Genomic DNA, 72,089 nt, shown 5'->3' on the forward strand with positions numbered 1-72,089 from the left:
TTTACATGATAATATGTCAATTTTATATGTTTATGGATTTTTAAGACGTTAATATGTTTAATGTTTTATGATATAATATGCTAAAATGTTTATGTTTATTTTAAACATTTATGATGTAAAAATGTTTATTTTAAAATGTTCATTGATGTTTATGATTTTTAATATGTTAAGTTATGATTTTTAAATGTCTATGATTTTTATGATTTAAATATGGACATTTAAAAGACATGTTGCATGCTTGGTTTCAAAATAAAAATGATATTATATGCATGTTTTTATTAAGTGATGATAACATGTTGAAAGACGTGAATGGATTGTGACTACTACAATATGTTGGAAATATCGTGAGGGTTATTGTCCCAGTGGGAGCCCGACGATCGTGTTTCCGTTGATACGAATACGAATATGATGAATATGATTGGAGATGTCGTGAGGGGAGAAGGCCCCAGAGGGAGCCCATTTATGGAAAAAGGCCCCAGAGGGAGCCCCGACGATCGTATTTCCAATGCCATGATATGTTAATACGTAGGCCAGGGCCCAGTTGACCGGTGAGAGTGTTGCTGGTGTCCCCCGCCGCCCAGTACTGTGGTTACATGTAGATGGATCCATCGCCCAATACGTTTAAGAATACGAGTCACAATCACGATCTGAATTCAACAAACACGAACATGAACATGAATATGAATATGAATATGGACACGAATATGGATATGAATATGAATATGTTTATGTGATATGTTTATGTTTATATGAAAACGTTTTTATGAAAATGTTTTTATGCATCATGAAAATGTTTACGAAAATGTTTATGTTTATGTATCTTCATGAAAATGATATTTTAAGTACAAGTATTTTTCACTGTTATATGTTAACTGTATTACGTATTATTCGTTATCAAGAATATGACGTGTTGAGTCTTTAGACTCACTAGGTGTGATTGATGCAGGTGGTATTGATTATGAATATGATAATGGAGGTTTTGATGGTTGATCTGACTGGACTGAAGGTGCACATAACTCGAGGACCAAACCTAGTTTTCCGCACTAGTTATGATTTATGATTTTGAGTTATGTTAAAGATATTTTTTCGACGTTTTATTTGTGAGTGGTTTTTGAGAGGTTATAGTATGAGCTATACTTTTCAAATGTTAGATGGTTGATTTATTTTAAAATGATGTCAAAAATATTTTATGTAATTTTTGGTGGTTCAGCCGATGCCAAGGGAGGTTTAAAAAAAAAAATTTCTAGTGCTTTTTAAGAAAACGAATAGCAGACGTTTCATTAACACCTTAATCGTCTTCAGTCCTCCGTTCCGGCCAACCACCGATATTCGTCTGAAAATATTTAAATCATGAAATCAAACAAAATTACACAATTAATCATTTATTCACTCAAAATATATCATTCATACATCCAAAATCATTTAATTAAAATATTTTAGCAATTTAATAATTTTCATGCATGCGCCACATCGCCTTTTACCCACTACCAATTTATCCCACCAAGTTGTAGCATAGTCAGTAAACGCGCTACAAGCTCGTTTTACCTTCTCAGGCTTCGAATAAATTTGGGCTTTAAAACAAACTCCACCTTCTCCTCTCACTCAAGATATGCCTTTAGATTGGCTTCCTCATGGAAAGATGGAACTCTAATCTTAATATCATTCACTCTATACCATTCTCGGCTTCTATATCCACTATTTTCATCACGTCGCCTCTCATCACCATGAGTCAAGTACGACGCTCTATTCACTTCAACTCTACTACCTCGTCTATTCTCCTCAACTTGCCTATCATACGTCTCAACTTCTTTGCACCATCTATACTTCTCACGTAAAGGCCTAAACTCCTCTCATATCATACCTGTTAGACTTAAATTTGTTGTGGAGATGCTAGTAAAAGTGGAGATGCTAGTAAAAACCAGTAGATGCTGGCTTAGTACAAAACCAGTAGATGTAAAATAGCAGAAAACCAGAAGCACTTGTATCGAGCTAAAGACCAGTAGCAGCACTTGTCAAGTACTGCTTCTTAGCTAAAATCATAACTAGAAGGGATACAAAACTCGAAATATACACTAACAGAATTTTGCGTATCTCAAAGTCTTTAAATATTACCGTTGATCTATTAACGTGAGACTAGCATTTATTGCTTCATTAAATGCCATTAAATGTTGTACGAAAACATTTAAGATGGTTTACCATTTTTAGTATGAACTGAGACTGATTGCTTTAATGTATTCTGCAGGGTCCATTTTCGGCAATAAAGCTGAACCACTGAAAAGTCAAAAGAGCCGTTCAGATTTTAACGTTGGATAAAGTCTATATATATGAAGACGAAGCACTTTTCAAGAGAGAAGTGGAACGAATCTAAATCAAAGAATATCATTTGAGCATCGCTAGAACTTTCAGTCATCCCAAAAAGCTCAACACTGAAAAAGCAGCACACGCTTCATTGCATACTCTTGATCATTGAGATCATATTGTGCTAGCTATTTTCGTTATATCTTCTCAAGCTATTCACTTCACTATTTCATTGATAGAAGAATTTGTAACTGGAAAAGAGTCTTTTCCAGAACTTAAGATCATTCAAGAAGTTGAGTTGTAAAACCAAGAGTTTCGATAGGCGAATGGTAAGTCCTGTTGAAGTGGGTGTGTACAACTGTTGTATTGTATTCACCAAAGTCTTTTAGTGATACCTTCTGAAAACAGAAGAAGGGGAGACGTAGAAGATTCATCTTCGAACTTCCAGAAACAAACCTTGTGCCATCTACTGTTTTTCTGTTTCACTATTTTTCACCTACTAACCAACAGATCGTTTCCGCACATTATCTTGTGATCTGCTGGTCTTTAAACTTGAACAAGAATCTGCTAGTATCTTTAACAGGACTCTAGCACATCATTCCGAAAAATCGGTTAAGTTTGCCGTTGAGTTTATTCAACCCCCCCTTCTAAACTCAACCCGATCCTCAACAAGTGGTATCAGAGCAGGTTATTCTTGTTCTGAAAAATATTTAACAGACATGGCTCACTTCAACAAAATTCCAATGTTCTCAAAATAAGACTTTGATGATTGGAAAATCAGAATGCAAGCCCATCTTGCAGCTCAAGATGATGACATATGGTATGTCATCACAGATGGTTCATTAAAGATCTTAAAGCCAAATCCAGCTATTGCTATCACCGAAGGCGCACCTCAGATGCTGGAAAAACCAAGATATGAATGGACAAGTGAGGACAAGAAGAAAGCCAATCTTGACAACGTTGCGAAGGACATTCTGTACAAGACACTCGACAAAAATACCTTCAGCAAAATCAAGATGTGTACTACTGCAAAGGAAATCTGGGAAAAATTGATTCAGATCTGTGAAGGAAACGAAGAAACTAAGGAAAATAAACTTTCTGTAGCGATGCAAAAGTTTGAGAATATGAAGATGAAGGCTGGAGAAACTATGAATGAGTTTGATGAACGCTTCAGCAGCCTTGTCAATGAACTCACAGCTCTTGGGAAAGATTTTGGCAACAGGGAAGTTGCATTAAAGGTAATGAGAGCCCTACCCAGAGAATGGGACGTCAAAACGATGGCAATGAGAGCTTCCAGGGATCTAAACAAGTTGGAACTGCATGACTTGTTCTCAGATCTGAAGGCATATGAGTTTGAACTTGAAGTTCGAAGTGGAGAAGAGCACTTAGCAATTCCACCAACCAAAGCTCTCGCAGCTACTACTGCTACAGTTGTCCCAAGTTCATCATCTGCTACTGCTATAGAGAATACTTCTGAGAGAAGTGCTGAACAGATAAGCAATGACGCAATGTCATTATTTGTTAAGAAGTTTTCCAGATTCATGAAAAAGAATCACAGAACATTTCAAAGTCCCAACCGCAATTTCAAAAAGGAATCACCCTCTGGTGATATGGCATGCTTTAACTGTGGAAAAGTTGGACATTTTATTGCTGATTGTCCAAAACCAAAGAAGGATGACCAGAAGAAGAATGGTGTCAAACGCAATGATAAAAAGACCAGAAGAGACAGAAAGGCAATGATTGCAGAAGAAAGTAAGTCCAAATGGGCAGACTCAAGTTCTGAATCTTCTGATTCTGAAAGCCATTCAAGTGAAAGTGATGAAGATGAGATCAAATGTCTGATGGCAAATACTGAGTCAACCTCGACATCCGGAGAGGTATTTGACTTTGAATCTGATGAATTTACATGCACTGATTTAGTCATTGCATTACACGACATGGTAGAAGAGTATTCTAGACTTTCTCAATCATTCGAGGAAGTTAAAATTGAAAATCAGAACTTAATAGATCAGAACAGTAAGTTAACTTGCTTGCAAGTAAACAGCTGTAATGATCTACAAGTTCAGATGAGTAAATTAAAAACTAAGAATGAAAGAGTAATAGCAGATTACCAGACGATGCTTTCGGAAAATCAGAAGCTATCGCTACTGGTGAATGCTTGGAACAAGTCCTCTATTTCACTCGAAAATATGCAAGAGTTACAAAAACAATCTGGAGACAGGAGTGGTCTCGGATTTTATAATAATGAAGGCACTTCTGAAACGAATACTAAGCCAAAACTGGATATGTGCAAAGGAAAGTACATTCACTTTGTGAAATCCAGTGTGGTACAGAAATCAGAAGTACCTACTGCTTCAATTGAGAGGAATGTAAATCAGATGAACAACATGATGCATTATGGTCTGGGTTATGTTAAACATAAGGAAAGAGTTGACCAGAGTTCTGGATCCAGTAGAGGATTCAAATCAGGAAGACAATTTTCTATGAAGGATTAACAGCTACCAGTACTACAATTCTAGACCTGTTCAAAAGAGATACAGGACAGACAATAGAAACAGAAGGGAAGAACAACTTTTTAAGATGCATAATGTGAGAAATAACAGACCCTTCGTTGCACACATCTCCATGGATACCCGAAGTACAAGAATTGTACAAATGTGGGTTCCAAAGGGACTAATAAGGCTTGGACCCAAATAGATTGGGTACCAGATAATAAAATTTGTGTTTACAGGTACAGGTAAAGAAAACCAAGATCAGTAGCTCAACATGATATTTGGAAAGTGGATGTTCCAGACATATGACTGGACAGAAAAGTCTACTATCAGAAATAGTGAGTTGTGCTGGTCCAGAAATAACCTTTAGGGACAACTCAAAAGGTAGAACCGTGGGTAAGAGTAAGATTATCCATGGTAACATCACTATTAAGGATGTGCTCTTAGTTGAAAATCTTTGTTATAACTTGATCAGTATTAGTCAATTATGTGATAGTGGTTTTTCAGTAGCATTCCAGAAGCACACTTGCACAGTCAAAAATGCTGATGACTTTACTGTTCTAACCGGAGTTAGAAAAGGCAACACCTATAAAATTTCATGGAACAGAGATCATATCATTGCTCCTACATGTTTAGTTGCATCTCTAAGTGATAAACACTGGCTGTGGCACAAGAGATTGAATCATCTGAATTTCGAGTCTATCAACAATCTCAAAAAGCAGAACTTAGTCGACGGATTGCCAGACATAAAATTTGTTAAGAATCATGTATGTTCTGCATGTCAACTTGGTAAGCAAGTAAGATCTAGTTTCAAAAATAAAGGCAGCAAATCATCCTCAAGATGTTTAGAATTATTGCATATGGACTTATTTGGTCCAATTTCTATCATGAGCTTAGGGGGAATGAGATACACCCTTGTTGTTGTTGATGATTTCTCTAGATTTACTTGGGTAATCTTTCTTGCTGGAAAAGATCAAACCAGTAGCCTCCTGATCAAACTTCTGAAAAAGATTCAAAATGAGAAATCAGTCTCTGTCATTAGAATCAGAAGTGATCGAGGTACTGAATTTACTAACAAGGCTCTTGAGATATATCTAGACGAACAGGGCATTCATCATGAATATTCAGATGCCAGGACGTCTCAACAAAATGGAGTAGCTGAGTGGAGAAACAGAACACTTAAAGAAGCTGCTAGAACAATGCTAGTAGATGCAGACATCTCTCAGCGCTTCTGGGCAGAAGCTATTAATACTGCTTGCTACACACAAAACAGAACAATGATCAACAAGAGAAACAATCAGACTCCTTACGAAATATGGAAAGGAAGTAAACCGAATGTATCTTACTTTCATGTTTTCGGTTGTAGATGTTTTGTGCACAATAATGGTAAAAATCATTTAGCTGAATTTGATTCAAAATTTGACACTGGTATATTTCTTGGATATTCAGCAGTTAGTAAGGCATTTAGAATTTTCAATAATAAAACACTCAATGTTGAAGAATCTATACATGTTGTCTTTGATGAAGACAACAATGCTCCCGAGATTACTAACATATCTAATCTAAGTAACAGGTTAGACATGGTTTATTTGGAACTAGACAGTGAAGATGATGCAGAAGCAAGTGTTAAGGATATTCAAAATCCAGAACCAGACATTCATATAGCAGAACCAGCAGCTGGCACTCCAGAACCAGCAGCTGACACTTCAGAACCAGCAACCGAACTTCGAGAACCAGCAGCTGATATTCCAAAACAATCTAATGCTTTGTATGAAGATAATCTAAATCCTTTTATTTGGAGAAAATCTCATCCTCCATCTTTGGTGATTGGAAATCCAGCAGCTCCACTAAGGACCAGAAGACAGATGATGAATGAATACATGCATACTGCTTTTATTTCTCAAGATGAACCAAAGAAGATTGAAGAAGCTCTTCTGGATCCCAGTTGGATAGAAGCTATGCAAGAAGAGCTGAATCAATTTGAGAGGAATAAAGTTTGGTTTCTAGTACCTAGACCATCTCACCAAGCTGTCATTGGAATCCGGTGGGTATTCAGAAACAAACTAAATGAGGAAGGAACAGTTGTAAGAAACAAAGCAAGACTGGTTGCACAAGGATTCAGACAAGAAGAAGGAATAGACTATGATGAAACATTTGCACCAGTAGCTAGGCTCGAAGCTATCAGAATATTTTTAGCCTTTGCTGCTTTCAAAAATTTCAAAGTATATCAGATGGATGTGAAGAGTGCGTTCCTCAACGGTTTACTACAAGAGAAAGTCTATGTTGAACAGCCTCCAGGTTTTTCTGATCATCTGTTACCGAATCATGTTTTTAAATTACACAAAGCATTGTATGGTATTAAACAAGCACCTAGGGCTTGGTACGACACACTTTCACAATTTTTTATTAATCATGATTTCACCGTTGGTACGGTAGATAAGAATTTGTTTACCCTAGTAAAAAACAAGCACATATTATTAGTTCAGATTTATGTTGATGATATCATATATGGGTCAACTAACCCCAAATTATGTGCAAAGTTTGCTAAGTTAATGCAGGAACAGTTCGAGATGAGCATGATGGGAGAATTAACATTTTTCTTAGGACTTCAAATCAAGCAACTTGATACTGGAATCTTCATAAATCAAGCTAAGTATACAAAGGAACTACTGAAAAAGTTTGGGATGGAAGCATGTTCTGCTGCTTCCACTCCCATGAGTTCGTCTACCAAACTTGATAAAGATGAAGGGGGAACTCCAGTAGAGGTAACTCAGTATCGAGGTCTTATTGGCTCATTGTTATATCTTACTGCCAGTAGACCCGATATTATGTTTGCTGTTTGTATTAGTGCGAGATTTCAATCTAACCCCAAACAATCTCATTATATTGCTGCTAAACGTATTTTGAAGTACTTGAAAGGAACTCAAAATGTAGGCCTTTGGTATCCCAAGGACTCGTCGTTTAATCTTATTGGATACTCATATGCTGATTATGCAGGATGTAAACTGGATAGGAAAAGCACAAGTGGTTTTTGTCAATTTCTTGGTGATAGGTTGATCTCCTGGTTTAGCAAAAAGCAGACTTCCATAGCCACGTCTACTGCAGAAGCAGAATATCTTGCTGCTGGAAGCTGTTGTTCTCAAATACTTTGGATACAACAACTTAAAGACTATGGAGTTCAAGCCTCTGAATCACCTATATTTTGTGACAATACCAGTGCAATTGCTATATCGCATAATCCAGTACTCCATTCCAGAACTAAGCACATTGATATCAGACACCATAATCCAGTACTCCATTCCAGATCTTGTGCAAAAGAAGAACATTCGTCTGGAATACGTTCCTACTGATCAGCAAGCAGCAGACATATTTACGAAACCTCTGCCTGAGAATAAGTTTTCTTATTTTCGAAATACACTTGGATTGATAGACTTAACTTATTTGTTATCTTCATCTCAGTTATATATATTGTGGCTTAATTTTGTTTGGTTGTTCAGTCTTAGTTTGCAGAAAATAAAAGCTGAGCGAAAGAGACAATCAGTAGATAAAATATAAAATTTCATAAATAATAAAAGCGGGGGCGTACATTCTTTACTTCTTTTTTAACGTACTCCCTCCAGAATGCCAACCAAGTGGTCAGCTCTCCGGTGGAGGTACGTAGAAACTCCTCTGAAAAAGCAATCTTTTTCAGAGTCCTCTGCTCCTTTAAGAGCATGAGGAGGTAGACGCCATCATCAGAGAAGACGTCTTCGCTGTCAGCACTATGGAGACGTCGATAATACTTCTCCATTGCTACCAGCTGTTTGGTAGTAGCCAACAACCCATCTTCAAAGGCGGACTGAAGCTCCTGAACCTTAGTCCAGGTGGCAAGTACTTTTTCCAGTACCTTGTCTTCAATCGCTTGCTTCCTTGCAGCGGTCACCTCTTTCATGAACTTCTCGGCCAAATCAGGACTATTCTCTCTTGCCATTTTGTTTAAAAGTGACTGTATGGCTAACCTCTATGCCTGTATTTATAGATGATAAACCAGGTTCCAGAGATCGAGGTAATCATAACTTTAGCGTGAAATGCGAAGCGTTCTGAATCAAGCCATCGACGGTTCACTTACCAAGATGTGACATTTAATAATTACATTAATTTAGGGGGAACTTTATTCCGATTATATGTGATTTTTGTCAGATGCAGAAGGTGATTTGTCTTTTTAACAAAACAAGGCATTCTTTATCTTCCAGTAGAACCTATCATAGGACGACCAACTTCCTTCTGAATTTATCTCATTATCTATCAGTTATTTATTTTATTCAGTTAACTATTGAGTTATTTGCAGAAAGGAATAAAAGAACACCAAGTACTTCAACTGAAATTTTATTAGAAACCATTCCAGTACATTGAACGATGCAGAAGTGAAAAATCTCAAGTCTACAGAACCGTCTTCTGATTTAAACAGACTAAAATTTTCTTATCCTTTATTATTTTCATTATTATTGTCTAACATTCATTAAAAGCAGTAGATAAACAAAATATGTCAAAAACAAGAACATTCTTTCATAAAACCAGAAGCATTACATTGAGTTTATCTACTATATTTGTGGATATCAGCAGCTTGAAGTACTTTTCTTGTTGCAAAGTACTTCAGCAGAAACCTATCTAAAGACTATAATGATTTCTAAACTGAGGATTTTTTTCCTAATCCTTATAACTTGGAAAAGGATGGTCTTTTTCGAAAAGAATCCAGCAAGCTTGGGTCTTGCCAGCACCAATGTATTGGAAAAAGATGTTTTCAAACATCTGCTTACAAAAGACTTCAAGTTGTCTTTGGAATTCCTCTGCTGATTCTGACTCTGGAGAAGACCCCGAGAGATCATCCACACCTATCATTTGAATTAATTTAGTAAATGAATGACTTAGTTTGTGAATGTGCATGCATTTATATAGAGTTTCGAGGAAACTAAAGAGACGGCGATTCAGATATCATATCCTTGCATTTATTAGTTGCATTTATCGAGGGGGAACAATATCTGAGTCAGACTAAGACTTTCTTATCCTTTTTAGAAAACAGATAGAATGTCTGTCTTTTTGATAAAAAACAAGTCTACTGGTTTTAGCAGTAGACGTTACCATAAAACGACAAACTCTCTTCTGTTTTTCTTTTAGCAACCGCCCCGGACAGCCCGTCATTTAAAAAAAAAAAAATTTTTTTTTTGAAATGAGTAGAGTAACTTACACACCTGTTTCTCTCTCTATATCAACCTTAAACATATCGACACGTGTCCCTATGTTTACTGACGGATGTACATTTTATTTTTAACCGTTCATTTTCTTTCATTGCCCTTTACGAACTCAGATTATTTCCTTGCATCTACTGCAAATATACCTCTAATCTATTTCAAACTTAGAAATGGCCGCAGCTTATACTTTGAATGCTTATCAGGTGAATTTTGCATCTGTTCTCACCATTAAGGATGAGAACCTTGTTAAGATGTTCAAATCATTGGAAAAATCTGGACTTCGCCAATTCTTGGAATCGCCTGCTATTATCTACAAGTCTGCTCTTCTAGATTTCTATGCCAAAGCAGAAGTTGTCGAAGGAAAGATTAACTATACACAGGGAGATGCATCAATCTCCATTGATGCTGTATTTCTCGGTTCCACCTTCTTTCTACCGATTTCTGGATCTTTCGAGCTTTCGGATATCACAAAGGAAGAAATGTCTACTGCTTTAACCACCTTTTCAGCTACTGGCAAAGAGCTCTCACCTTCCTGCTTCAAGAAGCTACTGAAAATTGAGTACCAGGTACTCGCTGATATCGTGGCAAAAGCCTTGTTGGTTAAGGCTGGAACATTCGACAAACTGACCAAAGAAAAGGTTCAAGTGATGGTGGCCATCACTTCAGAAAAGAAAGTGGATTGGGGTCGCTTTCTGTTTCGAATTATGAAGGATATGATTCTAAGGAAAGGTACTGGATTTGCTGTGCAAACCAGTAAGATGTTGAAAGATGCTGGCTTTCCTGGCACAACAGAAGAGGATGGCTCTTCGGTCACCATGACTTATGCTGATAATGTGCTTGCCTTAAGGCCAAAGCCAACAGTTGGTGAATTTGTGGCCATAAAGAAGGAGATTGGGGAATCTCAGACTGAGGGACAGAAGAAAATCAAAAGAAAAAGAGCTGTGGTGATTCTGACAAAACGGAATCTGGAGAATCAGCAGCACCCACTCAACAAGCTTCACTGCCTCCCACCCCATACAAGAAGAAGCCTCGCACCACCATCCGCATCAAGAAAACAACAGCTCTCGCTGAATTAGAGAATGTTCCTCTTCGACAAGTTTTTCCACCAGTTGTCCCATCCACCAAAGCTAAAGCCGTTGAATCAGGGCCTTCAACTGCTCCAAGTTTCAGACCAACTTCTGGTGTGGTCATTAGAGAATCTGCTACTGGTTCTTCTGCTTTTAAACCAGTAGTCCCTGCTACTTCTGAAAAAGGGAAAGAAAAGATTACTGAGTTGTTTCAGTCACCGGTGGCAACATCAACCATTCAAACAGCAATTGATCTTCATCTGGAAGAAATTGATAATTCAACCAGAGAAGACATGAAATTCTTTTGACGATTGGCTCAAGGTAAGAGTCTACCATCCAATCACTTTTTTTGAAAACTACTGGTGTTTATACTCAAACTGTGGAAAATGAGAAAAAAGTTTTTGCTGCTGCCAACACACAAAATGTGATAGAAGCCATCAATCGCCGAAGCTACATTCTGGATAAAATCAAACAACAGAAGATAGACACTATTCTAACAACGTTGAAGTCAAATTTTGACTCTACTGGTCCTACTGCTTTTCATGATCAGAATGTCATTCAAATTTTGTCGGAGCAGCTGACAATTCTATCTGAGCAAATTGTTACTAAGGAAAAGGCTTTTTCTCAGCCTCCAAAATTAAGTGTCACCACTGTCCCCACCATTTTGAAGACTCAGTCAGTTGAGGAACCGGCCAAAGCTTCTTCTGAAGTCAAGGTCTCTAGTACTCCTGCACCTCAAGAAGTTCCTACTCAATCATCCTCTCTGATTTCTGTTCATGATCTGGCATCGGTTGATGAGGTGATCGAATCGATTGTGCAGACTCAAGCAGCACAGGATGACACAATGCCAGTTACTTCTACCTCTGCTGATCATCCTCCAGTCCAATCCATTCCAGAATCTGCAACTGCTACTGCCACTGCTACTGTTACGGCTACTGCTTCTTCATCTCTTCCAGAGCTTGAGCATTTTTCAGAAGCTCATCAAGCTGAAATGGCAACTTTGTTGCATACTTCACCGTCTACTGTTGAGCCACAAGCCATACCTGAACCTGCTGCTGATTTGCAGCAACCAGAAGAAAGGCCAACAGATCAATCTACTGCTTCAGAAGGACCTTCTGCTGAACCAGAACCAGCTGTTATCACTCAAGCAGAAGTTGCACATTCTACTGCTCTTATTATTCATTCTCTGCAGTCTCCTGAGCGCATCGCCAGAATGGAAGACATTAAACAACGATTGCTTGCAAGAACCCCTTCACCAGTTGTGGAACCATTTGATTTAGAGTTTCAGATTGATAATCTACAAAAGGAGCTACAGAATCTTTCTGATATAGTCAAGCGGCTATCTCGTGAGAATGCCGTAGAAATCAGTGGTGCTCAGTTTTTCCGAGACCGTATATCCAAGGAAATACATAAAACGGCGGAATCTGTGCATAAAATGAATGCTGAAACCATTGTTTTTCGACAAGCTATATCCAGAAGTTCCAGTCAGCTCATGATTGCTCAATCTGACATACTTACCCGGCTCACCGAGAATGATGGCCTTTTTCGCTCAATCTCCACCACCATGGACCTAATGGATGCCAAGATCGATTCTCAATCTCAATCTCTCACCGCTCTAAATGATCGAGTTTCTAATCAGGCTCCATATCTGGAGATGTTGACTAATGGCATTCACAACTTATCTGGGCGAATGGATGACTTAATTGCTAGGGTCATTGCCGATGATGCCAAAAAGGGGGAAGAAGATAGAACTGGAGATAGAACTGGAGCGAGTAGCAGCAGACCTCATTCTTCTGGAAGTGATCAAAATCCAGATGAAGCTACTTTCAGAGATATTGGAACAAATTAGTTTTATTTTCTTGTCTTAACTAATTTGTGCTTTACGTGATTTTTCTGGATAATAACTGTTTTTATCTGCTTCGTAATATGTTTTATCTATTCATCTTAACGTCTAAGGAACATCTAGGTTTTGGCATCACCACAAAGGGGGAAATTGTTAGACTTAAATTTGTTGTGGAGATGCTAGTAAAAGTGGAGATGCTAGTAAAAACCAGTAGATGCTGGCTTAGTACAAAACCAGTAGATGTAAAATAGCAGAAAACCAGAAGCACTTGTATCGAGCTAAAGACCAGTAGCAGCACTTGTCAAGTACTGATTCTTAGCTAAAATCATAACTAGAAGGGATACAAAACTCGAAATATACACTAACAGAATTTTGCGTATCTCAAAGTCTTTAAATATTACCGTTGATCTATTAACGTGAGACTAGCATTTATTGCTTCATTAAATGCCATTAAATGTTGTACGAAAACATTTAAGATGGTTTACCATTTTTAGTATGAACTGAGACTGATTGCTTTAATGTATTCTGCAGGGTCCATTTTCGGCAATAAAGCTGAACCACTGAAAAGTCAAAAGAGCCGTTCAGATTTTAACGTTGGATAAAGTCTATATATATGAAGACGAAGCACTTTTCAAGAGAGAAGTGGAACGAATCTAAATCAAAGAATATCATTTGAGCATCGCTAGAACTTTCAGTCATCCCAAAAAGCTCAACACTGAAAAAGCAGCACACGCTTCATTGCATACTCTTGATCATTGAGATCATATTGTGCTAGCTATTTTCGTTATATCTTCTCAAGCTATTCACTTCACTATTTCATTGATAGAAGAATTTGTAACTGGAAAAGAGTCTTTTCCAGAACTTAAGATCATTCAAGAAGTTGAGTTGTAAAACCAAGAGTTTCGATAGGCGAATGGTAAGTCCTGTTGAAGTGGGTGTGTACAACTGTTGTATTGTATTCACCAAAGTCTTTTAGTGATACCTTCTGAAAACAGAAGAAGGGGAGACGTAGAAGATTCATCTTCGAACTTCCAGAAACAAACCTTGTGCCATCTACTGTTTTTCTGTTTCACTATTTTTCACCTACTAACCAACAGATCGTTTCCGCACATTATCTTGTGATCTGCTGGTCTTTAAACTTGAACAAGAATCTGCTAGTATCTTTAACAGGACTCTAGCACATCATTCCGAAAAATCGGTTAAGTTTGCCGTTGAGTTTATTCAACCCCCCCTTCTAAACTCAACCCGATCCTCAACAATACCCAACTCTCCAAACATTATTTGAATTTTTCTATGGTTAGACATGCGTACCTGAAAAAAAATATTAGTAGAAAAAAATAAATAATAATGTTTCCTCACCACAAATCCTCACTAGTCACTCAAATAAAAGTCACTCGAACTCCTTTTTTCTTTCCTCTTTTGGTTGTCTTCACCACAAATACCTCACACATCACTCCAAAAAAGAAACACTTGTAATTAAGTGTTTCACTAAATTTTGAGAGTTCTTTCATATGGTACACTTCAGGCTATGTAGCTTGTGTGCATCAAATTCACAAGTTCGAACTTTACGACACTTGCAAATCGACTTACTCAAACAATGTAAAATAAGAAATTTGAATTTTTTTTGCGTGTGGAGTGACACGTTAATAAAACTCAAAAAGAGACAAGAAAAAAATTTCAATGTTAAATAATAGCACGAATTTTCGAATATTTTTACTTTTTTTTTCGAGCTTCGATCTCATTTTATTTTTGGATCAAAAACCTCCTTTTTTTACTATTGCACGACAAGAACGAAGAAATTTGTGCAAGAAGAAACAATGAAGAACGGCTGAAGGATGTCCGAGAATCACAAAATTCATGAACACAAGTCTTGCGATACAAGGAAACGACGAACAGATAATAGAATAAGAAAACTGATAGATAAAACTTACTTGTTTCAAAGTATTGCTCTGATTATCAAAAGATTAATCAAAGCAAGCCATAACTCTGATACCAAATGATGCAAATCCGATTACTCAAGAAAAGCAAACACGAACTAGACACAGTCGCTCCCTTGATTCTATGAAAAACATGATTTCTTTAACCCCCGACTTTTAATAGTTGAAAACAAGTAAGGTGTATTTGCCCCTAAATCACTGGGCTTAGTAAAAAATAACACAGATAAAACAAACGATCTCAAGCGAACTTTCAAAGAACTTGCCTTTAACAATCCAATTGAAAAACAATCGACAAACGCCCCAAAGTTATGAAACTTTGATGTAACGTCCAAAAGCCAACTCACGTAAACCACATGCATGCAAATGATTTAAATTGTTTAATTGTTTTATTTAATTGATTTTAAATGCTTACTTGATGTATATTATATGATTGAAGGTCTAATTGAATGATTAAATTATTAGATTGAATGATTTCATTAAAATTAAAAATTTTATCCGAATATTCTATAACAGGCTGAGGAAAGGAGACTGGGGACGACCAAGATAAAATATTTTCAAGGCTTGTTAATATGATTAAAATTTTCTAAAAATGCTGGAGCCCAAATTATTTTACGAGACAAGTTCGATTTTATCCGGGAAGTCAGTTTTGGGCAAACGAATGACTTTTAAAGGTCCAAAAATATTATTTTTGAAAACTAAATTTTGTAAAGTTTTATTTTACAATTAAATGTGTTATTGAGCCTAATTTACTTAAGATTAGTAGGCTCAATTGTCCCTAAACACAAAGGCTCAAAAAGTAAGCCTATTAACATGCAAATTTCAAAATCTATCAAATAGAAACCTAGGGTTTTTGGCACTTCATTTAGCCATTCATCACACACACAACACACACTATATTTTCAAAAAATTTGGAGAGAAAAAACCAAGGAGTCTTCGTCACCCGTTAGTCCAGATTTATGTTGATGATATCATTTTTGGATCAATTAATTCAAAATTGTGCTAGAGGTTTGCCAAATTGATACATAATAAGTTCGAAATGAGCATGATGAGCAAACTGGAGTTCTTTCATGGCTTGCAAGTGAAACAACTAGACTTTGGTATCTTTATCAACCATGTAAAATACATTAAAAAATCGCTGAAACGATTCAAAATGGACATTTGCTTTACTGCAGCAACCTCTATGAGTTCATCAGTTAAGCTTGACAAAGACGCAAGGCGAAAATAGGTCGAGATAACAATGTATCATGGTTTAATAAGGTCACTACTATACCTAACTGCCAACCGACCTGATATGAAGTTTGCAATGTGTGTTTGTGCTCTTTTTCAATCTGATCCTAAGAAATCAGATTTCTCTGCTGTTAAACGCATTTGGAAATATTTGAAGGGAACTCAGAGTGTAGTATTCTAGTATCCTAAGGACTTATCTTTAATTAGGTATATGCTGGACGCAAATTGGATAGGAATAGTACGAGTAGACCTTGTCAATTTCTTGGAGACTGACTCAAATCTTGGTTTAGCAAGAAATAGACATAAAATGCCAACTCAACCGCCGAAGTTGAATATCTAACTGTTGGGAGCTGCTATGTTCGACTATTGTGGATTCAACACCAACTTAAAGACTACAAATTGATGCAATAGAGTCACCAATCTTCTACAACAACACACGTATAATCGCAGTCACGTACAATCCAATTTTGCACTCTTGGACCAGCATATTGAAATTAGACATCAATTTATCTGAGATCATGCGTTGAAAAAGAACATTAGATTATAATATATCTTCACTGAACAATAGGCAGGTGATATTTTCACCAAACCACTCGTAGAGGCCAAGTTTTCTTATTTAAAAAATATTTTAGGCCTTATTGATTTGTCTTAGAATGCATGTATTTAAGAAGAACTAATTCGAAAAGCCTTATTGATGAGACAAACTATCAGTTAAACTTGGAGTCTTAGTGATCCATCAGTACTCTTAGCTTAAATGATCTCACTACGTCGTAATGGCTAAGTGCACTCATTTATTTGTATTAAATCTTTTAAAGACAACCAACCATTTATTTTTTTAATTGCATTTACTAAGTTTGAAATTTTCAAATATAATATTTTACTTTATTTTCGCATAAATCGGTGATTGGTTCGTACAATTTACAGATTTTTAAATTTTTATGTGACACTGTGACACTTGTCCCTACTGTCTGACTTGGTTGCATATATATATATTAGTTATCATTCTGCATTGTATCTCACTGTATTTTTCAAACCCTCTGCAACCTTTCGCGTTCTTTGCTTCCAAATTTCTTCTGCAAGTTCAACACTTAATTTTTTTTCGAGTTCTTTCTTTGTAGAAATGACTACTCCTTTCTATATTGCAAATTTTTATGTTATGTATTTCGAATCCATCTAATTTGTTGAAGAATGAGCTATTGTTTATACTTTCAAGCTTATCGAATCATCTGGAGTTCGAGTATTTCTCAGTTCTTATGTGTAAATATATGTACCAGAGTTGAAGAACTTATATGCTAGGGGAACCATCTCTCCTGATGGCAAGATTATTTTGTCGCTCCAAGAGCAAACCATGCTGATCGAGGAAAAAAGAGATGAAGATGAAATGTCAACTCCTAGTTAATGTTGTGGCCAAGCCAAAATTGGCTAAGCAGGATCATTTGATGCCCATACCAATGAAAAGTTCCTGGTTATGGCTGTATTGCTTCAGGAATGAAAATGAACTAGTCAGCATTTCTATTCAGATTCAAAAGGTGATGATTTCTTCTGAGAGGCATTCTCAGGGATTTTTCATTTTTCTCAGTCTCCTATTCGAATATTCGGGTGTCTCTCTCAGTGAGTCAATAACGGTCCACAAGTTCAACATTGTAAATGCCCAGAATGTTGTTTCTTTGAGGCCCAAGGGACAAGCACTGAACATATCTCCAACAGTCTTACTGAAAGTGAAAAAGGATATTGAGGAAGAAATGACTGTTGACAAGATATCATCTAAGAGCAGCAAGGATCAGACTACCAAAGCCTAAGGGAAAATCGGTTCTACAATCGAATGACTCTGAAGCTGCCAGTCCTCATCCAGTTGCTAAGAAGCCAAGGAATTCCAAGTCTAAACTAGCAGCAAGTACACTGCCCAAACCGATCTCACCAATTCGTGTATCTCAAATGCAAGGTGAACAAGTAGTGACTCATGCTGTGAAGACTACTGACAAGAAAGCCGTGGTTTCTAAATGCCAAGTCTCTACCATTCCAGTACCTCACAGAGTCAACCAATTTCTAGTTTCTCCTTGAGCTCCTAGACCAAAGAGAGTTGTGATTAGAGATCCCATCCATTCCACCCGATCAGGCTTTAATTCAAAATTCTCTACAACATCAACTAAAGGAAAAGCGCTGGTGGTTTATGAACCCAAAACTGAGCCAATGTCTGCATTACATACATAGATTGATCTGTTAAATTATAAAGTGAATGTGTATGTTGATGAAGAGATCAAATTCTTTGACAGATGGGTGGAGATACAAATACTGAACCACCTGAAAAAGCTTAAGAATAAGAATGCATTGGATAAGACAATTACTTTTGAGAAAAATTTTCTGAAGGCTACCAATGCTCGAGTAATCTCATAATCCATTGAGAGACGTGATTACTTGGTAGATCTTATGAAGCTCACGAAATGGAAGCTCATCTGCACAGAAAGAAGAAAGCACTATGATACAATGTGCCCAACAACTATTGATGGTATCACTGCCATCAATAAACTCAATATGGATATATTTTTACCCACAGATGAAGGTCAAAGTATAGGAGGATGAGCACGAGTTGGTGCTGCGAACCAATCAGAAGAAGAGAAGGCTACTAAGACACATGTTGAGTCATTCTCAAGCCCTACCGAACAACCAGAGCAGCCATGCTCTACATCAGTTGTAGAAGTTCAGTCACTCTTCTCCTCTGCACAAGAGCCTATCTCAAAGGTTCCCATTGTCCCCGTTACTGAAAATTTGGCAATCCCAACTGTTCTAAGAACTTCTATTGCTGAACAAATAGTCAACCTCTCACCTTCTAAAGCCTCACTGCTACCTCCAATGCAACCAGAAGTTGTAGTGTCCCAATTGTCAGTGGGGCCAGTCAAGAAAGGCTGTTGGCAGCAAAATGAAGAAAAGGCAAAGTCACGTGGGAATAAATGAGAAAACGTGGGACCAAAAAGTGGTATCAGAGCCTTGGTTTAAAATTTCTTAAAATTCTGAGTATGCTCTGTGGTTGCAGCCTAGACTAATCTTCCACATCAGAAAATTTTTTTTGAGATTTTTATTTAAGGCGAGATTATTTTGTCTGGTCTACTAAAATTGTTGTAGACATAATGACGGGAAGGTACGAGATAGCAAAGTTCAATGGAAGCAATTTTATGCTGTGGAAAATAAAGATACAAGCAGTTTTAAGAAAGGAAAATTGCTTGGCGGCTATTGGAGATAGACCGGTGGAGATTACAGATGATGGAAAGTGGAACGAGATGAATGATAATGCTGTTGCCAATTTACACTTGGCTATAGCTGACGAAGTTTTGTCAAGTATCTCTGAGATAAAAACAGCCAAAGTTATCTGGGATACTCTGACAAAGATGTACGAGGTCAAGTCGCTACACAACATGATTTTCCTAAAGAGAAGGCTTTATACTCTTCGGATGGCGGAATCTTCATCGATGATCGACCATATCAATACACTAAATACTCTATTTGTCCAACTCACTTCCATGGGGCATAAAATAGGGGAAAATGAACGTGCGGAGCTTCTACTTCAAAGTCTACCAGATTCATATGATCAACTTATCATCAACATTACCAACAATATTCTTATGGGCTTTCTAAGATTCGACGATGTCTTAACTGCGGTTCTCGGAGAAGAAAGCCGGCGCAAGAATAAGGAAGAGAGGTTGGTAACTTCGAAGCAGGCAGAGGCTTTGCCGATGATAAGAGGAAGATTTATGGACCGTGACTCTAGTGGGAGCCAAAGGCGAGGTAGATCAAAGTCGAGAAGTAAGAAGAAAAATATTTACTGCTTTAAATGTGGCGGTAAAGGGCACTTCAAGAAAGAGTGTACGAGTATCGATAAAAGCTCTCAAGGAAATGTGGCCAGTACTTCAGGCAGTGGTGAAATATTATTCAGCGAAGCAAGCAACTGTTGCAGAAGGTAGGCACAAATTTTGTGATATATGGATTATGGATTCAGGAGCGACGTGGCACATGACGTCTCGGAGAGAATGGTTTGATCATTATGAACCAGTCTTAGGAGGATCTGTATTCATGGGAAATGACCATGCCTTGGAAATCGCTGGGGTCGGTACTATCAAAATTAAAATGTTTGATGGCACCATTCGCACCATACAGGAGGTACGACATGTGAAGGGACTGACGAAAAATCTTTTGTCCTTGGGGCAATTGGATGATATCGGATGCAAAACTCGGATCGAGAACGGGATCATGAAAATTGTGAAGGGCGCGCTTGTGGTTATGAAAGCGGAAAAAGTTGCTGCAAATCTGTATGTACTTTTGGGAGAAACACACAAAGAGGCAGAACTAGCTGTTGCATCAATTGGTTCAGGAGAAGAATTAACAGTGTTATGGCATAGAAAGCTCGGGCATATGTCAGAACGAGGGTTGAAAATTCTCTCAGAACGGAAGCTGCTGCCGGGACTTACAAAAATGTCACTACCCTTTTGTGAGCACTGTGTTACCAGTAAACAACACAGATTAAAGTTTGGCACTTCTACTGCCAGGAGCAAAAACATATTGGAGCTGATTCATTCGGATGTTTGGCAAGCACCGGTTGTATCCCTAGGAGGAGCGAGATACTTTGTCTCGTTCATTGATGATTTCTCTAGGAGATGTTGGGTGTATCCAATCAAGAATAAATCAGATGTTTTTCAAGTCTTCAAAGATTTCAAAGCACGGGTTGAACTTGATTCAGAAAAGAAAATCAAGTGTCTGAGGACTGACAATGGAGGAGAATATACCAGTGACGAATTTGATGCATATTGTCAACATGAGGGCATCAAGAGACAGTTCACAACGGCTTACACACCTCAACAGAATGGAGTAGCGGAGCGGATGAATAGAACCTTGTTGGACAGGACAAGAGCTATGTTGAGGACTGCGGGTCTAGACAAGTCATTTTGGGCAGAATCAGTCAAAACCGCTTGTTATATTATCAATCGTTCTCCTTCAGTGGCGATTGATCTGAAGACTCCGATGGAGATGTGGACTGGGAAGCCGACATATTATTCTCATTTTCATACATTTGGAAGTCATGTGTACGTTCTGTACAATGAGCAAGAAAGATCGAAGTTGGATTCGAAATCCAGAAAATGTATCTTCTTGGGTTATGCTGATGGAGTAAAGGGGTTTCGCTTGTGGGATCCTACTGTCCACAAGCTTGTCATCAGCATGGATGTTATCTTCGAGAAAGATAAAGTAAAAGGAGACAAAGGCACACCGAATTCAGAAACTACTATATTTCAGGTGGAGAATAAGACAGACGAATGTCAAGTTTCTTGTGAAGTAGTACTAGAGCACGAAGAACAAGAATATGTTGAGTCTGAGGTTTCTAATGTGAGGCAGTCAACTCGAGACAGAAGACCACCAGTTTGGCTTTCAGATTATGTCACGGAAAGCAACATTGCATATTGTCTATTATCAGAGGATGGTGAGCCATCGAGTTTCCACGAGGCTACTCAAAGCTCGGATGTATCCTTGTGGATGATAGCAATGCAAGAAGAGTTGGAGGCATTAGACAGGAATAAAACTTGGGATCTTGTTACACTACCACGAGGTAGGAAAGCCATTGGAAACAGATGGGTCTATAAGATCAAGCGTGATGACAATAACCAAGTGGAGCGGTATCGTGCTAGATTGGTGGTAAAAAGGTATGCTCAGAAAGAAGGCGTTGAATTCAGTGAGATATTTTCTCCTGTGGTTCGGCTTACAACAGTTAGAGTGGTGCTGGCATTGTGTGCGGTGTTTGACCTACATCTAGAACAGCTAGATGTGAAAACGACATTTCTTCATGAAGATTTTGAAGAAGAAATCTATATGCTCCAGCCAAAAGGTTTTGCGGAAAAAGGCAAAGAGAACTTGGTTTGCAGGTTGAACAAATCTCTGAAAGGTCTCAAACAGGCACCAATGTGTTGGTACAAGAGATTTGATTCCTATATCATGAGCCTTGGATACAACAGACTGAGTGCAGACCCTTGTACGTATTTCAAGAGGTCTGGTGATGATTATATCATTTTGCTGTTGTATGTGGACGACATGTTGGTAGCAGGCCCCAACAAAGATCAGGTCCAATGATTGAAGACACAGTTGGCTAGGGAATTTGATATGAAGGACTTGGGACCAGCAAACAAGATTCTAGGGATGCAAGTTCATCGAGACAGAAGTAACAGAAAGATTTGGCTTTCCCACAAAAATTATTTGAAGAAAATCTTGCAACGCTTCAACATGCAAGATAGAAAGCCAATTTCGACCCCTCTTCCTGTTAACTTCAAGTTATCCTCTGAGATGTGTCCTAGCAGTGAAGCAGAGAGGATGGAGATGTCTCGAGTACCATATGCATCAGCAGTGGGAAGTTTGATGTTCGCCATGATCTGTACAAGACCAGACATTGCTCAAGCAGTGGGAGCAATTAGTCGGTATATGGCGAATCCTGGACGAGAGCATTGGAGCACTGTTAAGAGGATCCTTAGATACATTAAGGGTACTTCGAATGCTGCATTATGTTATGGAGGATCGGATTTTACACTCAGGGGCTATGTCGATTCAGATTATGCAGGTGATCCTGATAAGAGGAAATCTACTACTGGTTATGTGTTTACACTTGCAGGGGGAGCAGTAAGCTGGGTTTTAAAACTGCAGACAGTTGTGGCGTTATCTACAACAGAGGCAGAATACATGGCAGCTACTCAAGGTTGCAAGGAGGCAATATGGACTAAAAGGTTATTGGAGGAGATCGGGCACAAACAAGAGAGTGTTCCTTTGTTTTGTGACAGTCAGAGTGCCTTGCACATCGCAAGGAATCCAGCCTTTCATTCCAGGACGAAACACATTGGAGTACAATTTCATTTTGTGCGAGAAGTAGTAGAAGAAGGAAGCGTGGATATGCAGAAGATCCATACAAAAGAAAACATAGCTGATTTTCTGACCAAGCCAGTGAACACTGATAAGTTTGAGTGGTATAGATCCTCAAGTGGTCTAGCGGAAACGTAAGCAGCAGGGAATGGCAAGATTGAAAAGGATGTGTGGAGATGTGTTTGATTCTCAATCAAATCTCCAAGTGAGAGAAATGTCAGTGGGGCCAGTCAAGAAAGGCTGTTGGCAGCAAAATGAAGCAAAGGCAAAGTCACGTGGGAATAAATGAGAAAACGTGGGACCAACACCAGTCTCTTAGGAAGATCTCTTTGGCCAACACGTATGAGGTTGTGCAGTCTATTGCATCAAAACACGAGGATGATGATAATGATGATATGCTATTGAGCAATCTTCTACCTTTCTATCAAATAGCCTATAAGTTAGATGTGTCGAAGGCGACAAAATAAATTGTGATTCCATATGAGAAAGTCATCCTAACTGAGGATGAAATATTGGAAAAATTTGATGTTGGAAAAGAAGAAGTTGCTGAAGAGTTTGTTGTCCCGAATGATGAGCTATTGCTAGAAATCGTGAAAACAATCCTAGATGTTGTTATCGCTAAACCAACTGTCACTCAGGAAGAAAATGTTGATGTGGAAAAGGTTTTTGTGGGGATGCTATCAGTCAGGTTGAGACACAAGTGCAAATGGATGATCTGGTCGGTCAGAATGAGCCCGAAGTATATGTAAAATGGTTGTTCAGTCAGGCTAACACAAGAATGCTGATGATAGAGCTGACATGTCCTTCAAGCAATTAGGTTCCAAATTCGACTCTTACTATTGCTAAAAACATTCCAAGATCATGATTTATTCTCCAGATGTAAATATTGTTGAAGATAGCACTCTGGATAATATTCATGCTAGTTTTACATCCATTACATTAAGTCTTAATGTTTTGAAGATATGTCAATAAAATTCCGTGGATATTGTGGATAACTTTCAGGAAAAAATGTAGAAAAATGTTTCTACTCTAGCCAAGAATGTGATGGATATGCATTTGCAGTTAGAGAACATTAAGAAAGCCCAAGCTGCTACATCAACTCATCTTGGTGGACAAATTTCATCGAATCATTTTCAGATGTCTTCCAAGATTGAAACTTTTCATTTGAATCTAATAGAGAAGATTGCTGAGGTGAATTCTAATCTTACTAAGAATCTTGATGGTTTCAATAATCAACTGGCTACAGTGCTTACATACCTTAAAACCCCAACAAGTGTTCGGGGAAGTGGTACTAGCTAGAAGAAACTGAATCTTCTAGCAGTCAAGCTCATAAGAGAGAACTACCGAAGCCGACTGATCATCCCAAGAAGCCAACAAATTCTAGTAGCTAGCACTCTAGATCTCACAAAGATTATCATTAGAGATAGTGTATCATCCCAAAAATTGAAGCACTATGTGAACAACATGGATGCAAGTAATCAAATTTCTTATGTATTTTAATTAAATTATTTTAATTACATTAATTAAATGTGGTAGACATGTTTAAAATATGATTTTCTATTAGAATGCATAAAACTGTGTTTGAAAAGTTATTCGAGACATAATCGAGGAATAGAGACTAGTGACCGTAAAGAGAAAATATTTTTATTAAATCATTATTTTAATTATTTAATATGTGGTATGTTTTAATGCATATTTTCAAAAATGGCAACTTTTAAAGTGTTTTTACGCGTCGAGTTGTATTTTAAATCAACAATCAATTTTCGATGAAAATAAAGACTTTTTGAGAACTCGGCTAATATTTTCACAAACTTTCCTAAACAAAATATTTTAAAGATTATCTGATGAGCCTAATATACTAGGTTAATAGGCCTAATCAAGCTTCCAAGCTCTTTTATTTCCTTCAAACTACATGCCCATCACCTAGGATTACTAGGACTCTTCATCAACACACATCACACGAAAATTTGGAAGAAAAGTCACTCAAGTTTGAAGAAAAATTCAGCAAGCTTCTTCCTCCGTGTCTCCGTCAAGGTTCCTCGCATCGCAATTTGTTTTGCGTGCGTGAAATACGCAAAGGCACGCCTTAATCTTTCTTCACTCATCTTTCACACCATATTAGGTGTTTTGATACATGATTGCATGAAAAAAATGATACATTTATTTTATTTTCGTTTTTATGGCATAAACATGATAAAACTAGAGTTTTCATATTTTAAAACTCTTGCTTATGATGCACAAAGGGGCTGTCATGGTAGGGTTACTAGATGGGGCGTTTTTCCACGTGTTTAAGGGTCATAAGGTTCATGTTTAAGGGCTGGACAAGATAGGATAGCAATATGAGCGAAAATTTGAGTTTCTATGTGTTAGGGTTTTCGAACATGGCTTCCTAGGAGGGCACGACTCTTAGCTGCTGTTGGGATGTGTTCAAGGGTCTTAAGAGAGTCTAGTCACGGTCCTAGACGGGCTGTGCAAGGGCTGGAAGGGAAGGTTGAAGGGTGCTAGCCTTTTTGGGGTCGCGAATGGTTTGAAGTCGCGGGTTTGTAGAGGCTGGTCCACTAGAGTCATAAGGCTTCAGTCATGGTTCTAGGAAGGTGTTGTAGGGGCTGGTTGGGGCGGCCAAGGGCTAGGGACGAAATGGATTAAGGGTCGAGCAAGATAGGGTTCAGGATATTAAGTGCAGAAAATTTCAGCAAGGTTCTAGGCTTGTTCAAGGGTTGTAAATGGCTTGATTTGGGTTGTATAGGGTATGGTTAGGTGTTAATAAGCTATATTTATAGTTTGATTAAGTTTCGAGTCAATTCGGATTAAAATCGAGGCGTAGGTTTAAGTTTTAAAACGAATTGGGAAATTAACAAAGAACTTAAGTTTAAGTCTAAGAAATATTTATGGGTGTATTTTAAGGTGTTATGTTAATTTTGAATGGATTTGGGTCGTCGTTTTAAGATCTAAGGATAAATTAAGAAAGTTAGGGTTTAAGGGGAAAAATGGTCATTTTACACCTGAAAAATATTAGACGTCCTGGCAGTACCTTGAATGCTGTAATAAATGTTTAAATGTATATTTTAAACGTTTATGGAATTTTATGATGTAACATTAATGCTAAAATACATGTTGCATGTTTGGTTTAAAAGAAAAATGATTTATATATGGATGAATTTATATAAGTGATGGAAATATGAAAGATTGAAGGAGGTGAATTGATTGTGAGTAATACGATGATACAATGATATGATGATACGATGATATGTAAGGCCAATGCTCAGTTGATGGGTGAGAGTGTCGCTGATGTCCCCGCCTTCCGGTACTGTAGTAACACGTAGATGGATCCATCGACCTACAGCTAATATGAAAGTCACAATCGAGGATCTGGATTCAATAAGAAGGGAAACATATACGTATATGTTAAAAAAAAAGTAAATGATGAAAGAAAAATGTATAAATTTTACGTTCATGAAAAAAAAAATTTATTAAAATTATTTTCACTGTTGCATGTGAATGTATATGTATTAATTCCTATCATGCATGGTTAAGATTTGTTGAATCAATAGACTCACTAGGTGTGATCGATGTAGGTGAACATGATGTTAATATTGATTGAGGACTTGATGGTTGAATTAGTTCGACTGAAGGTGCACACAACCCGATAACCATCACTAGTTTTCTATAAAATTATGTTTATGATTTAAGATTACGTTAAAGATTTTATGACTTTTGAGAGATTAAGATGTTTGAATGCTTTCTTTTGGATTTTCAAATGATTAGTTGGTGAGTTTATTTTAAGTGGAGCAAAATATTTGTATATATATATATATATGAGTACAATTCGGCCGAAGCCAAGGGTTTGGAAATTCTTTTTGTGTACATTTTAAAGAAAAATGAGTAGTGGACGTTTCAGATAGTGCCTGGAACAGTCTCTATATATTTATCACCAAAAAAGAGGAAACTGTTAGAGCATTTACGTTTGGTCAAATTAATAAGGCTACTGATCTAATGGATTAATACAGAGCCCAACATAACCGATTACCGGAGGGAAACTGATCATTCATGCGTATACAAATTTCCAAAGCAAACTGTTGAATCAGAGCTTAAATGATGTCTAAGAATAACCGATAGAGCAGTTTGCCTCAATGAATCAGGCAATCTAATCAATGGACATTTTCTAAACATCTGCTGAACATTTTTTGAAGGCAGAGCCTAGCTGATTATTGGATAGAATTTTGTAAAAGATTTTTCAGTCTATTGAATGTCAGAGTCCACACAAACTACCAAAAGTGTATGAGTTTTTAGAAAGAACGATGATGTGGCATAACGACGTCTATATTAGGAAACAACTAGCATAGTTAAAAAGATCACTGTTGTAGACGATACCTATAATAGATCAATCAAGCAGTTTCTCAGCGTGCTCCTCTATTCGACTCTTTAACATTCTAAACTATCTAAGTAATTTTCTGGGATCAAGCTTTTCGAGACTCCAACCGATAAGAGCAAGAACACACTTATTTGTTTATTTTGATCATTAAGGATAAGTTTGTTCGTAGAAATTTTATTGAGAAATCATTGTAATTGAGAGTAAGAAGTCTTACCGATCATTTTGTTTTAAGTTTGTGAGATAATAAGGGTTCCAGTTAGGTAGTGGTAAGTCCTGTCGAAGTGGGCAGTTGCAAACCATTGTAATTGTCAAAGTCTTTTAAGTGAAATCATTCTGTGAGCAAGAAGAAGTGACATATGAGTTATTCAAGTATCTGAACATCAATACAAATTTGTGCAACTTACATTTCAGTTATTATGTTTTTAGCTTTCATTTCATAGTCTAACTGTGTCATACTTAAGCCATTTATTGTGTTCAAATGATGTTAATGAGCTTCATTCCATATAGCGTCCAATTGCTAACGAAATTTTATTTCATTGTTGCTAAGCCCAATCAAAATATTTTTAGAATTTGTTTACATTGTTTATTCATCACCTCTAAATCAATTTTCGATCCTAACAAGTCCAAATGTTTCAATCATGGACATGTAAATCTTTGACAATTAAATAAAATTATTATACATATTTTTTTAAAAATATGTTATATTTCCGGCGACTTTAGATGGTTAATTATATTTCTCTCTCCTGAAATTTGTCACAATAACAAAAAAAATCAATTATATTTAAATATTACACATACATCCTTTGAAGTTACGGTTAATTGCATCTATCTGCCACGAGGTTTGTCATAATAACAAAACAACTCAATTATATTTAAATATTACTATATACCTCCTTTTAAGCTTGTGAAAAGTAACCAATAAATATGATAACTTACAACATTACAGACACCCTCTTATTTTTATATTTGTCTTAAATTTAACTCTTATAAATATAAGATAAATACAAACCTAAGAATGTAAAATGTAAGATAAATACAAACTTGATGACAATGTTTGCAATTTTAGAGGTTTTTGGATTTTTTTTTTTTAATTTTCACAAACCTCAAGGGAGTAAATGTGCCATTTAATTATAATTAAATTTAATTTTTTTTTGTTAGTGTGACAAACCTCATAGGAATAGGAAGTATATAATAACAAATGGAACAATCATGGTGTGTGTGATGTGTTCTTGTTTCTCATTTTTTTAAAGGTGCTTTAGTTGTTTAATGCAAGTGATTTTAAATATTTGAAGTAATTATATTATATGTATAATTTAATATAATTGTCGCAAGGAAACTTACAATATATATATATAATTAGTTATCAAGAAGAATAATTTAGGGAAACAATCAAAATAAAAGACCAATGGTAAATAATATACAAGAAACTTTTTTAATTTTTTTGAGAATGAAGAATCTTTTATATGTAATAATACCGATAATTTATTTGTCTTTATCGTTTGTGTATAATTCAGTTTCTTGTATTTTTTGTTTTAAATAATTTATATATAAAATTTATATATATATATATATACACACATATATACAGTGGAAAATTATGTGCAATCAATATTTAAGTGATTCACCAGTCTTCTCTTTTTATCATTACAAAATCCAATACAGAAGCAGTTTTAAGACAATTATGTGAGGTGTGAAGACATATTATGTATTTAAAATAATAATTATTTTTTTCTCTCTTTCATCATAAATATATATTTTTTCAAAATCTAACATTCATAAATACTATCTGATTTAAAATCAAAATTCATATTGAAAAAAGAAAAATCAACAACTCTGAAGAAATATACAAGATTTGAATTAACAATGATGAAATTTAGTACCTTCCTTTTGATTGAAGACATGACCTTAATAATCTGACACATACTTAGATCTAACACATAACAAGGAAGAATAAACCCCCAATAATAATTTTTTTTTTAAAAAAATTATTTATAAAACAGAATCAATTCACTACTAAATGCAATCAAATCAACCCCCTATACTATGCTGTACATAATATATAATTCCATTTGATTTCCTATCTTGTTCCAAACTCCTATACACATACACATTGCTGCATTTTTCTTACCTCGTCCTCACTGTGATCCAATCACCAGATGACTCAAAGCTTCTTTCAGATACATCTCTCGCCACCATTTTCTTCAACCTCTCCGAAAATGGAGTCGACCCCCCAGAGCACTCATCATCATCTGAAACATAGCCAACATCCAAAACACTTGAAGGTGAAAATGCATCTGCTTTTCTCGAAAACAAATTCCCCAGTCTCACATCAATGAATGGATGATCGAGCAATTCTTGACTTGTCCACCGTTTTCTTGGATCAGTCTGCAAGCATTTTTCCAAAAAGTCTAAACCCTCCTTGGAAAAGTCTCCTGGAAACTGAGGTACTTTATCCCCTCTTGAAATCTTGAGAATACCATCCATTGGATTTGATAGATCAACGTGCCAACCCGGTTTTCCTGTCGCCATTTCAATAACCGTGCAGCCTAAAGACCATATATCTGAAGAAAAATCCAACCCTTCATTTCTCAATACTTCAGGAGCCATCCAAAGAGGTGTCCCTCCGAGACAAGCATCCCAAGATTTCAATGAAGTCTTCACTTTTTTTTTACCATCATAAATTTTCTTGGCAGCTCCAAAATCTGCCAATTTAATGTTTCCTGATAAGCCTAACAGCACATTCTTGCATTTTAAATCCGAATGCACAATCCCATTTTCATGCAAATACTTCAAACCTCGGAGAATACCCCTCGTGTACAAACGAATAACTCTCTCATCCATCGTCCCTCCAAATATTTTTGACACATCTGATAAGCTTCCTCCAGCCATGTACTCGAGGAAAATGGTATGTTTCTTTTCACCATTTCTCCCAAAAGAGAAATCTTTTCCTATGCATTTGACAACATACGGAGAATCCAAATTATCAAGAATATTAGCCTCATTCTTAAGCGACAAAATTCCAGATTCTGATGTTGCAGATTTTGCAACAAAAAGGGATCCTGTAGCATTATCCATTGCTAAATGGACAGTACCAAATGAGCCGGATCCGATCACCTTCCCTTTCACCCACTCAATGGGCTGAAGTTGAAACGAACACCGCCATTTTCCACACATTTTTTTCTCACTTAATTGTATACAAGCACCACACAAAAATCAACACTACTTGTGTTCCAATTTCTAATTTGGGTTGCAGAAACCCATACGCATAGAGTAATTTGCAATCCTTCAAGATGCATGCAGGCGTCAAGATTTCTTGAAATCAACCAAAGTTGTGCAAACACAAAAAAAAAATCAGAAGTGAAACAAGATGACAGAACTCAGAAACTTCACGAAAAAGAACAGATATATGAGTGCTCTCACCTTTACTGTTAAAAGTCTGATGGGAAATCTCGAAGAAATTATCTGAAGTTTGACAGGAAAGAACGGTTTCCGTGTAATGAAAACCGCCCTTTCATGAACAAAGATTAACTACTCGTGCACCAGAGCAGATCAAATATTTATTTGCTTCTATTTTCAAGAATGACAAAGAAAATGGATATACAGTTACTATTTAAGGAATGTGAATAAATAAAGTAAGAGTGTGATTGGTGATCCAAGAATGCTGGATTTCTTGAATTGTGATTGGATAGGACAGAACTATCAGGGAATGGCTAAAAGAGGGGTGGATTAATTAGTCCAAACCCAATAATGAAAATTTATATTGACGGTAGCACAAAATAATTTATTCCCTAGACAAAAATTGAAATCCGTACAAGGGGAAGAAGCTTTTCAATATCCTTTAATTAAAGTACATTATCAAACGTCGAAGAATTGAACAAAAATGAAAAATAAAATAGCCCAATGTTCTAACCTTGAAGCTGACAGATTTCACATAAGAGAAATTTCCTTCGAACAAATTATAGGAACAATCTCATGGATATCTGTTTATTACATGCATTCACCATGTGCAAAAACGACAAGAATCAATAAGACTTCATCAACTAATTCTACACCCTTCTTATGAATCATTAAGCTGTAACTGCATTGCAAAAGCAATTTTCAGGCAGTCATCCTTTTACAAGTATAATCAAATATAACCTGGAAAAGACTCCTGGAATCAGCTTCATCCGGCAGTTTCAGGAGGCGTGCCACTCTGGAAAAACCAGCATGTTGTCTGACCACAGATTCTGCTTTTATATCTGGCTTCATTTCTTTCTTTGGAATCTTAGGCTGTGTTAATGCCCATTGCATAGCCCAAATAGCTAGTGGACGCATATAACAAAGAGATCTATATTGGCCATTGAGATTCCAACCTTCTGGCGTCTGGAAACCATATCTGTCAAAAAAAAAATTAAGTCACTGAGTACAAAAGAAATGGTGTAAGGTTGTTGAAATGCTCCGATACTTAGATATAAGGAGGAAGATGGTGATTTTTTTACTCACCCCCTGCCTTCTGTGGACCAAGCAACATCATATACACCTTTTGCAGTCTTAAATGCTGTTTCTAACATGTTTTCATGAATCATGCCTGCTGCAACAGCATATGTAACCCCACTCCAAATTTCCCTTGACTGCATACAACACATATCGGGTTCTCCATTTGGGAGCATCCCATTTGCTGCTCCTCGACTTCCATCATTGACCTTTAAGACATTGAAGTTATAGACCTTATTAAGTGCCGTTTTCACCTTTTCTTCATCAACAATGGGCGAAAGACCACAAGCTCGAGCATACCTACAAAATATGTTACTAATTAGAGAAGGCACGTAAGGCAACTTTCTTCCATGGCTACTTGCACTGTAACAAAAAATAAAAGTGAAATTGTAACATGAGGAAGGATTTCAAGCAACAGACCATTGTCCAGCCAACTGATCAGCTTGAATGGATGAGCTTGTGCTGCTGCCGCTGCTATCATAGTTGAAATAAGAGCCATTCCATAATTTTTCATATACTTTCTTAGCTTTCTGAAACCTAAACCAAAAGTAATCCTCTGAACCCTTGTCTCCAACTATTTGAGCGAGTTCTGAAGCAGCTTGTAAAGCTGCCACCCATAGCCCGCCACAATATGCACTCACACCCGATACAGACCATGTATCATATGTCTGATCAGCAAACCCTTCATTTTCTATCATGCCATCCCCATCCTTATCAAACTGTTCCATGTAAGCTAATGCAACATAAACTGATGGCCATACAGCTTGTGCAAAATCTTTATTGCCGGTGGCCACCACATCTCTGTAAACTTGGAGCACAAACTTTGGATTTAAGTCTTTCCACCTATCCGTATTATGAAGGTTATAAAAATTTAATTCAAACCACGGGTCGTTCATTCCAATATCGTGAGGAACGGCTCCAAGAACCTTTCGCTCAACAGATGTCCCATCCAGCAGAAGTGACATCTTACTAGGATCATGCATCATTACAGCAGCTGCAATGTCTCGCTGTATGCTAAGTTCAAGCTTTGGGAACAACATAGCTAATGCAAATGACGCATAGAAATGAACATCATATGTGTTGCACATGTGATATTCAACCCCTTCAAGATACAAGAACTGGCCAACATTTTCCTCTCCTTTCTGAAGCAGATTTGTTCCCAAAGCAGAAGTTGTCGTTATTTCCTGGAGTAATGAGGTCATTCTTTCAAGAATGTTAATTGCCGTGTCATTTTTCTCAGATGTATTATTTCTCTTTTTACTATCCCAATTGGAACCATCAAGTGAAAACCTTCTTGATCCAAATGAAGTCAAACTATGTGTTGGTGGAGATCCATCTGGAATGGAAAGGGCAAAAAACAAAAGAATCATATCAAAGTTGCTACGCTCTACCTACCTCTGGAAAGCATCATATTTCAATTACCCGTCCAAATTGTTCCTCCTGAGTTAAGGTAGTAAAGCTCGTTGAAAAGTGTGGAAGGATACCTGCATTAGAACACCCGAAAATGCTTGAACTTTGACAGCATGTAGTCAGATTGTATAATAAAAAAATATTAACCATTCAGGAAAACTCTTGTCTTCAAGAACAGGTCTTTGCCAAGCATCGATTTCAGATTCCCACTGGTGATGCCCTAGATTTTTATTTTAAAGAAGTCAAAGTAAAGATTTTCAGGATGGTAAATACTAAATACAGTCTTAGAGAAGCTAGACGATAACGTTTTCTCAGTATAGAAAAATGATAATATATAGCAATCACTAGAACATTTCAAAGAAAAATAAGAGCACAATAAGATTTGAGATACTACCAACAATAGCATCATGGGCAATATTTGACGCCGCATCACTATCAGTACCATAAAATTTGGTGTAACGCCTGATATAAAGTTAAATAAGTCAGTCTGAGTGCATAATCAGTATCTTAATAACGTAAAATAAAGGAAGAAAATAATAGGTTACTGGCCAGCGATAAGTTCTTCCACCAGGAAAGTTTATCTCAGGGCAAGCCCATGTCAATGAAAATGTAACAGTTCGCACTGTTTCTGCTGGAATAGTCAGAGAGGCTGCAATAGCTGCCCCAATGTGCGAACCCGGTTCAGAAGGCTGCGACATTTCTTCAAAATGTAGGTGATCGAAAGATCCTCGCTGATTAGAACAGAACTAGGTCAAAGTTACTCAAGAATGATGATGAAATAAAATAGTGGAGCAAATAGATGAAAAGAAGATACAATATTGTGCATGAATGTAATTGTAGGTGATCGAAAGATCCTCGCTGGTTAAAACAGAACTAGGTCAAAGTTTCTCAGTGATGAAATAAAAATAAGGGAGCAAACAGACGAAAAGAAGATATAGTATATTGCCTGAATGTAAGCACACACATAAAAAACCATCACAGAAGATTTTACATATTATTTTAAGCACGACTATGCTATCTATACACATGGCAGTGCCGAGAAAACATACAATCATTTGATGCATGGCCCAGCACCGCCTTTGTAAATATGTACCTTACCTCTTTAATTTCATGCCACATGTCCCGTGCTGTGATATCGTGGGAGTTTCCAGATATCACAAAACAAGGGCACTCGGAGACACGAACGACATCAGTCTCTTCTGCTGCAATTGCATAAGTTACTTGCGGAAGTTCATTTGAAGTCCTGTATCAATTGAACTCCATGAAACCATACATAAAAGATGCTGATCATAAAAGATACTGAGTCCTCAGGACCAAACATAAACATTTTGAAACACCAACAAAAACATACGTATGGTGCAAGAGAACTCCACGAATGCCATCCTCTGATCTGGGAAAACAACAATCTAGGTCAAACTAGATGCATAAGTTTCTAAAAAGATTAAGCACAGGAAAGAATGATATTGTATTGATAAGCTACAACAACAGGAAGCAAATGATTTGAAGCATCACAAAACTGGTTAACTAACACTCTGCTAAAAAACAATTATCACATGTGAGTAATCCATGCACCATTACCTAAATTTTGAATTGAAATGTTGACCAGAAAGTCCAGAGTCCCCACCAACTGAATTCTAGCAGCAATTTGACAAAAAGAACCATAAAAAATTTCCCTTAAAAACAATTCAAGTATTCAACACATGGTAAATATGCGGAATGGTGTAGTCCGTATCAGTATATATAGCAAACTTTCCAAAATAGATATTCAAGAACACAAGAAAAACAACTTAGGAAAGAAAACTTACTGCCCATGTGAAGAGTAGGGTGACATCTGCTCTCGTTTTCCCCACATTAGACAACTGGATGTAATCAAAATAAACCTCTTCATATCAAGGTTAGACATCCAACTGCTCTGTGCATCTAAGCATTTATTCAGGAGAAGTGCCGACGAGGCAAGAAGTTCTGAGAAATTCTTCATACCGTAAAAGTGAAGACAGTTGCAGGGAAGCTGCTCTCCTTATAATTATGGGGGATAATGGGGGAAATTTGGCGGCATACTATTTTTAGCGCAGGATCAGGTTCACCTTCATTGAATAGAAAAGGTCAATGCCTTGGGATAAGAGTTCACAATCTTGGACATAAAATTGAGAAAAATCAGAGGTAACAAGATCACCATCATATACAGTCCAGGCTCTAGGAAACAACGCATGGTATGTCGAATTTTTCCCTCCCAGAGTCCAGTCCCAAGATCCTATCCCAGAAGATGAACTATCACTGCTTATGCAAATTATTAAAAAAACATTAAATGGTAACACAACAAGTATTCTTTGAAGATAAAAAATTCATTCCTTCAGATACTATGTGCTTACTTCAAAATTTCTGGGTGCTTTGGGCATAGCACACTAGAAAATTTTTCACCATTTGGGCGTGAAACAAATATCTGTATAAATTTAATCAATATGAATATAAATGTCCATGGACAAAAAAAGACACATGAAAGTACAGAAATGTAAAACTTCCTTTCGCATATGGACACTGAACATTGACTGCATAGGAATATATATAAACCGAAAGCTGATAAGCTACAATATTGACTGCAGAGTACACTTTTGATAGGAACTAAATCAGTCCACCAATTTTAGTACTTTACCCATTCCTTTTGTTACATCACACATTATTCTACCAATTTTTCCAAAATGGTAAGTGTATTTCAAACCTATTAGAGCATCAGTCTGACACAGAAAGGGTTGTTTTGTTTCCCTAATTTACACCTGTATCAGTAATTCAATAGCACCAACTTTTGCATGGACAATAAGTGCCTTGAGAGAAGGGACTATTTCATATTGTCCAAGATCAATAAGAACAGCAATATGTTTTCAATATGTTTCAAAAACTGAAAATCACACTGTTAAAACGCCAATGCATGGCACCATCTTCAGAATACAATCATATAATCCACTACCAGCATTTGAATTGCAGAAAAATAAGTCAACCGAGAATCAAATATCATAATATTGTATAAAGTTACAAAATGGTGAATAAAGAGATGTATCAACGCCTTGTGAGAAGACTCATTTATCTCTTACACAAGGCCGGACGTACCATATGTTGTAAGAGTGATCAACCATTTCATGCATGACCCAAAAGAGACACATTTTCGTGCAGTTGACATGGTACTTAAATACTTGAAAGGCAATCCAGGAAAAGGAATTATGTTCAAAAAGGGTAAAAATATGGTACTTAAAACTTACACAGATGCGGATTATGCTGGATGCCTGGATCAATTGGTGACATAAGGTAGATAACAGGGTATTGCACATTCCTTGGAGAAAATCTTGTCACGTGGTGAAGTAAGAAACAAATTATTGTAGCAAGGTCAAGTGCCGAGTCAAAATTCAGAGCCATGGTTAAAGGGGTTTGTGAGTTCCTTGTTAAGGTTATCTTGGACGATCTAAAAGTAAAGATGAGTGGACCTATGAAACTCTAACTCTATTGTGACAACAAGTAAGCTATTATAATTGCTCATCAGCTAGCTGTCACCAAAGGATTAAATGGTCCAATGTTTCAAGAGATTGTGTCCAATTTGGGAATGATAAATATCCATTCACTAGTTTGAGAGGGAGTGTCGAAGATATGAAGATATAATCAGAAATAACGGCTATAATCATATATGATCATATCTTTGTAATTTAGGAAATTATGTAGGATTTGTAAATTAGGATAATTAGGAGTTACCTTAATTAAAGGGATAACAATTATGTTTGTTTTTTTTTTTACTATCTTACTGTGCCTATAAATTGAGTATTAATGAATATATAAATAGTGTGAGCAATATTATGAAAAGTACACTCTTTATTCCCAACAATTATGTTCTTTCTCTTCGTTTGACAAAAACTTACGGAAAATTGGTTTGCAAAAACTGGTCTGTCCTCGCAGATTCTAGGAAACATTTGCCACCGCATAAATGCACCTTTGTAACTTCTCCCAATGCTACCTGCACTGAAAGTTGTGTTTGCTCATGGACACAGATGGAAATTTGGGTAAAAATTTTCAACCTTTGATTTTCATTTCGATCATAAATACGCCATTTTTTCTGTTTTTCGGTTGCCACACAGGATGCAGTTGCATTGCTGAATACCGTTATCCTCAAGACTATATCAAATAAATGAACTTTCTTCGCATATAACAATTTTGTTGGTGTATAAAAAAGCTAATGTTATAATCTTCAGATATCATTCACTATTGTCTTGTTACTCTTGTAACTACGAAAGATTTATGAACAAGTTGTACCATTCACGTAGTGAATAATAAATACAAAGGACAGGGTGTGAACGTTATACCCGATACCACCTACAGGAACCCCATGCAAAGATGTTGTCTGCCGCTTAGTGAAAGGATCAACAAATACTTGCTGCAAGCGTAGGAGTGTTGAGAAATTCCTTCAGAACAAAGATTAATAACTCAACTTTCAGATCCAAAATGGAAAGTTACCCCATATCTAGATTTTTCCTCTCGAAGATACCTCCACAGCCTATAAGCTATCGAGGCCTATAAAACAAAATGTATATTATAAGTTATATACATGGATGAACGAAACACAACTTAAGAAACCAAAGACTTGACATTTAACTGCCTAGGTTCAAAAGACAAACAATCCAGCATTATATCCTAGAATTTTCAAGAGCTTATGTAATTTTTACTGAAACTTAATTTAAAAGGTTTGATTTCAATATTCATTGGACCAAAGACCGAGTAAAAATAAAAAGGCTGATAAAGGACCAATAATAATGAAAATACAGTAGAATACCATGCTCATCTTCTCCCTCAAAGTTAGATCAAATTGAGAAAGTGCTCTCTCCTCATCATTCAGTGTTCGTTTCCAAGCCAGAGATGAAGGTATCCCAGGATCAATTCTGACCTGGAAGCACTTAGAATGAGAAGAAAGAAACCTAATACAGTTTAAGAAGTTAAAAGAGTACATCCTGAATATATCATCCTTGTCAATAACAGCGACCAAGGTAATTTAAGTCAAAAAAATCTCAAAGAAGTAATTAATTATTCCATGTATTTACTGGCACAAAAAATAGACACAAGTCACAAGAAGACATCCTTAAAAAAATGGAATGCCTATTAAGGGGAAATTAGATGCATTATTATTTAAAATAAGATCAGAGTCAAGTTCGATACAGTGCAAGGTCCAAAATCAATTCAACGACAGTTTTTAAGTGGAAATGCCAAATATTCATACTGCATGTAATCTGGAAAAGAGAAACTTAAAAGTACTGATTTGCAATGGCTCCAGCAGATACCATGATTGCGAATACCACCTAATTCTTTAATCCTGAGTAAAAAGTTATGTAAGTTGCCTAAGTGCAGTGCGTGGATACTTTATGGGCAGCCACTTAAATTCTCATTATCTCTCAAACATGTGTTGAAGCAAAAATTGGATTTAATTATATTCATATTTCAATGCACATGAGTTTAACATGTCATTGAGTATGTTTGTCTGGAGCAACAATATGCAAACCATTATTATGCACTTCAACAACCAAGTTCTGAATGTCATAGCGGGTAAGTATCTCAGTCCCAATTTCGTTGAGAAACAATTTAATGGGACCACAAGCTTAACACTCAATTACCTGCTGGAGGCCATCCATTTGAAGTACATGCTTTTGGAAATTTAATAACCAAACTTACTGACGTTGCAAAGAAAAACATAAGGAATTCGTATTGATCCCAACATAAGGAATGAGACGGGCTCTGAAGTCAAGCAATTGGACATAAGTGACATGTGGATCTACCTTATCATTATGCAAAGCTGATTTCCCTTCTCCATTAGATACATATTCTGACATAGTGCCTACAAACAAGGATGGAACACAATGAGCTGAAATAGCATTGACTAGTCATCTGCAGCCAAATTATGAACTCCCGCTACCCATTTTCTACATTCTTGACTCTACAAATACATTAAAATTGGGGTACAACTCCTGGAGAGGAAAAATCAACAACCCCTACTGTATGGCAGTATCTCTTCTCATACTCAGATGAAGGGACATGTATACAATTTTTTACACAAAACACACACTTAAACATCCAACTAGCAAAGAGATATACCAATTTCCACTTTAACATATTAAAAAATTTAAAAATTCAACCATGTAAAGCCTAAAAAACAAAACATTCTGAACAAGAGTATCTTATTTGATCCCAACAAGAAAATCCCGGAAAAGGGAAAAGAAAATGAAAGAAATCATATACCCACATAAACCCATTTATAAATTCAATTCAGAAACCAAAAATACCATCTTCAAATCAAATCAAACACAAGCCATAATACTATACATCATTCCCTCGAACTACAAAAGTAAAAACAAACCAGTGAACATAGCAATATAACCAAACGGAGTGTGCACTAATGTATGAAGCAGTATAACTGATCGGAAAGCAGAGAATCTAACCAGAGAGAATATGCAAAGGTCCCTTCATTAGTGTCCAAGAATGGTGGGGCGTGAAGCCAAAACGCAAGTTCGGTGTGAAGCAACAAACAAATTTGAAGGTAATAAATTCTGGGATTTGGTTGTTTTCGTTTTCCAACGAATTATTGATTGAATTAAACTCTTTAATTCATAGTGGTTAATCATTGATCTTCCAAATGTAAGATGGTAGCCCACTTTTTTGCTTAAAATATTTCAAGTTTGATTAAAATTTCCAAAAGGTAATCTAAAAACAAACCAATGGTTCTAAATTTAAACATTATATTATTTTATAGCATAATGCTTCAATTTGTCCCCACTATGTATACTGCACACCAAACCTTCTTTATGTTATTTAGTTTATTAATTAGTTTCAATTTTTAAAATAAATCGGATTCACTCGTCTCATGTGTATTAATATCTGAGACAGTCTCAATATAATGATTAACCTGGTTAATTCTAATCTAAGTCTCATAACATGACACCTTGGAGTATTCTTATAAAAATTGTGAGTGAATTGAATACTGAAAATATTTGTTTAACATAAAAGTACAAAAATATTAAGATTGTGTGTATCAAATTTAGGTGTTATCTGTAGGTGCTGTAACATCTATTCACAACATGCAACGAAATATATTAATTAAACACACAAATAAAATTTAATGAATAAAATAAAACATAATAAATCATATACAAGTATAAAAACTTGTGTGGTGCCTCAAAGTAAAATAATTCAGTAGAAAACTTATCAGTTTACAAAAATAATACTAGTGAACAAATAAAAATTAACTCCCTTAACAAGTCAAGGAAGCAAATTGCATCTCAAATAAACAAAAATAAAAACCACTGTATGCAACATGTAAACTCCAGGAAATTTAAACTGCGTAATATGAATGCATGCAATCTGGGATTTTTTATTTAAATAATGTGTTTATTATTTTAATACATTTAATGCATAATTATTGCATGATTAAGGTTTATTTCACGATTATTTTAAAGTTCCATGCATTAGGATTTTAAGTAGCATTTCGCGCTCGAACGAGGAACGGAAACCGGGGATATTCAGGAAAAATATTTTTATTGAATAATTATTTTTTATTATTTAATATGAGGTGTTTTTAAATATGATTTTTGAAAATTGGGTTTTGGTGAGTATTTTTACTCATCGGGTCATATTTTTTAACCGGTACGCAAATTTTAAGGAATCAGAGAACTTTTTGAGGGTTCGGACAATATTTTCAAAAACGTACCTAAACGAAATAATTTTTGGGAATGCTTTTAGGTTTGTTGGGTTTGTTTTAATGCTTAATAGGCTCAACACTTTTTTTATCTCTTAATCCTTATTTTTGGCCCATTAATGCATTGTTTAACACTTAATTATAACCTAAACTAATCCTAACCCTAAACTAAAGCATTCAGCCGCCCACCCCTTAGTTTTTAGCAGATTTCTCTCGTTTTCAGCAGCAGCCATCGGCCCTTGGTGGTTTCTTCAAAAAAAGAAACTTCTTCCCGCCTCTCCAGTTCACGTCCCGCGCGTAGATATTCAAGCTTTTGATCATTTAATCGATAAGGCACACCATGTATCTTCCTTTCTCATCATTCATGCTGTAATTATATGCTGATATGCGTGCCATGGTCGAAGGTTTCATAGTTCTTGCATGTTTAAACGTTTATGGTTTCGGTTGTCATGATTTTCGCATGCATTCTTTTCACAACTCACGTTTTTGTTACCATGGTGCAAGGGGCTGGCGAGCAAGGGTCCTAGGAGGCTGTACATGTCGAGGAGTATGGTGTCACTAGGCTGGAGTCGAGACTTTGTGGTATATTGATAGGATCGATTGACGTGTCAAGAGTGTTTAGAAGGGGGGTTGAATAAACACTCTCAATTAATATTGGTCTTATCGAATTTTTGAGTTCAGTTTGGTGACAAACTGATTCTCGAAATCTTGTTGGTCAATATCAATCAGTTAAACTGAGGTAGTTGCGGAAGGTAACTGACTGACAGATATAATACAGAACTGAAATAAAATACACAAGGATTGTTTCTGGATGTTCGGAGAATTCAATTACTCCTACGTCACCCCTTCTATCACAAGGATATGATTTCCACTAAAAGACTTTGATCCAATACAACACTTGTACAGACCCAATTCAGTTAGGACTTACCCACTGCCTAAACTGAAACTCTTAGTATTACAAAATGATCTCTGTGCGTAACTGATCTTAGCACTATTGAATTAACAAATATTACAGAGTGCTAGTTTGCTCAACTTGTAGCCTTGATTGCTACGAATAAATCAAGTAAGAGTGAGCTGAGATTTTGACAGAGTAATAGCAAGTCTTGAATGATGTATCGTCACTTCTTCTTTTTCTTCTGCCATATTTATACTCTTCTTTTCCAACGGTAATCTTGAGATAAATTTGAATCTTTGTATCCGTTGGTTTCCACTTGATTATTCCTTCGATATTGTTTGCTTCATTTATTGTAATTCGGCGTCTTAATTGCTTTGTCCGGAATACGTTGTTTTAAGTAGTCTTGGTTGTTGTGCGGTGCTCTTGTAATCTGTTATGTCTTCTTTGTCCTTTCCCGAGACATCTTCAGTTGAGATACTTTGAGGCATTCGGCTGAATGTTTTAACTGATCAGTTCCAACTGATCGTTTACTCTGTATCATTGTATTAGCTGATTTCAGTTGATAAGTTCAGTTTCCGAATTTGCTTGCGCGTATCAGTTGATTCATATTTTGTTAATCGATTGATTCATGTTTTGTCAAACTCCAGAATCTAGTTTCCAACAATTTCCCCCTTTATGGTGTTTGACAAAACCAAGTGATTTAAGATCGAATAATTGAGCTCTTTGTAGATAATAGATTACGCAACTGAATCATAAAATAACTGGATTCCTTGTAGATAACATAAAATCTGAGAATATTATATCAGTTGATTCTAATAATCTGATTAATTCTTCTTCAGCTGCTGTTCTTCCCCCTTTTTGTCAAACAACTCCATTTTGTCTGATAACTTTCGAACGTCAATGGAAAGAATTTTTACATCTGATGAGATACTTGTGGCAACAGTTGTGAGGGAGGTCTGTAGCAATTCTATTTTATTTGAAACAGAGGTTTCCAGTCGTTCAACTCTCTGACTGATTACATCCTGAGTTGTAAAGAGTGAGTTAACTAGCCCCTTCTTTATTTCATGCACAGTTCTGCTAAGAGAGTCCATGTTGGCTTGAAGAGCGTTTAGTTTCGCCGAGTCAAATTCAGTCGAAGAATCTAATTTGACAGTATGAGACAGTTGTTCAAATTGAATTTTCTTGATTTCAGCGAGCATCTGCTGCATATTGTACTGTATGTTCTGGATTTCTTCAAGAACAACATCCATTTATGTGGATTGAATTGGAGGTCGCTGACTGGGCGTTTCTGAATGCTTCGATGTTTGTCCAAAAAGAACTAATGCTTGATTAGTTTCCATTGTTCCAGCCATAGGCTGAGCTGGAATGTTTTCTTGAATTTGAGATGATGAACGTTGGTTTTGATCAAGAAATGGACTGTCTGGCTGAATGATGGAGATGGATGGTTCATACATAGGGGCCTCATGTGGAGAATTAACTGAAATTTGTTCTTGCTCCTTTGATTCAGTGAGCAACTGACCTTCTACATGTTCAGCAGTTTCTTGTTCTGAGGGTTTTGCTTGTTCATCAGTTTGAATATCTTGTTCAGCAGAAGTTTCTGGCTGAACTGGTGCTTCAGTTTGAGCTTTTTCCGATTCAGTTATTTCTTTTTCTGAAGTTTGGTTTGGCACTTCAGTTTGATCTTCAGTTTGAGCAGATATAAATTTTTCAGCAATAAGTGACTCAGCTGGTGCTTCAGATGATATCTTAATGTCTTGCTCTGGTTGTTCAGCTGAATGGGTAATTGAGTCATATTGTATTTCCTCTAGCTGAGCTTCCAAGGTAACAGCTTGAATGATTTCATCAATTTTTGCCAAGGATAGTTCTGCTTCAGAATATAGCTGATGTTCTGTCTGAGAGGATTGAGGTATTCCCTGAACTGGCTTTTCAGTTGCCTGTTGTGGAGATGGTTCTTTTTGTGGAGAGAAGGATAAATCGTTTTCAATATTTGAGTTGGGGGGTTTGTCATGAAGAACTAGTTCCTGATCTTCTTCCCAAAATCTGATTTCACTCTGCAGACTACTAAGATCTGTGTCCAGTTGAGTGAACACTGCTCTATCATTGTATGTAGTTGGACTTGTGGGATTGTAGTTGGACTTCAGCTTTGCTACCATTCTTGTTAGCTTTTTGACGCGAATCTGATTAAAGAAATATCTTTGCCTTTCTAATGCCTGTGGAATTGTAGCAGTTTTGACTACTTTCATCACAATTGATTCTAGCTTGATGAACTTTTTCAGTTGAGATCTATGCTTCAGTTCTTTGGCAAAGATTTCTGTTCTGAAACTTTTCCAACAATCAAAAGATTTTAATTGTGATGTGGCAAATGCATTGACCTGTTCCCAAACTAGGTCAATGTGTGTTTGAATGACATTGGATGGCCGGGGTTCTTCAACCAGCTTGCCTTTTCCTTTGTCAGCTGAGAGAATGTGAGGAAGATCCATTCTAGAATGTGTGGAGTGCACTGGTTTCCTTAATATTACACCTTTAGATCTGGCTCTAGGCAGGATGGTAAGGCGATTTACAAGAGTCAAGGGAGCTCTTACCTTAGCTGGTGTCTTTGCTTTGGTAACTGAATCATCAGGTGAGACTACTTGCAAAGGGATAGCCTGAATGGGCTGTTGAGCAGCCGATTGAATAATTTTCTCAGGTGGAATGACTTCCACTGTGGTTATTGGTTTGGTTCTTTGAGTCCTTGGTCTCTTGACAAGCTTAGGGGAAGGAGTTTTCTCCGAATCTGATTCAATGAGAATCAGTTTCCTTTTTGCTGTTTTGACCTTCTTGACTGATGATGGCTCAACCTCTATTTTGGTTTTTGATGGCAAGGTGTTTTTGGCAGTAAATACCTTGAATTTTGATGATGTTTCAGCATTTTCAGCTACCAAACCCTTCAGTTTTAACAGATAACTGATTTGGATGGCGAAGCCACATGACTGTTTGGATGACTTGAGCATATTCTTCAAGATGTTAAAAAGAGTATATCTCCAATTTGCTTTCTTTTCACCCATGATTATGGTCATTACCTGGAATTTTTCGAGTGTAAGAGCAGCATAAGAACCGGCTTTTGCTAATATTCCCTTTGCCACGATATCAGCTAACAACTGAATTTCTGGTTTCAGTTCCTTCTTTGGATCGGAAACCTTGATTTTCCGTCTATCAGCAGATAGTCGAGACTGCATTTCTTCAATGTCATGAGTTTTTACTTCAGAAAAGCTGACATAACCATCAGTTGGCAAAGAGAAGATTTCTCCGAAAGCTTCTTCAGAAAGGAGTAGCAACTGATCATTGATAGTCACAGAGATAGTGTCATTAGCAGTGATAAATCCCTTCCGATAGAATTCATTGACCTCCTTGAGGTATATCTTCTGAGAAGATTGTCCCAAGAACATCCTGAGACCTGCCGACTCAAGCTTTAGAAATACATTCTTAACGTCTGCTTCTTGAATCGATAGAACCGAGTTAAAATCGATGACCATCGCATTCAAGATATGGGCTGGGATCTGGTTTGCCATTTCGGAAAGTGTAGTGATCTGCAAATTGAAGAGAATAAGTTCTGAAATTTGTATACTCTTAGAAACTGATTGTAATTGTGAAGAATAGAACTGAAGTGAAGCGGGCAAAATGCTTTTGTTCGTGACTGTTCAAATTCTAGACACGTGTCAGCCCGGGAAAAATTTTGAATAAAAATGTGTGCACGTGTGCTGTAATCGTGTGTATATAATAATGAGCGGTTTTAAAATATGCCACGTCATAAAAATTTAGTCACCTCATTTGATTTGGAATATAATAAGTTTTTAATTGGTTAACTTATGTGAGAAGATTTGTAAAATTTTCAAGCAGAACGATCAGTTGGGAAACTGATTCAAGTCAGTTGAGAATTCACAAACGATTGTCTTCTCAGTTAACGTCTTAAAAACTGACATTCCCCCTAAATTGATGCATATAATAATTAAAGTAGTGCTACAAAATAATTTTAAGAGTCAGAGAGGTTATTGGTTTTGCTGAAACGTTGACGACTCTTCAGCTTTCTTGATATTCTGCTATAAATAGAAATGACTCAATTAGTTTTAGACATATCATCCAAAATATTCAAGATAAAAAATGTCTGATACGGGTGACTCAAGTCTTTCTCCCTTTTCTGTGGAGGCCAGGAAGGCTGAGATAGAAGACGAAGTCTTCTATGAAAGTCTGCATTACTGGGAGCGATTGCAGGAGCTTGAGCTCTTATACAACTCTGGGGAGGCCACCACTCCTGAATTGGTGGCAGAACTGAATCAAGTGCGAAAGCACTTGAATATTGCTGTGTGGGTGGACGTCTTCAAGGACGGTCACATGTATCAGCTGATGCTCCGCAAGGAATTGAAGATCCTGAGGCGCATAGCTCATTCTCACAGCTTTCTCATGACTGCTCCTTCTTCTCTATCTGTTTGGTGTACTCAGCATTCGTTGCATATGCAACTTCTTCAGTTGGTAACTGAATGCAGTTTTCAGCTTCAGTTGATGCCTCGTCAGCTGATATTTGAATATTATCATTTTCCTTTAATAACTGATTGTCAGCATTGACTTCCTGCTCATTTAATTGATCCAATATCTCTGGTTCTGGTGTTTGAAGGATGTTTTGATTATTATGATTTTCATCTTTGTCATCATCTTCCAAACTGATATCTGAAAATCGATCAGCTAGCTCAACTTGATCAGTTGGCTTATCAGTTAGTGCAGTTTCATCAAAATCAACATTCGCAGATTCTTCAACATTTAAAGTTTTCTTATTAAAGACTCTATAAGCTATACTAACTGATGAATATCCAAGGAATATTCCTTCTGCAGATTTGGCATCGAATGCTTTTAAGTAATTTTTACTATTATCATGAATAAAACATCTACAGCCGAATATTTTGAAATAAGTGATTATACTTTTTCTTCCATGCCAGATCTCATATGGTGTTTTCATATGATTCTTATTAATAATTGATCTGTTCTGAGTATAACATGCAGTGTTTACTGCCTCTGCCCAAAATCTTTGAGAAATACCAGAATCAGCAAGCATTGTTCTAGCAGCTTCTTTAAGGGTTCGATTTCTTCTCTCAGCTACACCGTTTTGCTGAGGAGTTCTTGCTGCTGAGAGCTCATGCTTGATTCCAGCATTTTCTAGAAAGCTTGAAAGTGTTTGATTGATGAATTCAGTTCCTCGATCAGATCTGATTCGATCAATCCCAATTGATTTTTCATTTAAAAGTCTTTTAAAGAGTTTAATCAGTTGTGCAGTCCGTATGGTCTTTGGATTTGAGAAAGATAACCCAAGTAAATCTTGAAAAATAATCTACGACCACCAAGGTGTATTTCATTCCCCCTAAGCTCATGACTGGTATTGGACCGAAGAGATCCATGTGCAATAGTTCTAAGCATCGGGATGAAGACTTACGACCCTTGTTTTTGAAAGAAGATCGTACTTGTTTTCCATACTGATATGCTGAGCAAAGTTTTTCTTTTGAAAAATTTATTTTGGGCAAACCAGTTACAAGTTCATGTTCACTCAGATAGGCAATGGATTTAAAGTTTAAATGATTTAACCTTTTATGCCACAACCAGTTTTGAGATGATTTTGAAGCAATAAAGCAGACTGGTGCATGAGGCTGTTCATTCCAACTGACTTTATATGTGTTTCCACATCGTTTGCCAGTTAGTATGATTTCATCAGTTGATGTTTTAACTGAGCATGAGTTTTTATCAAATTGTACCGAGAATCCTTCAGATTCTTACTAATAAAACATCTTTAATAGTAAAGTTATCATGGATAAGCTTACCCTTACCCACGGTTTTACCTTTGGAATTATCTCCGAAACTGATGTTTGGACCACTATATTTGGTCAGTTGAGATAGCACACTTGCATCTCCTGTCATATGTCGTGAGCAACCGCTGTCCAAATACCATATTGAATTTTTATCTGTACCTGTTACCTGCAAGCACACACATAATATGATTTGGTACCCATATCTATTTGGGTCCAAAACTTATTAGTCCCTTTGGAACCCATACTTGGATTAGTCTAACTGACTTTCCAGTGGCTGTATTCCAAATGGTTTTTCTCGGCTTTTGTGTGCTTGGTGAGTAGTGTACAGTTGATACAGTATGTGTTTTAGTCTTATTTAACTGATTGTTCAATCTGTATCTCTTCTGAACTGGCTTGCAGTTATAGTAATTGACATAGCCATTCGAATAGTTTTTGTGAAATCTTTTTGATGACCCGCTTTGTGAATCAGTTGAAAGCTTTTGGCTATAGCCAATCTCATATCTTCTAGCCTTGTTCAACTTCTCAGTAGGTTGTTCAATCAGTTTACTGGGCTCAATTTGTTCTTGTACCACTGCTGATTTGACAAAGTGAATGTACTTCTCTTTGTTCATTGTCAGCTTTGGTTGAGTATCATTTGAAAACGTTTCTCCTTGATTACTGAACCCTAAACCAGTTTTATCAGAAACTGATTTTTGTGAATTCTGCATCTCATTCAGTGCATTAGACGACTTATTCCAAGATTGAATGAGTTCAGTATGTTTTGAATTTTCAAGGATCAATTTCTGGGTCAGTGACTGATCTTTCTTTCTCTCTGCTTTTAACTCAGCAATTTCCCTTTTTAGACTCAACCCATCAACTGATTCATCAGTTTTGGTTTTATTGTCCATGGGATCATTTTGCTTTGACTTTATTTCCTCAAATGATGATGCAAGTTTCTGGTACTCATTTACCATTTCATGCAATGTTAAAATGAGTTCTTCTCGTGTAAAATCAGTTGAACTAAAATCAAATACCTGTTGACTTGTAGATTCTGCTTCTGTATCATTGGTCATTAGACATTTGACTTCCTCTTCATCACTTGAGCTATATGAGCTTTCTGGTTCTGATTCGTCACTATCAGTTTCTACCCATTTGGATTTGTTCTCTTCAGCTAATAGAACCTCATGTTTCTTTTTGTAGGTTTTCTTATCATCTCTGGATCTTCTCTTATGCTCATATGATTTCTTTCTTCTGTCAGTTGATCATTGACTGTCCTTTTAGGTTTAGGACAGTCAGCAATATAATGACCTGTTTTGCCACAATTGTAGCAAGCATTTATTTCTTCTTTGGAATTGTTTCTCTGGTATTGCTTCTGAAAGTTTCCTTGGTTCTTTCTCATGAACCTCCCAAACTTTTTGATGAATAATGACATAGCATCATTGCTTAACTGATCGGTAGATTTCTTGACTGAACTGGTTGATTCAGTTCTTACAGCTGCTAGAGCAGTTGTAGCTGTAGGGTAAATGGTTCTCCTTCTCTGCTCTGCAATTCAAATTCATAAGCCTTTAAATCAGCAAATAGTTCATGAAGTTCGATCTGGTTCAAGTCTTTAGATTCTCTCATAGCCATAGTTTTGACATCCCATTCCTTTGTAAGACATCTCATCACTTTTAGTGCAACCTCTTTGTTAGTATACACCTTTCCGAGTGCATTTAATTCATTTACAATACTGCTCATCCTTTCATCATACTCATTCATTGATTCTCCAACCTTCATTTTGATATTGTCAAATTTCTGAACATCAACAGAGAGTTTATTTTCTTTTGTTTGGTCATTTCCTTCATATAACTGAATCAACTTTTCCCAAATTTCTTTTGCTGTTTTGCACATCTTTATTTTGTTGAATGTTGCTTTGTCCAGTGTTTTGTATAGAGTATCTTTGGCCACATTGTCAAGATTGGCTTTTCTTTTGTCCTCAGTTGTCCACTCTTCTCTGGGCTTTTGAATTCTCTGTGGTGCCCCTTCAGTTATGGCAATTGCTGTATTTACTTTTAGAATCTTCATGGGTCAGTCTGTTTTGACATACCACATGTCATCATCTTGTGCAGCTAAGTGAGCCTGCATTCTGATTTTCCAGTCATCGAAATCTTCTCTTGAGAACATAGGAATTTTATTGAATGAAGTCATGCTAGCAGATTTATAGATCAGAAGTATTCAAGAACAAGATTCAACCGCTCTGATACCACTTGATAGGATCGATTGACGTGTCAAGAGTGTTTAGAAGGGGGGTTGAATAAACACTCTCAATTAATATTGGTCTTATCGAATTTTTGAGTTCAGTTTGGTGACAAACTGATTCTCGGAATCTTGTTGGTCAATATCAATCAGTTAAATTGAGGTAGTTGCGGAAGGTAACTGACTGACAGATAGAATACAGAACTGAAATAAAATACACAAGGATTGTTTCTGGATGTTCGGAGAATTCAATTACTCCTACGTCACCCCTTCTATCACAAGGATATGATTTCCACTAAAAGACTTTGATCCAATACAACACTTGTACAGACCCAATTCAGTTAGGACTTACCCACTGCCTAAACTGAAACTCTTAGTATTACAAAATGATCTCTGTGCGTAACTGATCTTAGAACTATTGAATTAACAAATATTACAGAGTGCTAGTTTGCTCAACTTGTAGCCTTGATTGCTACGAATAAATCAAGTAAGAGTGAGCTGAGATTTTGACAGAGTAATAGCAAGTTTTGAATGATGTATCGTCACTTCTTCTTTTTCTTCTGCCATATTTATACTCTTCTTTTCCAACGGCAATCTTGAGATAAATTTGAATCTTTGTATCCGTTGGTTTCCACTTGATTATTCCTTCGATATTGTTTGCTTCATTTATTTTAATTCGGCGTCTTAATTGCTTTGTCCGGAATGCGTTGTTTTAAGTAGTCTTGGTTGTTGTGCGGTGCTCTTGTAATCTGTTATGTCTTCTTTGTCCTTTCCCGAGACATCTTCAGTTGAGAGACTTTGAGGCATTCGGCTGAATGTTTTAACTGATCAGTTTACTCTGTATCATTGTATCAGCTGATTTCAGTTGATAAGTTCAGTTGCCGAATTTGCTTGCGCGTATCAGTTGATTCATATTTTGTTAATCGATTGATTCATGTTTTGTCAAACTCCAGAATCTAGTTTCCAACATATATTATGTAGGCCGAGATGTGTTGGCCAAGAGGTGGCTCATTTGTGTTAGGGTTCGGGTGAGAGGCTGAGCCGGCTGTGCAAGGGCCATCCCTAGTCATGAACCAGACCCTGGTGGGACGAATTCATGATCCAAGATGGCTCGAACTTGGTTAAAGCTTGTCACGAAGCCGACCGATCGAAGGGTGGACATTGGCCGTGGGTATGGGTGTGTTGGACGCTCCTCGAGTGCGCGGGTGTTGGGGCGAGCGTGGGGCTGCAAGTCATGGTTAGTTGAGTCCAGTAGGGTCTGGTCTTGGTCCTAGGTGGTCTGGTTCGGGTCTGGTCAGGACGGATGTGAGGCCCATTTACACTAATGACAATTAATGATCAAACAATAATGGTTTGATTTAAAGTTGCAGCGGAAAAAGGTTTAAAATTCTTTAAAACGGATCTCAGGGCCTAGAAAAATTTCGGCATGAACTCCCCGTAAGTAGGACATCCCGAAAATTCAAGCAACAGTTTATATCAAAATATACTCCAACTAGAGTCATTAAAACAAAAACCGAAGTTAAACACCTATAGTCGAACTGGCCAGGACTAAGCAGAAATTAAAACTTACCAGATCATAAGAATCACAGAGTCGACTCAGAACATCACAAAAATAAACAAATATCACCACAGATACACGGGGCATCTCCCCGGCAAATAAAATACAACACAAGACTAAAACAAACTCAAGATGTAGAACCCATAAATCAGTAGACGTATAAGCCATGCATAATTCTAGATTTTTAAATTTAATTGACTTCATTGCATAATTATTTTAAATCCATTTATTTGAAGTTAATTATTCATTCTTTCAGTTCATTAGTTTGATTTTTAGCATTTCAGTTATTTCAGTGAGGCCGGACCGGAGTCGGAGTTTTGAGGTAGAATTTAAGATTCGAGAAATATTTCCAGAAGTTAATTTAGCTAGCAAGTAAGTTCATTTAAGTTAGTAAGGGAGGTTTGAGGATTTAATTTAATTATTTGAGGTGATTAAGAAATGAGCTCATTTAAGTTATTTAATTAAGGGTTAGCTCACTAAATTATTTAAAGGATTAGTAAGGCTTTCAAGGATTATTAGTTGACTAGATAACCATCACTTCCCATTCATTTTATTGCAATTTTCGGCCCCCATAGTTGCTAGACAATTTAATTGCCAACTCATCAACCTTTTGACCATTTCTTTGCATGTAAGTTGTAGGATAATTCTAGGATTTTTGAGAGCACAATTTAATTAAATTAATGGACATATCCTAGACTAGAAAACAAGAAAAAATCGGCCACTACCTCTAGAAACATCCATCAACTCATTTGATATCAGACCATAATTCAAAATTCAAATTTGGGAAGACTTGGTCTTGATATGATCCTATTATTGTGCACCCTTCTCCTCACCTTCATAACCATCACTCCCCCTCCAACTCCACCGAAAATAAGACCCCTTTTCAGAGGTAAAAGTCGTGAGCCATAGCTAGGGAGTAAGGCAAGAAATCGAGAGCCAAGAAAGGTAGAGAAGTAAGCCACTCTGTCTCCTCCGCGCCGTCTCGTCTCTTCTTTTCGTTTTCATTTCAAACGATAACAGGCATGTCTAGATCTCTTTCAAACCTCAATCAAGTCATATTATCAATTATTTTTCAGTACATGATCAGATTTTATCATTTCAAAAACCGAAATTTTCAGCAAAACAAGAAAGAAAATTCTGCACAGATTTTATCGACTTTCATGCTTCACGTTTGGGTATGTTCCTTTTGATTTCAGGGATGGATCGTTCCAGGAGCTCGAGGCTACATATAGACATGTACTAGGACATGTTAGGGCCATGATAGATCGTGAGTTTCAGTTCCATACATGCTGGAACGAGCACATGACAGCAACCTCCCCATTAGTGCAGAATCTTGTTCGAAAAAGAAAATTCAGTTTGTTGTCATGGAGGAAGGATCTGATCTTGGCTGCCCCAAAGGCCTATAGCCATGGTTGGATCACTCCCCTAGCAATTCTAAGACGTGAATAAGTTGCTATTTTGGTGGCTTGGTCCACGGCTCATCGGTTTTTAAATAATCAACAAGAACAGCCCCTTCCCCATTTCGGCTTCTCCTTTTTACAGCTCGTATGGTTCGAATATTGTGGAATGGTGTGGATCTTGTTTGGCCTATGGCCCTTAGCCACGGTTCATATCATGCTCCTAGATGTCTAGATCGTGCCATGGTCAATCAAATGGCCACTGGAATGACGCAAGACATCGATCTAAGCAAAACACTACACACGCATGCACGTTGCTCTCGGTTGGACCCTTCGGTTGAGTTTTGGTGTGATGCGGATTGTGGCTGGCCTAGGGCCCTTAGCCATGGTTCAAATCATTCCTTGGGATGTTGGTAAGAGTCTCTGGTTGGTGGTTCACGCCCCTAATGGCCAATAGTCTCGAAACCAACGCAAGTCTTGTAGTTGCGCAGCTGCTGGAAATTACAGCAAGTTGCTGTGTCGTTTAGAAGGCTCGTTTGAGTTCTTGGTTGGCTTTTAGCCCATGGCCTTGGATTGGACAGTGCCGCATTGAGTTTGGAAGGTCATGTTTTTGACCGTTTGTCATTCGGATCATTTTCGAGGTTGTACGAGAATTTACGGTGCAATGTGCCAAATTGACTCTCGAAAGAGCGTTTCGTGTTTTGGCCTCCATTCCACCTAGATTTCGACCCTATCATTTTAGGAGCATTATTTTATGATTTTTCAGCGTATTTTAATCATGACTATACGTCGGTTCGGTGTCGGTTCAGGTTGGCTCGGAGTCATGATTAAATGCGAAGTCATTAGGCATCATAGTCGCATCTTTTGAACGTAAATTGCATAGTTGGTCAAGTTTAAGCTATTGCATATTTTTCATGGCACAGTTAGGTTGCAGCGAGCCTGGGGACGATCCAATCCAATCCAGTTGGTAAAAATTACAGGAATTTTCATTACGCCAGTTAATTATTTTACGTGCATTAAATAGAAAATGATTATTTTTGAGATTTATGCAATATGGCTTGTGGTTCATTCACTATGTGGGAGTGTTATTTTATACGGTCGCCAGTGACCGATCAGTTCAGTATGGTACCACCCGGTCGCCAGTGACCGACCAGCTCAGTTCAGTTTCAGCCTCCCCGGTAGCCAGTTACCGATCAGTTCAGCTTAGTGCAGTGGCCACAGGCGTAAAACATAATCTCAACAGAAAATTTTACCAGTTATTTCAGTACAGGCTCCAAGGAGCAAACATTTTTACTGTGATTATCAGTTCAGTTATGCACGTATTATAATTGCTCAGTACAGATTATGTTCAGCATGCCTCAGGACATGATATTTTATCCCATGCATATTTTAATTCAGATTTTTTTTACTCGTTACCTGCGATTTATGCATGCTGAGTCTTTAGGCTCACTAGACTTGATTGTTGTAGGTACTGATGAGGCCAGGGCCGAGGGCGGGGACCAGTGAGCCAGCTTGGGTCAGCAGTAGTGGCACCCGAGGACCTCAGTGCAGCAGTTGTTATTTTATTCCGCAAACAATTTTTTTCAGTCGTTGGATAATTTTTAAATTGTTATTGTTGGCAAAACTTTATTTTCTTCCGCTGCGATTATTTTAAACATTGAACTTGATTCATCAGTCGATTTTATGAATGAGGCCATTTAAGTTCTTTTAAAAAGGAAAATTTTTAATTTTCCGCAAATTTTCAAGAAAGGAGTTTTAGGCCCGTTACACAAGACATACATATAGACTATCTGGGAGACTCCACTGAACAGAACCAAGCAATCCAACCTCAATCTTGAGCTCCACTGGCGGAACCTCGGCCTGATGCTGCAAAACGACTCGGGAGATCTACCATGGTGCCCAATAGCAACCACAGCAGCCCCCCCCAGAAAACAACAGAGATTAGGATTCAGGTATGAAACAGTTCAACAATAACAAAAATAATCATAAATCATGCATAATCATATTAATGTGCAATGCATGAAAGGCTCAACGAATAATCGGGATAACAGGAGCCAACAAACGGTACGATAACAACTGGAATAATGCTCGAGCAACAACACAGGGGAGCTACATCTTCATGCAGCTAAACCGCCCTGCCAAGTATGCGAGGTATGCCAAGATGTGCTGAATAACACCCCTCTCGGCCTCCATACAACTGATACGGTATAACAGGATGGCACAACAGAACGAAATAGATGACACAATCCCAGTGCTCACCTCAAAAGGCTGCACTAACCACGAGATTGTTCAATCACATCTACGGTCTCATGTGTATAGGCCTATCAGGCACACTATGATCCCGAGATAAACAACAGTGCCAGATAACAATAGATATCAACAACGGGCTAACAAGAACGATATGGCTCAACATGAATGTTATAATAGTATTCCCTATGCTAAATGCCAATAATATGTCACAATACTAAATATATATCACAACGAAGGCATTTAACAACTTGCAACAGTCAACAAATCATAAACACCATCGGTGCAACACAGAATGACAATTAAACATAATTTATGTTTTATCATCGTATGTTACCGAGCTGTAACATACCTATACCGACTGATAATGACAACAACTCAACTTTGATCTCCTCGACCTAACAATAAGATAATATAACAAGTCGAGTAAATTTCCAAATTTTAGCTTGTACCTATGCTCAGTTTTAAGGTAAAAACTTAACCAAAACTTAACCAAAATATACTTATCATACATGGTTGGAATCCTAACTCAAAAATCCATATTTCATCAGAAGATGTCAACAAGAAATTAAATCATCTTGACATGGATAAACATCCACAACCAGAAATCTAGAAAAATGAATTCTGTTACAGTTTAAGATTCGGCACCTATGACCATAAAATTCATATCTAATTCATTTTTGCTCCAAATCAATATCCACCAATTGGAAATGAAAGAAAACTCAAATATCTAAGTGTTTCTAGAAGAAACCATTTCCATAATCCTAATAGATAAATCCCAGAATTATCTAGAAAATGCTACTCCATACGCACTTCGCGGCAGAATTCTGTAATGGTGCAGTTTTGGAAAAATGAGCATAACTATCTCAATTTTTAATGGAATTTAACGAATCTTATATCATTACGAATACAACACATAGTTCTACAACTTTTATTTGAATCATATGTTCAGAATCCTAATGAATATATGCCATAATCCCGAATTACAGTAGGTGTTATACACATCACAATTGCAGAATTCAATTTTGGCACATTTTGGTAGAAAAATCATATCAAATGCGTTTCTAATCAATATTCGATGATTCCAGGGCAATAGAAAGCTAACAACAGAGCTACAAGTTCTATTTGAACCACAAGTCGAGATTCTTAGTGCACAATACACATAAACTCGAAATTCAGAAGCACAAAAACTGAAACTCACCAATTACTGCACAGAAACATGGCTCACGAAATGGAGCTTCGATCTGCTCGCTTACTTGCTCAAAATTCGTGTTTTATGACTCAAAACGAAGCTATTGATGTAAGAAAGACAACTCCTCAAACCGATCAAGATTTCAACGTCGGACGGAGGAGATATCGCGATTTTGCCGCGGTTGCTCCAAGGGTGACAGGAATGGGGTTGAGGGAAATGGGTTTTCTTCCTTCCTTCTCTCTTCCTTATCTCGTTTTCTTATTTTCGAAGGAGGTATGTGTGTATATATTTGTATATAATGTAATATTCATGCCTTTTTTTATCCCGGTTTTGCATTTATTTTGCTATCGTGTGTTATTTAAACTCTATATATATTTTATATCGTTAAATTCTCCGATATTCTAAAATACATATTTTTAACACACTTCTTGAATTTATTTGACATAAATAATTATTTTAATTTACAAATCAATAATTATTCTAATTATGCCAAATTACCGGATAATTAATTACATGGCCTTCTCCACCCCTTAAAACAAATTTCGTCCTCGAAATCTCTGTTTATACACATACATCTTACACACGATACGAAACCAACAATACATTACTAAGAATCAAACAGATATGGATAAGATTCTCTCATCTTATCTTCTGTTTCCCACGTTGATTCTTCTACACCATGCCTCGACCACTGAACACGTACAAGTGATATAACTTTATTGCGTAAAACTTTATCTTTACGATCCAAGATACAAACAGGAAACTCAGTATACGATAAAGACGGATCAAGTTCAACCTCATCAGGCTGAATCACATGAGATGGATCGGGATCATACTTACGCAACATAGAAACATGGAAAACATCGTGGATGCCAGACAATGACTAGGGGCAAATCCAAACGATAAGCACAAGTCTCAATAGGCTCAACAATCTCATAGGTACCAACGAAATGAGGTGATAACTTACCTCTAATGCCAAAACGAACAACACCTCTAAACGGCGAGATCCTCAGAAATACAAAATCTCCAACTTGAAATTCTAGAGGTCGACGACGTTTGTTAGCATAACTAGCTTGCCGATCTTGGGCAGCTTTCATTCTCTGATGAATCAACTGGAATTTATCATGCATTTTCTGAACAATGTCAGGTCCAGTCAACTGCTTCTCACCAAATCATCACAGCAAAGAGGTGATCGACATCGTCTGCCGTACAGAGCTTCAAAAGGAGCCATACCAATAGTCACCTGGAAACTGTTGTTATATGAAAATTCTACTAGTGGTAAAGCTTTCTGCCAACTGTCTTTAAAATCCATGACCATTGCTCGAAGCAGATCCTCGAGTGTCTGGATCGTACGCTTTGTTTGACCATCTATCTGAGGATGGTAAGCAGTACTCATCGCAAGTTGTGTACCCATTTATTTTTGGAAACTAGTCCAAACTTTGATGTGAAACGAGGGTCACGATCTGAGACTATTGCAACTGGAATTCCATGAAGTCTCACAACATTTTCAATATACAGACGAGCCATCTTCTTGTACGAATACAGTCCTCTCATACGGAATAAAGTGTGCCGATTTAGATAATCTGTCGACAATCACCCAAATGGTGTCGAAATGACGAGAAGTACGTGGCAAATGCGTGAAAAAATCCATAGCCACGTGCTCCCGGTTTCACTGAGGAACCTCAAGACTATGCACTAATCCTCTAGATCCACTTGGAATGGTAAGAACTGGTGCAGAAGTCAATCTCTTCTTCAACTCGACAAAACTTGACACACATTCATCAGACCAAATAAATCTCTTATGTTTTTGAGTCAATTGAGTGATAGGTCTAGCACTCTTTGAGAAATTTTCGATAAATCTCCGGTAATAACCAGCTAAACCCATGAAATTACGTATCTCTGGCACATTGGTCGGTTGTGCCCAGTTCAGAACTTCTTCCACTTTACTTGGATCAATAGAAATACCATGTTGAGATATGACATGGCCCAGAAACATCATTCTATCTAACCAAAACTCACACTTGGACAGTTTAGGCGTACAACTGCTTCTTTTAAAGAATACGAAGAACTAATCTCAAGTGCTTAACATGCTCTTCTTTAGACTTGGAATAGACAAGAATATCATCGATGAATACAATCACAAAACGATCGAGATATTTACGAAATACTCGATTCATCAAGTCCATAAACACAGCAGGAGCATTGGTCAAACCAAAAGACATAACCAAAAATTCAAAGTACCCGTATCTGGTGCGAAAAGCTGTTTTTGGCATATCTTCTTGTCTAACTCGCACTTGATAGTACCCAGAACGGAGATCAATTTTAGAATACACTGAAGTACCTTGCAACTGATTAAATAAGTCATCAATCCTAGGGAGTGGATATTTATTCTTGATAGTAGACTTATTCAATTGCCGATAATCAATACACATCCGCATCGTACCATCTTTCTTCTTGAAAAATAGAATCGGTGCACCCCACAGTGAAGAACTCGGACAAATATAACCTTTACTCAACAAATTTTGTAATTGTTTTTCAGCTCTTTTAGCTCAACAGGAGCTAAACGATATGGTGCTCGAGAATGGGTTCATTTCCTGGCATTAATTCGATACTAAAATCAACTTCTCAGTTCTGGTGGAAAACCAGTAATCTCTTCTGGAAACACATCAGGAAACTCACAGACTACAGGAATATCAGAAATACGTCGCTCATCTTGCGATAGATCAACAGCATAAACCAGAAAACCTTCATGACCAGAATTTAACAATCAATTCATCTCAATAGCAGAAACTAGAGGAATCTTGGCTTGAGAACCACGGCTATAGAAATTCCATTTAGGAGCAAAGCTAGGCCTGAAACGAACTATTCCTCGATAACAGTCAACAGTGGCACGATTTTCAGTCAAAACATCCATACCAACGATACAATTAAATTCATGCATAGGTAGGACTATGAGATTAAGATACAGAACATTTTCATCGTGAAACAAAACCGCATTGAACACCACATTATCAGTAATAATCATTTTGCTCATCGGATTAGCAACAGATAGATTGGAATTCATACTAGTGGTGCGAAGATCATGCGAAACGACGAATGCATGAGAAACAAAGGAATGAGATGCTCCGGTATCAAATAACACTCGTGCTATAAAACCACATAAAGTACAGTTACCGGTAATGACAGTACCTGGAGCTGCCTGAGCCTCATCCTCAATCAAGGCAAATACACGAACATGTGATTGATTCTGCTGACCACCTTGTCCTCTGGACTGAAGTGAAGGGCGACTAGGCTGGTGGGAAGACTGAGATACTGTTGGGAATCTATTACTTTGAACTCCACTACTTGCCTGAGCTGATTTTCCCGTCTTACTAGGACAAACTCTAGCAAAATGACCCAGCCGACCACAAACATTGCAAACCCCTTGAACTCCAACACACTGATTACTGGAATGCTTGCATCCACAGTGATCACAGTAAGGTCCACTATAACGATATCCACCACGGTTCCCTAACTCCCTGGACTCGAAGAACTAGAACCAGGCCTCTTAAATTGCTTCCCACGTGGACGAAGAGATGCAGAACCAGATTGATTGAACTGTTGCCTTCCCAAATGATGATGTTGGGTAGGAACCCGATTGTCCACTCCTCTTAAGACTAGCTTCAGCCCTTTTTGCTATTTTCACTGCTTCAAGATAATTCAGTGGCTTACCGGTAGAAACAAAAGGATGCAGATGATCGTTCAATCCTTCAATGAAACTTTCGACAATAACAATCTGGCTTGCAGCAATATGAGGAGCATATCTCAGCATAGCATAAAAAGTATCAGCATACTCCGCAACTGACATATCGCCCTGCTTCAAGTTATGAAACTCCGAAGCCTTAGAACTGTAAAATGAGGGAGGACAGTAACTCTCCTTAAACTTCAGCTTTAATATATCCCATGATGAACAATCCTCTGAGCATCTAAGGTCATCAATGTAGTAGACCACCACACTTTGGCACGATCTTTCAACTGATGCACATCTAATCTCAATCGATGCTCTGAAGGATACTCAATCAAATCAAACAATTTCTCAATATCAGAAATCCACAGTTCTGCTTTCTCAGCTCCCTCAGAACCACTGAATCGAGATGGATGCATAGAATGGAAATGCGCAACTAACTCATCCATCTTAAGCTGGTCTAGATGATCAGCAGCTTGCTCAACAAAAGTATCATCAACAACAATGAACACGAGGTCTACCACGTCCACGACCTCGACCTCGAGCTAAAGGAATCTCATCAACATGAATTTCTCTACCTCCCTCTATTCTATACGATAAAACACCAAAACAATTAGAATGGAAAGAAACAAAACATATAATCACATAAGTATGTTGTCAAGTAGCATACATAGGCGCAACAACCATTTTAGTGCCAAGGCTCAAGTGTCCTAGACTCTAGTTCGAGCAGTATCCCAGTTTACACTCTTGATACCAAGATGTGAGGTCCATTTACACTAATGAAAATTAATGATCAAACAATAATGGTTTTATTTAAAGCTGCAACGGAAAAAGGTTTAAAATGCTTTAAAACGGATCTCAGGGCCTAGAAAAATTTCGGCATGAACTCCCCGTAAGTAGGACATCCCGAAAATTCAAGCAACAGTTTATATCAAAATATACTCCAACTAGAGTCATTAAAACAAAAACCGAAGTTAAGCACCTATAGTCGAACTGGCCAGGACTAAGCAGAAATTAAAACTTACCAGATCATAAGAATCACAGAGTCGACTCAGAACATCACAAAAATAAACAAATATCACCACAGATACACGGGGCATCTCCCCGGCAAATAAAATACAACACAAGACTAAAACAAACTCAAGACATATATATAGACTATCTGGGAGACTCCACTGAACAGAACCAAGCAATCCAACCTCAATCCCGAGCTCCACTGGCGGAACCTCGGCCTGATGCTACAAAACGACTCGGGAGATCTACCATGGTGCCCAATAGCAACCACAGCAGCCCCCCAGAAAACAACAGAGATTAGGATTCAGGTATGAAACAGTTCAACAATAACAAAAATAATCATAAATCATGCATAATCATATTAATGTGCAATGCATGAAAGGCTCAACGAATAATCGGGATAACAGGAGCCAACAAACGGTACGATAACAACTGGAATAATGCTCGAGCAACAACACAGGGGAGCTACATCTTCATGCAGCTAAACCGCCCTGCCAAATATGCGAGGTATGCCAAGATGTGCTGAATAACACCCCTGACTCGGCCTCCATACAACTGATACGGTATAACAGGATGGCACAACAGAACGAACTAGATGACACAATCATAGTGCTCACCTCAAAAGGCTGCACTAACTACGGGATTGTTCAATCACATCTACGATCTCATGTGTATAGGCCTATCAGCCACACTATGATCCCGAGATAAACAACAGTGCCAGATAACAATGGATATCAACAATGAGCTAACAAGAACGATAGGGCTCAACATGAATATCATAACAGTATGCCCTATGCTAAATGCCAATAATATGTCACAATACTAAATATATATCACAACGAAGATATTTAACAACTTACAACAGTCAACAAATCATAAACACCATCAGTACAACACAGAATGACAATTAAACATAGTTTATGTTTTACCGTCGTATGTTACCGAGCTGTAACATACCTATACCGACTGATAACGACAACAACTCAACTTTCATCTCCTCGGCCTAACAATAAGATAATATAACAAGTCGCGTACATTTCCAATTCAATAACAATATTTCCAAATTTCAGCTTGTACCTATGCTAAGTTTTAAGGTCAAAACTTAACCAAAACTTAACCAAAATATACTTATCATACATGGTTGGAATTCTAACTCAAAAACCCATATTTCATCAGAAGATGTCAACAAGAAATTCCATTATCTTGACATGGATAAGCATCCACAACCAGAAATCTAGAAAAATGAATTATGTTACAGTTTAAGATTCGGCGCCTATGACAATAAAATTCATATCTAATTCATTTTTGCTCCAAATCAATATCTGCCAATTGGAAATGAAAGAAAACTCAAATATCTAAGTGTTTTTAGAAGATACCATTTCCATAATCCTAATAGATAAATCCCAGAATTATCAAGAAAATGCTACTCCATACGCACTTTGCGACAGAATTATGCCATTTCCATAATCCTAATAGATAAATCCTAGAATTATCAAGAAAATGCTACTCCATACGCACTTCGCGACATAATTCTGTAATGGAGCAGTTTCAGCAAAATGAGCATAACTATCTCAATTCTTAAAGGAATTTAACGAATCTTATATCATTACGAAGAAAACAAATAGTTCTACAAATTTTGTTTGAATCATATGTTCAAAATCCTAATGAATATAGGCCATAATCCCGAATTATAGTAGGTGTTATACACAGCACAATTTCAGAATTCGATGTTGGCACATTTTGGTAGAAAAATCATATCAAATACGTTTTAATCAATATTCGATGATTCGAGGGCAATAGAAAGCTAACAAACAGAGCTACAAGTTCTATTGAACCACAAGTCGAGATTCTAAGTGCAAAATACACATAAACTCGAAATTCAGAAGCACAAAAACTGAAACTCAACAACTACTGCACAGAAACATGGCTCACGAAATGGAGTTTCGATGACTCAAAACGAGGCTACTGATGTAAGGAAGACAACTCCTCAAACCGATCGAGATTTTGACGCCGGACGGAGGAGATATCGCGATTTTGCCGCGGTTGCTCCAAGGGTTACGGGAATGGGGTTGAGGGAAATGGGGTTTCTTCCTTCCTTCTCTCTTCCTTACTCGTTTTCTTATTTTTGAAGGAGGTATGTGTGTATATATTTGTATATAATATAATATTCATGCCCTTTTTTATCCCGGTTTTGCATTTATTTTGCTATCGTGTGTTATTTAAACTCTATATGTATTTTATATCGTTAAATTCTCCGATATTCTAAAATACATATTTTTAAAATATTTCTTGAATTTATTTGGCATAAATAATTGTTTTAATTTACAACTCAATAATTATTCTAATTATGCCAAATTATCGAATAACTAATTACAGGGCCTTACAACGGATATCGAACTAGGGCCGAGAATTGGTAGCTAGGGTTTTCGAGTTGTTGGTGCTGAAAAATTCAGTAGGTTGCATCAAGGTTTTGGGGACCATTGGTGGCTCGAATTAGAGGGTTTTAGGTCTGATTTTATGATATTAGGTTATGTTTTAAGTTTGGAAAGATTTGGCTGAGTTTCAGGTTGATTCAGGTTAAACCGGGACCTTGGTCCAAGTTTTAAAATGAATCGAGTAAGTTTTAAACGGACTCGAGTTTACGTCTAAGAAATACTTTTAAAAAAATTGAGGTGTTTTAAGGAGTTTGGTAAGTTTCGGGTCGTAATTTTGAGGTCCAGGTGTAAAATGGTCATTTTGAGTTCCCACGGGTGCAAAATGACAGTCCAGGGGTAAAATGGTCATTTTGCACCTGGGTCAAATTTTTAGTCCTGACAGCGCCTCAGCACAAATTTATCATGTTTTTAAATGTTTATGTATCACAAACATGATTTTTGATGAAATTATGAAAAATATGTTGCATGCTTGGTTTCAAGAAAGAAATTTACGTATATGCATTTTATTAAATAATGAGTATTATGACATGTTTGAAGGATGGAAATTGGTTGTGACTAATACAATGACATGATGACATGTAAGGTCAAGACTCAGTGGACGGATAATGCTGTCGCTGATGTCCCTGTCGCCAGGTACCACGGTTATACATGGATGGATCTATCGACTGACATGATGATACGAAAGTCACAACCAATGAACGAAATTCAAATTAAGAAAAAGAACACGTATATGTTGATATGATGATTTATGTTATGAAAATAAATATACTTTGACAGGTCATGATTATGCATACGACTTTTAAGATCATGAATTGTATTTTTTACTACGGTACTTTTCACAGTTGCATGTTATGTATATATATTTGATATCACGATACAGGTGTGTTGAGTCTTTAGACTCACTAGGTGTGAATGATGCAGGTGAGCATGTCGATGAAGAGGCTGGAGGTGCCGAATTCTGAGTAGGCAGGGCTGGATGTGTGCACATTACCCGAGGATCATATCTTCCGCACATCATGTTTTTACGAGTTTTTGAGTAGACATGTTCGGTTTTGTGAGTTGGTTATGATATGTTGATGATTTCAGGATTTTTACTCGTATTAGGTTTACACACTTGATTGATGGCCGAGTTGGCAAATTCTAAATTGCATTATTTTATTTGTCGAACGTTTATGATTATTTTTAAAAGACATATTTTTCAGTAGTGTTGCATACATACACAATTTAGTACTTTTGAAAAATGAGCTAACAAAACAAAAAATTTAGCAGTATTTTAAATTAGTTGACGTCACACAACAACTGTATCGCCGAAACCTAGAGCCTCAAATAACTCTTCAACCAACACTTTACATGAGTGTTGTCTTCGTTGTCTCTAACATTTTACTGTTACACATCAATACGCCTTGGATTGAGCTCTTTATTAATTCTCTAAAGTAATTTCTTGCTCTCCCTATGACATTTTATTGCTCTCATTCAATTCAAAAACTACACGCATGCAGCAACAATGATCATTTATAGACTTTTTTTTCCCTATAATTTATTCCTTGTATAGAGACTTACACAAATATGGAAACAAGAATTTTATTAGGAAATAAACTCTATTGAATAATAATTAATATATGGAGATCTTATAAAAAATATCAATATTTTAGCAAATCTTATTAGTCTAGAAAGACAAAACTCCATTTGTTAATATCACATTATTATTAACAAGTTAAAATTATTTAATGAATAAAATATTCCTTTCAATCTCCTCTTTTTACATTTCTGGACAAAACATTCAAAAATTGTATTATCTTTCTGACATGTATTATCTTAGCCTGTATAATAACCCCCTTTGAGTTAGATAGTTATCTCCCCCTTAATTCAAACACGTTAGTGCAGTGTTGTCAAATAGGTGTTGTAACACGTAAAGTAGAACACTCAGAAAACACTCGGAAATTTCATAGATAACTAAGCGAACATAACTGAAACTCAGAGATAAAACAATCAAAGAAAAACTACACAAACTACGGAGCATCTCCATCATGAACATCATAAAGACCAGTATCAGACTCATCCAATTTTGCATCAGCAGCTTCGGCTTCTAAGCTAGGCTTATAATCCCCTTTTTGTTCAGCAAAGGAATGAACACTTACTCCCAACAACAACTCATACTCAAACACTTGGGATTCATAAAATGCAATAACCTCTCTTGCGGTCTAAATTTGTTGTCGTCCAAAATCTATTTGATCTTGAATATGGGAGGTAGAGAGCACAACATACTCAGAAGGCTTTTCCATAGAAATAGATTTAACTTTAGTTTGTTTGGTTCCAGATGATGAAGCACCCATGTTGCCAACATCCTGGGCAACACCAGGCTCAAACCAGGGAAGATAAACCTTTCGATTTTCCCTTGAAACATACAGGTGCTATCTTCAGTTGTTCACCCACATCAGAAAGTTATTCATCTATATCTTTTACAAGTCATTGGGACTCCAAAATCCCATAGATCAAATAGGGAAAAAGTAGCTTGGTCGATTTGAATCTTCCATCTGCAAACTGCAAAAATATATTGAATACCATCCGGCCAAAATTAAAAGTGGTACTACCAGTACAAATCATGTAGAGAATTATGTCATATGGTTTAGTAGCCAATGTAGTGTTGGTGGAGATAGTCCAATTTCTGATTGCGAGCTTATGAAAAACGAAATAGAATGGAGTTAAATTTGCAGCATAAATCCTTTTGGAATCACCAGGAAACACCTTGATTAGTCCTCCAATGAGAACATAAGCAATGACATTGAAATCAGATGCAACTTCATCGTATTCTTCTCTAGCAGGAGTGTTATAAAAGACATTTATCAGTTCGGGATTAAAATTGAAAATCTTGTCATGGATAAACACCCTGCAGAACTTCATCGATCTTTTATCTCCAACATTGGATAGGAGATTGCAGTAAAATTTCAGAACAATCTTCTTGCATAGGGGGTCACAGTGCTCACAGCAACAAACATTCCACGATTCGTACCCTGGTTATTCATTAAGTCCAGGGATTCGTACCCTGGCTCGGGGCCTCGCACCCCGACCATTTATAAAAAACAGGGACCAGTACCCTGACTTGGGGCTCCGTACCCCAACCATTTATTAAAATCAAGGACTCATACATCAGCTTGAAGGCAAGAGTCTCCGGTCACTTATTAAAATATCGCTTATTTTCCAACACTTAGAAAAATTCAAAGATTGAACATCCAAAAGCAATTTATGAATAAGAAGAATATAATTATTTCTAATACAGGATATCTTGCAAGCACCCTCAGTGTATGAAAAACAAGACAGTTGAAGGGAAAATATTGTATTAATAAAAAATCCCGAAGGCAAAGATTAGAGGCTAAAAGAAATAAAATTACAATAATACTCTAAGTTTATTGGACTTTAGCTTGGCTGCTCTTCTCTTTTCGTGTCCTCCTCCTCTTCAGCATCCTTGGGAAGGGATGCTATGGCCTGTCCAAAATCAAGAAAGTCTTCTCTATCTTTCGGGAGAAGCCCGGCTTCCTCAAATTTCTCTCGGCATTTATCGAAGCCAGTCTGGAAGAAAGAGTAGGCCCGATGTTCAACTGCCTTCTTGAATTCAAGAGACTGGAGGAAGGAGGCTCGCCATTTATCCTGATCAAATCTGGAAGCAGCCAGGGCATCCTCAGCAGCACTTGCCCGAGACATTTGTCTCTCCACCTCATTGGTCAAAGAATCATTCCTTGATTTTAAGGCAGAGATATGCCCCTGCAAAGTTTCCTCCTGGACAAGGCCGTTTTCAGCATCATTTCCGGCCTTTGCCAGATCCACATGAGTTATTTCCAATTGCTGGTTGGCTTTATCTAAAGCAGTGCGGAGGCTGGCCATTTCCTCCTCATGAGCTGATCGAGCCCGGGAAAACTCTCCTTGAAGTTGTTCGTGTAGTTCTTGAGTAGTTCGGGCTCGACCGCTTTCTCTTGTAGCCACTGCCGCCACTTCTTCTAAGGAAGAGACCAACATTTTAACACCTTGTTCAAAAGGAGTTAGTAAAAAAAATCATCAAGGGAAAAACTTACGGAAAGAATCCGGTTTGATCCCTCAAAGAGCTTGGGGGTCGGGAGGGAGCCTTTGAAATATGCCTCATCAGCAGGAAGCAGCATCTGCTTGAGGAGCTTGATTCCATTCGGGGTGGCACTCTCCAAGAAGAGATTGACCCGGGAAGGCAGGTTGGGGTGGAGAGGTTCGTTGATTGGCCGGGTTCGTAGAGGAGGGGTAGATTGGGTTGCCCGGGAGGTGTCTTGATCTCCTCTTTGTTGCTCTCGAGAAGGACAAGCTTCGGGCTTGCCACGACTTTTCTCTTCCTCTGGATAAGAGAAACATGGTCCGCTGAATCTTCCTGAGAATCAGGTCTAATCATTTCCTTCTCCTTTTGCTGCTCAACCAGTGCAGAGTCATCCAGCCGGGCCACCTCCTCCCCGGCCGCAGATGATCGGGCCGCGAAAAGCGTGGGCAAGACCAATTTTTTCTTCTTAGCAGCCGTTTTCCGGGCTGTCGTTTTCTTTTTATTAGCCGCCTTCTTGGCTACCCACTTCCTTACGAAGGCCTTTTGCATTGTTGAGTTGCCTGTCAAAAACATGAGAAAGAAAAAAACGGAGTTATTAAAAATCAAGTATGAAATAGAAGAATAAAGAGAAATAAAGGAAAAGAATGGGGTTGAAAGTTACCAATTGAGCGCCCCAGCTAGCTACTTCATGTACCACCCGGTTGATAGGGTCCTCTACCCGGGCACTCAACCCATAAGCACTCAGATTTTCCTCTGAAATGAGGGTAGAAGAAGAGAACTTTGACTCTCCACCAATTCTTGGATTCGGGTGTAAGGCTCCTCAAATTTATAAGATTTAGGAAGAGACGGTTGTGGTGGGAGAGTAGGAAGGAAACCAGGAGAGGAGCCGAGAGGTGAATGAAGAAGAAAAGCCATTTCCATCTTCTGAGAAGAAGGGATATCATCAAGGAATCGAGATTTTAGTCGAGCAGATAATGAGAAGCATTATCTCCCATTCAACAGACGAAAAAATAATGAAGAATGATGGGGCTGATGAAAAGATTGTGCATTTTAAAGATGATATAGGACGAAGCCATAATCCGGAAAGAATTAGAGTGAAATTGATTTAAAAGTACACCAAAGAATTTGGCAACCTCGATATAGAAAGAAGGAATGTGGAATCGAAGGCCATTCCTAACATGATCTCGAAAGAAGGTAGTGAAACCAGGAGGAGGGTGATCGGCCTTATCAGAAGGATCGGGAATCAAAATAGTAAAAGAAGAAGGAATAGAGCCGAGAACCCTGAGTTCTTCATCCGCTCCCGAGCACAAAGTGCTGCTCATTGAAGCGAACCAAGGAGGTCCAGGAATCTCAGAATGAGGAGGACTGGAAGCCTGGGTTTTTCGCTTTCCCTTGCCCTTTTTCAGAGCTCAGGCAGGGCTAGAAGATAAGGGTTTGGGTTTTAGGGTTTTAGGTTTTAAAGAAATATGGGTGGAAAAACGTTTTGGTGGAGGATAGGGAGGTGAATCAGAGCGCAGTGCGGTGGTCTCGTAACTAGATGAGCCTCGCGCATTCGCTCTGGATGTAAAAGAAGTGGAATTCGACATTGTCAAAGAGAAAGAGGAAATAAGAACTTACGAGGTTGAGTGAAGGAGAACTTGTTGACTGAAAATCGCCGGAACGGAGGAGCGTGATACACTGGAGAGGTAAGTGAAATTTTGTAGAGAATGAGAAATTGTGAAAGTGACAAATGAGGAGGGTTCATCGTTTTATATAAAAGGAGGAAAATGATCTCAACCGTTGATCTAAAGATAAATCGGACGATCATGAAGTATCTTGAAAATTGTGCGGGTAGATGAAAGGACATGTTCGAAAATCGAGGTGTTACACTATGCGCATTCTCGGAATTCGAAGCGTTTTGGGCCGTTCAGAATCTAGGGCACGCATCATCATGACACCAGCCCTACTGTTCGAGAACATTAAACGACAAAAATATTCTAAGCCCATGATACATGAGGACCCACACTTTATCTCATGTCCAAGAGGCATGAAGCTCCGATGCTCTTATAAGCCAGAATTGATTTCCTTTCCGTTGAAGTTCAAGCATGACTGATCGGGACAACGAGTAAGACTCTAGCCCGACTATTTAAGGGAGGGGTGGTGACATGACCCTGGACATTAAATGGATAGCCCAAATCAGGGTAAGTTTGCAGAAGGAGCTCGTCAGTAGCCGGGCAGGTGAATGCCCGAGACATCTTCACCCCAGGCTACCAGAAGCACGGGATTTCATACAAGCTCTCGGGAGGCTTTCTGCCCGGGCTACCTCGAGTGCACCAGTATGGGATACCTTATGCTTGGCAATCATTACTGTCAGAATCACAGGGGTTTGGCGTGTTAGAAAAATTGTCATAAAGTAGGGTATGTGCAGCCATCTCACCTTAATTAGTAAGTGGGCACTGAAAACAAGGTAATCATAGATTTCCTTCCTATAAATAACATGTTTGATTTATATTCAAGGGATGATTGCATATTCACAGATACTCATATACACGATTACACCGCCGTTTTCATCATCTTCATCTACTGACTTAAGAATCGGAGTGATCACGTCGGACACCTCTGCGACGCCCATTCACGAGTTCATCTTCTTGTTTGTAGGACATAGTTGCAGCAGCCATATCACCTATCACAGAGATATACCTTCCTCTCAAGATATATCTTCTTGCTCATTTTCCCTTAACAAAACTCTTAACAGATTCGGTGGATTGCTCCGACTCAGTTCACTCGATTCACACGGATCACATCAATGTATATATAATTTTCTTTCTCAGAGAGATTTTTAAAAGTTGAATATGATCGTATTTCTTCAATTTTTTTAGACACGATCTTGTGCTCTGGTCTATGGCATACCCTTTCTGAATTTCGAGGCACGATGCATTCATTTGGCTTTGCAAGCACTTAATATGTACATCGCATGAGATAGTTATGCCAAAAAATTTCAAAATATATCATCGGTGGAAATATCCACGCCAAACGTGATGACTTTGTCTCTCATTTAAAAAAAAACTCGAGCAAAACTCAAAACATAAAAATTATAACCGTGTGAAACTTGTCACACCTGTCCTGGCATTGTCTTAGAAATTGCAACATGTGTTACCCGTCTGCTGTGGTACAACATAATCTCAAAATTACAAACTAAACAAGAGTCCACGCTTTTGTGAAATATAATAGAATATTTCGCATGTCTATTCTCGAATGTATGATTATTACAAGAGTACGAGACAAGTGTCTTGTGGAGCACCATTGGAGACAAAAATAAAACAATTAATTTATTCCAAGAAAAATAATCAAATGGTCATTTTAATACAAAACTATATATTAAATTGATTTATATATAAACCTTATTCATAAGCAGTTTGACAAATTATATTATAAACTAACAACAATGAACACAGAATCTATTTATAAATTGTGTGATGATGAAGGCATCTGTCGCAGAGGAAAAAAACAAGCCGATAAATTTTAAAATAAATGTTCAAAAAAAATGGTATGATAATTATAAGAAAACCACAAGGCCGGCATATTTTAATTAAATAATTACATGCGACGAGGTCCTAGTGTGTGTGTCTATATATATATATATATATAACATGCTTACTTTTATGTCCACTTGTGATGTTTCACTAACCTATTGGTTGCACGATTTTAATATTCTTCATAACATTTAATACATGAATGTTACCTCATAGATAGATACTGTATGTGGACACGATTAGGTAGACATCATATCAAAACTATTTATACATACATACATACATATATATATTATTTTTATAATATCATATTATTTATTATTGATTGATACTTCACAACGAAATATGCAAGATATTTCGAAACATAAAGTTTCTTGAAAACGAAATTTCCATGATGAAGAGACACGAGTTATTTTCAGGGGGAGAAAAATAAATAAGAGAAGGTATCGATGATATTTGGGCCAATTTAGTGGGGAGAATCTGCAATAGTTTTTTTGGCAAAAATGATACCTCATCTCTTTTTGAAAAATAAATAAAGAATATATGATATCCTAAAATAAGGAAGTGTCTACTATCTTTAAGAAAAATTGATTATATATTTTTCATTATCAAATTTGTAAAGAAAAATGCATTACTACTTTTTGTAGAAGTTGTAAGCACTCCTTAAATACCTGAAATTATACTTTCTTATATATATTTTCACATCCACATTTGCTTAATTGTTTGCTTGAAACTAAACCATGGATCACGAGGATTGCAACTAGAGGTTTGAAGGATCCCTACCAATACTGAATAGATAAAAATACATTAAATATATGTATCATATCAAGATTTCTCAAAGATCGCAATCATACATATTAAATTAGTCATTGAAAGAAAAATAATGCTGATACAGATTAGTTTAGTCACTCAAAATGTAACCCCAATTTGCAAAATAGTGATTGACACACATTCAATTTACTGTCTTCGCCATTGATTTAAGTTTAATCTCAACTATTTAAAGTACAATCATACCACGCATCAAAGATTTATCATAACATCTTATTTATTCCTAAATTTCGAATTCTTATGTA

General features: G+C 37.2%; 3 protein-coding genes across 6 annotated transcripts; all 3 read right to left on the reverse strand.

The window, feature by feature from the left end:
* Nucleotides 1-29,331: 29,331 nt before the first annotated feature.
* Nucleotides 29,332-30,995, reverse strand: LOC142553968 (mitogen-activated protein kinase kinase kinase 20-like). The gene is made up of 2 exons (XM_075664546.1): nucleotides 30,770-30,995; nucleotides 29,332-30,661 (listed from the first exon to the last, which is right to left on the reverse strand). The coding sequence occupies exon 2, from the start codon at nucleotides 30,521-30,523 to the stop codon at nucleotides 29,474-29,476; it is 1,050 nt and encodes a 349-aa protein (XP_075520661.1). The 5' UTR covers nucleotides 30,524-30,661; nucleotides 30,770-30,995; the 3' UTR covers nucleotides 29,332-29,473.
* Nucleotides 30,996-31,274: 279 nt separating this feature from the next.
* LOC142553967 (uncharacterized) lies at nucleotides 31,275-39,856 on the reverse strand. Of its 4 annotated transcripts, none has more exons than XM_075664542.1 (20): nucleotides 39,694-39,856; nucleotides 39,034-39,092; nucleotides 38,040-38,150; nucleotides 37,724-37,780; nucleotides 37,573-37,643; nucleotides 37,132-37,231; nucleotides 35,602-35,672; nucleotides 35,406-35,506; nucleotides 35,213-35,316; nucleotides 35,038-35,091; nucleotides 34,811-34,866; nucleotides 34,584-34,622; nucleotides 34,331-34,475; nucleotides 33,782-33,963; nucleotides 33,627-33,694; nucleotides 33,380-33,452; nucleotides 33,245-33,306; nucleotides 32,243-33,158; nucleotides 31,832-32,122; nucleotides 31,275-31,724 (listed from the first exon to the last, which is right to left on the reverse strand). In XM_075664542.1, exons 1-20 carry the CDS (start codon nucleotides 39,719-39,721, stop codon nucleotides 31,448-31,450), a joined length of 2,865 nt encoding a protein of 954 aa, XP_075520657.1. In that variant the 5' UTR covers nucleotides 39,722-39,856; the 3' UTR covers nucleotides 31,275-31,447. The 4 variants fall into 4 exon arrangements, with proteins under 4 accessions (XP_075520657.1, XP_075520658.1, XP_075520659.1 ...); XM_075664543.1 differs by having other exon boundaries at nucleotides 39,612-39,838; XM_075664544.1 differs by having other exon boundaries at nucleotides 39,670-39,694.
* Nucleotides 39,857-56,884: 17,028 nt separating this feature from the next.
* LOC142554705 (uncharacterized) lies at nucleotides 56,885-57,691 on the reverse strand. The gene is made up of 3 exons (XM_075665375.1): nucleotides 57,521-57,691; nucleotides 57,264-57,434; nucleotides 56,885-57,160 (listed from the first exon to the last, which is right to left on the reverse strand). The coding sequence occupies exons 1-3, from the start codon at nucleotides 57,689-57,691 to the stop codon at nucleotides 56,885-56,887; spliced, it is 618 nt and encodes a 205-aa protein (XP_075521490.1).
* Nucleotides 57,692-72,089: the final 14,398 nt, after the last annotated feature.

The sequence above is a fragment of the Primulina tabacum genome, chromosome 8 (assembly GCF_025594145.1).
Source record: "Primulina tabacum isolate GXHZ01 chromosome 8, ASM2559414v2, whole genome shotgun sequence".
Lineage (NCBI taxonomy): Eukaryota > Viridiplantae > Streptophyta > Magnoliopsida > Lamiales > Gesneriaceae > Primulina > Primulina tabacum.

Coding starts and splice junctions, on each gene's coding strand:
- LOC142553968 (XM_075664546.1), bottom strand. CDS start 30,523: ATGTGTGGAAAATGGCGGTGTTCGTTTCAACTTCAGCCCATTGAGTGG.
- LOC142553967 (XM_075664542.1), bottom strand. CDS start 39,721: ATGAAGGGACCTTTGCATATTCTCTCTG. Junction 33,453..33,626: donor TGCCCATGATGCTATTGTTG/GTAGTATCTCAA, acceptor ATAAAAATCTAG/GGCATCACCAGTGGGAATCT. Junction 32,123..32,242: donor GATCAGTTGGCTGGACAATG/GTCTGTTGCTTG, acceptor CATATTTTGTAG/GTATGCTCGAGCTTGTGGTC.
- LOC142554705 (XM_075665375.1), bottom strand. CDS start 57,691: ATGGGTACACAACTTGCGATGAGTACTGCTTACCATCCTCAGATAGAT. Junction 57,435..57,520: donor CATATAACAACAGTTTCCAG/GTGACTATTGGT, acceptor GGTGAGAAGCAG/TTGACTGGACCTGACATTGT. Junction 57,161..57,263: donor TCTCGCCGTTTAGAGGTGTT/GTTCGTTTTGGC, acceptor ATTTGCCCCTAG/TCATTGTCTGGCATCCACGA.